Source organism: Numida meleagris, chromosome 1, assembly GCF_002078875.1.
Source record: "Numida meleagris isolate 19003 breed g44 Domestic line chromosome 1, NumMel1.0, whole genome shotgun sequence".
NCBI classification, from domain to species: domain Eukaryota; kingdom Metazoa; phylum Chordata; class Aves; order Galliformes; family Numididae; genus Numida; species Numida meleagris.
In genome coordinates, this window is record NC_034409.1 from 44,123,391 (window position 1) to 44,195,479 (window position 72,089).

The window sequence follows — 72,089 nt, forward strand, 5'->3', positions numbered from 1 at the left end:
CAGCCTTCCTTTCCACTACAACCTTTGACAAAGATACAAAGGCAGAGAACTATAGATGCTGACAACATGTTCTAGAAGCAACTGAAGAAGGAAGATAAAGACTTGCTGAGTCTGTGTCCTGCACAAAATCCAGCTATTTCATTGCCTTCTGCAAGTTGTGAGCCACTTATTTTCCTTATAGAAGTGTACCTGTTTAACAACAGATTAAGTGTTATCATGAAACTGAGTGAAAAGATTTGTTCTAATGCAGCAAGTTATGATCCCAAAGGACTGATGATGCAAGTGATAAATTGATATGAAACAACCAGATTAGTGCCTTAAAATAACAAATTAACACTTAAAAAGCCCATAATCATGAAAATGTAGGAAGTAATTCTTCTTTAAATGAGAGCTGTCACAGAAGATTCTAATTGCTTGATAGCCATGTTTCTTGTCTATGCCAGCAGCTACACTGTTGCTCTCCTCATTGCAGATTGTCTACCAAAAGTTCAGCCTGAAGAGTATCATGAAAACATGCAGAAATGCTATTGTGGTCACGGAGAAAAAGAAGATAAGTGTGGAAGATTTTTACAATACACTACAGTCAAAAATCAGCGTAACTGTGCTATCTTCCTTTATTAGATGGTGATATGAGACTTTTTATCTAAACGTAAACACCCACATCTCTGAACAAATCATTCTGCTCATTTTATAGTCAAGGGAAAGAACTGTCCTACTTTAGATGTTTCCTTTCAGATGAGATAAATTACACCCTGCAAGTGCCTGTTCCTCCTTCCTGACTCTAAAGGTCATTTAGACTGGAAGCTCAGATGAATTGTTTATGATGTGGATATCAGCATTTGGGCAATCGAGTCCTTTTCTTGGTGTTGGCTCTGTCAGTGTATTAAGAAAAGGTATCTTCTTAAAGGTTTCATTCAACACATACTCATCCATTGCTCTGTCTGAGCATCCCAGGCTTGGTCCAGAACTAGGTCATGGCTTCTGAATTTGAGGTAGAATTGAAAACTGGAAAATCTAGAGAACTAGGCTACAGGGTTTAGTTGCCACTTATGTGAAAAGCTGTGATAAGTAACCATTGGTACAATATAGCTCAGGCAGACATGTGCCTCCCTTGGCAATGAAGAAGATGAAATACTGTGAAGGAATTTGCTTCCCTTTAGAAACTGAATTCTATTTAAAGGTCTTCCTGTCATTTAAATAACTAACCTCAGAGAGGTGGGTCATGGCTCAGGGGGTTATAGGAACAGCTAATTCTGGCCACCACTTGCTCCCTGAGAAAAGGGAGCTTCATGGTTTCTCTCTCTCTCTCTTTTTAATTAAAAAAAAAAGAAGAAGAAGAAAAAAAAAAAGGAGTCTGAAGCTAATAAAATTCAGAACATTAGGAATTATGTTCTTTTTTGAGGTAGTAGAAAGACGCACAAAAACAATGGAGGAGAGTAAGTGCTACTATTTTGTATCTGTAACAAAAAACCACTATGGTAATTTCCATGGGAGTCAAAAAAGTTCCCAAAACAAAATCAGAAAAAAAAAAATTGGTTTCTCTACCAATCTGAAACAAAATCTGAATTAAAAAAAAAAAACACAAAACAAACAACAACAAAAAAAAAAACTGAACAGTCATTATTCATTAAATTGTACTTAGAAAAACTGGAGAGAAATGAGAGAAACTCTTCTTTCCTGGCTCCTTGGAGGCCAGTGAAGCCACCAGTAGCTTGCTTAAACACAGAGCTGGAGTAGGGCTCTACCTACCTGCAAAGTATAGCTGTATTTGACCAAATGCTTTCCTATTACTTTGCACTGGATACAATCAATTATTTTGCACCTATGGCTTTCGGTGGCATACCATTTTATCACATCAACATTGCGTTTGACATCAAATTGACGTAATGTAGTACATTAGTTTTATCAGAGCAGTTTTAATTAGACAAGATATTTTACTACCTTAGTGAATATTTTCTTTGGGTTGCCTGTAAAAGACCATAAAGGAAAAGCACCTAAATGCTCACAGTAAAATGTGAAATGGGGTATCCTGCACTCTGCTGATTAATTACATAATATTTAGATCCTTTAGCTAATCTGTTGAATGCATATTGCATAGTTAATGAAAGATTTCAAAGCTCCAGGCAGACTTTAAGAAATGAATCATCATGTACAGTACACAGTCTTCATTACTCACTGCAGAAATGTATCACCCATAGGTACGAAGCTTGAACCAGGGGAGGCACAAAAGGCTGTGTGACTCTGACAAAATTTGCTTACTGTCTAGTTTCTGTCTACTTGAGGAGTCATACAGGGCAGAGCAAATAGTTACTTGGCTTCTCAGTAGGGCAGAGACTGGTCTTTGAGGTACTGATGGGAAAGGACTCATCTAGTCCACAGATCTCTGGAGAGTGCTGCAGACTCTAGGAACAGGGGTATTCTCCTTGCACTGGCTGATTCAGGTAAAATGTTGAGGAGGCAAAGGAATAGTAAAGCTTGCCCAAGCAGAAAAAGCTCTGGAACATGCTTGAGATTCTGCACACTTTTCTTTTGTACAATGCAGCCAAGTACAATGATAGTTAACAAAGGTTGAAAAATCAACATTGTCATCATCACCTTACTGTCATGGCTTGAGTAGTACTCCACTTTCAGGGTGGTTTTTTTCAGCCTATTAGCAGCAATTAAAGGTATCATTTAACTTCTAAAATGATCAAGTGAGCTTTGTTCCATAATTGAGTTTCTCTGTGATGGTTGGAGAGAAAGAGTTCATTTTCTTTTTTTCTTTTTCTTTTTCTTTTTCTTTTTCTTTTTCTTTTTCTTTTTCTTTTTTTTTTTCTTTTTCTTTTTCTTTTTCTTTTTCTTTTTCTTTTTCTTTTTCTTTTTCTTTTTCTTTTTCTTTTTCTTTTTCTTTTTCTTTTTCTTTTTCTTCTTTCTTTTTCTTTTTCTTCTTTCTTCTTTCTTTTTCTTTTTCTTTTTTTCTTCTTTCTTTTTCCTTTTTCTAACAATAGATACGGCATATAGTATCATGAAGTGGAGCTTTCACTGAACTCCAGCTCCGTGATGATCTGTGATCCTACTCATTAGGTTGGGCTGGAAGCCTTAGTACTGTAGCAAAATGCTCTATGAGGGCTCAGTAGACAAAAAGATGAAAAGCAAATTAGAAATGGAGGAGGAGAAAGGCAGATGGGCTGAGAAGGCAGAAATGAAATCTATGTAGTTACAGACTCACTTAATTGATCAAGCAACTCCTTGCTCACAGATTGGCCATGGAACAGAACGACACAAACAGCACGATGTACAATCACAAACAAACACAAACAGCAGAATCTCTTTTTTTCCTGGAATGCAGCCAGGAGATTCCAAGGAGATATGCTCCTCCTCTGCACCCTTATCAGCGCCCACAAGCACTGGGTTCATCCTGCCCCCGGCTCCCTTGGTGGGAGGAACTGTGAGTGCTCTCCCTATCTGACTCAGCCAAAGTCACCCAGGATAGCTAAGATCCATCTACTGCTGCTTTTAGAAACTTACTCTGGCTGAAGAAGATTAAAGACCATTTGTACCACAGCTAAGGTGGGTCTGATAATGTCTTATCTGCTCCAGCCTGTGGGATCAGGGCCTGTGGATATGGAGTGAAAAACGACACACATCTCCTCCTCTTCCTGTATGTGGTCAGGACCTGAGATTCATATGTCATCTGAAAGATAACACCTCCAGGAGCATTTTAGTAGAACAATACTGAGTCAGAGGGAAGAGAATGAGTCACTGCAGCTCTTAGAATTTTCTTGGAAGTTTCTCACTAAAGCACTGACCCAGCCTGACACTATTTAGTAGATGACATCAGAGAGACTACAGTTCATCTTAAATTCAGCTTGGATAAAGTCTAGGATCCCAGGAAACTGGTTTAAAAAGAGTGCTTATTTCTATGTGGAGCAGTTCAAAAGTATTTAATTGAAGTGCTGTCATTATGCATGTACTATAAAACAAAAGTAACTCCCTCCCCGCTAAAATCAGAAGACCTAACTAGAAATCTTTAGCTGTTGAGCAGCAGATACAGCATGTGTCACATTACAGATTGTTCCTTCCCTTAGCAATGACATACAAAGTGAGCTCTTTATAATTGGATTGTATTTGCTTAGAAAAAGCCAAATTCTCTCTTTTCTTCTTTTAATCTTACTGTGCAGCTACCTGATTTTTGCAGTGAAGCTCCCTGCAGTCCCGCCGAGGATACCCTCATCAACAGAAAGGCATCACTGACAGTGCCAGGTTGTCACTGTGGAGCGTGGCTCCGGTGATTATCAGTGAATTGACAATGATTTGTGACTCACTGCTGCTCATTCTTAATCCAGCCCACTCCGCCACTGCTTGTACTGCCTTGTGGGAAGCAAATCTGAGCACATGCACAGGAAGAAGCCTGAGTTATTTTGCTGGCAGCTTTCCAGACATCTCCTTTGCACTGTAACTGCCTGTCTGCTACTCACTGAGTTTGCCATCCAGCTAAAGATTTTCTTCTAGCCCTGTAGGGACTTCAGAGGGTATACATTCTACATTAACTGTGAAAAAAGATAAAACTGGTTTAAATCAGTGATATATGAGATGTGCATGGATACACTGCTAGTACACCTATGAGTGAAAAATGGACCTGCTGCAGCCTCTTGGATAGGGCTCTGGGCAATCTGATCTAGTACTTCATCTAGTGGTTGGCAACTCTGCTTGTAGGAGGGGGGCTGGAACTTGATCTCTGAAGTCTCTTGGAACCCAAGCCATTCTATGATTCTATGATACTATAATTCTATGATTCTTGTGCCAAAGAGATGACCTCCTGTGACTGCAGGGGCACAACACCAGCAGCCTTAGGGAAGGCCTGAAAAGCAGAAAGGTTTCTTTAAGCTTCTTTGCTGCTGCTGCAGACCCAAAGCCACACAACATGCAGACAACTGTTCACATGGAAGAGCCTTGTTTGCTGCTTCTTGCCCTCAACGTGCTACTCCATGACTATTCACAATGCAGACCTACTTGAAATATGCAGTGGTTTCTGGCCCAAGTATCTTGGATCACCCATGTTAGATATGCCAGAATTTCCCCCATCAGGTATCACACTCACATGAGACCAAGAATGGGGCAGCATAGCAGGGCAGGGCAGAAAGCTGAGGGGAGTTAGTTGCAGGGCTTTTAACAATCTGCACTGGTGATGCTGTAAGTTAACCTGCCAGTGTGGGTATCTGAGAGTCAATGTGGCTGTCTCAGTCATCTTAAAAGCCTAAGATTTCTATCTCTTTTCTACTAACTTTTTGCCTCTATCATACCAAAATATTTCCTACATAGAGCTGGCTAGAGACCATACAGACGATTTGGCCTGTTTCATATAACCCAGTGTAATCCGAAATCTGTATCACCAGGAATCCATCAGCAACAATGAAAAATGTTGCTTTTTTTTTAGAGGGCATATGACTCTGTCTCATGGCCACTTCCAGAGCTAGTAAAAACTGACCTCCCCATATGATTAAGCATAGAAAATGCAAGATAAAAGAAAGCTCAATATATTCTCGACAGACTAACCTTTATGAGATTAGTCTTCCTGGAGAGAAGTAGGTACCTATAAAAATGACAATCTTTCTAGATTAGCCAGTGTATTTGGAGCAATAATTTTCAGAGTCCAAACTAATCGCAAAAAAACAAGTTCAGCAGCTATATGCTCAACAGTATTATTCCTGGAAAGGAATAACTTCTCTGATAGCTGGAAGAATTTATAAAACAAGTCAATTACATTCTACAATCACTTTTAGTAAAAGGGACAGGTCTGTTAGGGTCTCTAGTCTTTGACTTTGTTCTTTATGCCAAACATATTTTGTCACATTTGCTCTCACTGCTTTGAACTGTTTCTGGCAAACCGTGCAAGCTCTGCTTACTGCAGCTATACATCTTGAAAAAATATGAAATTGTTTATATGTAATGTTTTGATGGATGGAATGAAAGCTGGCATTTCAAGTCACATTTCAAGTGTTTGCATCCAGAGATCTTGGGACAAAAAAAAAGGTTCTGTCTCAATAATGTGGAAGATCTCAGCTGTATTAAGGAGGTTCCAGATGAGGTGGCATCCACACAGTTACCTGTCAGTGTTCTGTCCAAATGTCCAGGTAGTTATTCTGCTTAGCAATGTGTCCCCTTTACAGTGCAAGGCATCTGTCTATGCCCAAGGGATGCCACACTAGCTAGGCTGAGAAGCAAATCTGTTACTCTAGCGGTGAAGAGAGACCTTTCAGAAGACTTTTGGACTCATCTATGGTGTCTTTAGGTTTTGACTTTCTGTGGTTTTCTTTAGAGATAAAAGTGCTCCTCTGAATCCCTGTTTTTCTCTCACTGAAGTCCTTATCTACATATCTCGCAGGCAAAAGACAACCGGGATCTATTTTTTATGCATACTATTTTGTCAAGATTTGGTACTTCTGTTTCAGGAGAGAAAAGGACAATTTGAATTTCCTGTTATCTGAGGAATGAGGTAACACAGGGGTGGGTTGTGTGGCTTGTGGTATACCTGCTCTCTTTGGGCTATATGACACTGCATGTGACACCAGGGACTAGCCCTTGTGTATGACACATTTCTGGTTAACATATCTTGGACATCTGCTCTGTGACACCAGCAGCTGGTCAGCAAGCCACAGAACAGGCTGATCAGTAGTGGGATGACACAGTATCAGTGGATCAGAGCCCCTAGCTTTGTCTTGCATAACTGGGATAAAGCACATCTATTTGCTAGGCAGAATCAGCTGCAAGTCTTGCACGTTGCATGAGATGTGATGGGTCTGCGGAAGGCTGGCACTGCTTACTGTTAGTATCTGCACTATGGATCTCCACTAGCAGCTGCAGTGGCTCAGAAACCTCAAGTTCCTGCTTTTGCATCTCTTGTGGGTCACTGTTTCCTGCACCATGCTGCACCAATGAGCAGAGTCCCAGAGACATGGCATGTCTGTGCTCCTCATGCTCGTTAAGGCAGGCTGTCCTGCTGCAGCTGAAATCAAGGGACAAAACGCCCATTGAAGTTAATGAGAACATGGGTGAGCCCACTTCCCATATGGTGCCTGTCAACCACGTGCTTAAGAAACATCTGATATATTTTTATTGTGATCATGTGTTTGGTATAGAGAATAAGACTTGCTAAAACTTGTAAGTCTTGAGCTTGTGGGCTGCAAGAGATTCCCAAGTTTTGTATAAATATCCAGCTTTGTTCCTTTGTGAGAGAACCACATGCCAGCATGAGAACTCACATGATTCTGGGTGCAACTTAGAGAAGCCATCTGCCTTAAGGTACACTCATTGCACTCTGTGGCAAACCCTAGGCCTCCTGTCAGTGTAGTATTTGTTTATTCAGGCCTGAAGTGGTATGTCACTGAAATTTTGATGCAAAATTGAGATATATTATTGCTGATCCTTAACATTTTCGCATTTCTGTGGGTTTTGTACGGCTTTAATATATGCTACCATCATATCTTGGTCAACGTGAAGCTCAGCTATAATTCTATCACCTTTGTTGTAAAAGCATTATAATAATAATATTGCTGTCTCACACACACACACACACACACACACACACACACACACATTAATTAGAAATCACTGGATTTATATTTGTTCCTGATAGATATTCTCCACAGATTAATGTCTTCTAAGGTGGCTCATTTCAATATAAATAGGTCCATGAACTTTAGGTAGATGACCAAAATTTTAATATGACATTATAGTGGACAGGATTTATGTGTTATGAAACAAGCTTACTGTTTATGTCACCTTGACTTTGAGCAAATGTATCATATTATGGCTGAAATTGTTCAAAGTACAATGGAGCATAAAAGAAAAATGATTTTGAATGAGGCACGGGCACAAGTTGACTTTCATCCTCCCTAAGGACAGAGACTAACGGGAAGTGAGAACCATCATTTTTGATTTGCTTTTACTCTCCAGAGTTGTGTCCTCCAAGACACAGAGATCGGACTTGAGTGGACTGGATATAAATAGCATATGGCATAGGAAAGATACAAAAAAAACCCAAACCAACAAAACCCAAATATACCTTCCTACAGCTTCTTTCTATTGAGGTAAATTGCTAACCGTGTCATCATAGGAGAAACAGTCCTGTATTTTCTTTTGCTAACAGGAAGTCAGAAATTTTTATTTATTTATTTTTTTATTTTACTACTTTGCTATGCTTCCTATATCAATCATATTTTGAATATTAGTTTGTGAGTAATAACAGACTGATAGAGGAAAGGAACAGAACTGCACAGCAGATACATTGTTCATAGGAAACCAGAATGAATTTATTCTACTCAGGATAAAAATCAATATCTTGAATGGGTAAGAACCTCACTCGAGTGGATGAAAATCTTCATTTGCTTCCACTGCACCCACAGTGATTTCCCACTCTGTTGCCTAAAGCTTATTCTTCACAATTAATAATAAACATAATTGACTAAATGATGACTGCAGTTCCTCTGCTGGAATCACAAGTGATCACTTACGGATTTGACAGTGCTGTTCTCCCCTCAGTGCATTCATTCACAGCACACTCTGAATTACCAGGCTCTGTCTGATCACTGGCTTCAGCCACAGTCAGACTCACTTAAAGTAGAATCATATACTTTTTCCAAATATTTGTGAGACACCTAATAAACCTGTACGTTCTCCTTGCACTTCAGTTAGTCACTGCCTATTTACCATGGAGGAGAAAAAGAAGGACTTTGACCTCTAGAATAGAATTTCAGGGGCAATCTCATCCAGAACATCTGAAAAATGTGTCACCTCAAGCCACTAACCAACTTAACCTTTACTATGTTTCATACTTAACAGAGAAAACAATTTCCTTTAACTGTATCCTAAGGGTACTCAGGAGATACCGATATCGCTTACACAGTATTCTGGCAGATAAGGTTTCAATTTCATCTTTGGTATTCAAAGGGTTTAATTTAATGACACTATATAAAAGCAGTGATCTCTTCTGTGTTGGTTTCCAAAATGGTAATTTGGTAATGTAAAAGCTGAGTGCTGGTAAGCTTATAAAAATGGTTCTTTTATCTGCTGTTAGTCTGAAAAATGTTGGCTTGCCTTCCTAATAAATAGGTGACTTAGTTCCTGGAGAGTTAACCAAAATAGTCTTTAGTAATCTGAGAAAGTCTGAAGGTTGTTTGAAAGTCTTGTACATACAGGCAATACAGATTTCACAGTAAATGCAATACAAAAAAGTTTTCACTCTAAATTTATCTTCCTGGCACTACCAGTCACATATCAGCTGTGTAACATAATATAATGGCATTCTTAACGATAGACCTGGAGTTGCTTGAGGAAGCCATGCAATGGTTGTGTAACACCTTGAGCACTGTCCTGTGAGGCCACGCTTACCTACTTGTATCGAGCCTGCAGGCCCGAAATACTGTACGTTATTTTTCTGTCTCAAGTAACTAATTAATGAAGGCTGAAATAATTAATGATGAATGTAACAGAAGTACAGTGTAGGTACTGAGGTTAACAAGCTTATCTCATTCCGTGCCACCCGTTATCTGTGCATCTCTGATATTAATTGAGTAAACTGAAAAATTAAGAGCTGAATAAGCATAACTTGGCACATATGAGTCCTGTAATATTCCAGTTATATTCTTAGCAAAGTGAAAGGCATGCGGTAAACTATCAATCACTCTACTGAAGTGAGAGTGTAGCAGGTAACAACAGAAGATTCATTCCCCAGAGACAATGGTATTGTTAGGACACCCTGTTATGAAGTGGCAATACTATCTGAAGGAGAGCAAAATAATTATGTTATTTCAACCTGAGTGCTGATATATTTCCTGTCAAAACAAACTGAAAAAAGTCCCTGTGGGATGTGGACTACAGCATGACTTCAGCTCATGCTCAAGTGGTGATGGAAGGTGCCTAGGGTATCTCTGGAAATACTTAGTAATTCAGTGAACAAAGTTCAGAACCTGCAGGAAAGGGAATCATTCTCATCTCTATTTCTAAAAAAAAAACAACACAAAAAACAAAACAGGAAAAACAAATCTTTCTTGTTATTAAAAACAAATTTCCCAAGAGCATCTGGACTTTCCAAATGTTTAGTATGTGGATGACTCACCAGCTTTATGCTAAGATACCATGCTGTTATTCCAAACCAAAATATCAGCTTTGACATTTTTATATGTCGCACAGAGATCTGTAGTCTTTCTCATTATTATATATAATTTCAGCTTTTAAAAGTCTAAGGAATTTTGCATTAAGCATGATGCCGATTTAGAATCAAAGGTCTTGCACAAAGAAGCTTTTTCTCAGATAAACTCCATCTATTTCGCAAAATAATTGTATTTAAAAATACATTTTTCTTTACTTTTCTTGTTTGGCCAGACTCTCATGGTAGCTGAACTGTATTTGTTGCAAAATTTGGAACAAGAAGGAAAAGTTATCCATTTATTTCCAGCTAGCTAAGTACTTGGAACAGACCCATTAAGATGGTCTTTCCAGACACCTTTAGTCACTAGATCTTGCTAGGATGTAATTCAAAATGTAGTTTTTACACCACTTCTTATGAAGAGGCTTTGACCACTCAGGAGCATCATTTATAATGAGCGATGGAGGGAAGAGATGTATGAACCTGCAGGTACATAAAAATGTATGTACCTGAAGAGAAGACATGTGCGTACATTCATATAACTGCAGATTTCCTTGCTTAACAAATTTTTACTAACATGAGTAGTTGAAAGGAAAAAGAAATAGATAAATAGTCATATATATAGCGTACAGGCATCAACAGGCCCGAAGAAAACATGCACAGGTAGAAGAACAGCCTCCTCTCCAAAGGCAATGCCAGACTCTGGGGGTGTCCTCTCAAAGCAAGCGACTGCTTTTCAGCTACACTTTAATGCAATGGGCTGGATATGTCAATATAGCCATTGTGACCTCATATTCCCCCATATGAAGCTGTCACTACTTTTCTTTGGATCTTTAAATAAAATAATTGAGTAAGACAGGGACACTAGTTCCTTTCCTGGGGAACAATCTGCACTTCTTGAGCTTAGAAAATCCCCTTGCCTTCCTTACTCCTATTCCTGCTATCCATTGCAGGCCTTTAGGTATACAGTTCCCTCTCAGTAGCTAATGAGACTTAAATAAACATACAGAGAGACTAACACGGCCTCTACAGTTTAATAAATTATGCTGATTCTGGTCTCAATTACGCTGGTGTAAATCTGGAAGAACATCACTGCTTACAGTTGAATTACTCTAGATTTATATCAGAACTGAATTTGAAACATAGTCTTCAGTTTTTTAATGTGCTGGAACTTTATCACTATGATTTAAGCTATTTAAAAAAAAAACATATAAAAATAGTTTAATGGACCAAGTTGTGTTCCTAATTTTTGCCATATCTCTGCGTACTGCAGCTCCAGTTTTATTATTATCTGTTTCTAAACCTAACTCTTCCAATAGAAAAGGAAATGATAGCATTTTAGTAATAACTAATCAGATAACATTGCATATTATAATTAGAAGATCAGTACTTCTTTTCTTGGAGAAAGCTTGTAACTCTGCCCTTGAATTTTTGTATCTTTGGCTGCAAATTATGTGCAGACCAAGTTTTTAAACATGGTTTGCCATCCAGTTCATGATTAAAATGAAGCGATTTGATGTACAGAAGAAACACAGCACATCTTAAACTAGTCAGAGGAACAAAGTACTGTGTTGTTCTATAAGGCAGCTAGTGCCAGAGACAGTATGATCACGTCACTGGTGTGTTATTATGAACAAGTTGCATAGAACCTGCCAAAAATCAAAGGTGAGTCAATGGAAAAAAAAGACATTAAGAGACACAGAGAGTCAGCACACAGGCAACACAAGCCTTTGAATCAAACAACTTTTTACCACCTTCTTCCTTTTAGGTCAAAATTATGGTAAACAACTACACTGTCTATAGAAATAGAGCTGACTTTCTTTTTACTAGCTCAAACAGAGTACGGGTACAAATAACTACACACAGTATAAAGAAGAAAATCTCAGTGTGTTTTAATTCTTAGATGGAGGTGTCAAATATGCATGAAATGTTATTATATTAACCTTGTTTGAAATTGATTCACCTCAGTAATGCTCCTGGAAAGTGTTAGAACTTGGCGAAAAAGAGGACTCTAAACTGATGTTGTAAAGTAATGAAGGAGTAGACCTCTCTGGTTGTGAGTCTTGAGAATATAAAATATGAAGGTATTCTAAGTAGATGTTGGGATAAAAGTAATTGCCAGTCTTGATGAAGTGATGATCTTCATTAGTGCTGAGGATAGGAATCTATACATTTTGTAATCATTACCCACATCTTTCTGTTATAATAATAATATGAAAAGGTCTGTAGGAAGGGGGAGGGGGAAGAAGATATAAAAACCTGTGCAACAGAAGCTATTTAAAAGACAAGGTTTGCCAACTATCGTTACCATAGTTACCTTGCATTATAATTACAGAAAGATCTGTGGTGGTCTTATTTAACCATGTGTGGGACGTATCAAAGATTGGCTGATGAACCTTGTTCAGTGAAATGAAGAAGATACGTGCTCTCTCTTAGTACAGCAGACTCATGGAAAGGTATTAACAAATTCATTAAAAAAATCAACCTGTCTGTGTAATGATGGTGAATTATGTTTATTACAAGACATCTGGTCACATTTCCTGGAGAACTATGACAACGCTTTTAAGAAAAAAAGCTAGCTGAATGTTTCATTGTTAGTTTTGAAACCTGTTGTTGCATTGTGTATTCTGAAAAAAAACCTAATACAAACTTCTATCAAAGAATTAAAGTGCACTGACAATTCCAGGCTAACTTTGAGGTCTGAATACTCTATTTGTTAAGGCTAAATATGCCAGTCTCTGTGGATCTTCATTCTTCCTGTTTGTGAGCTGATCTTTCTTGAGATATGAATGCTCTTTTTCCTATAGCTCATCACTTTTGATACTTTTAAAGTATTTTTATATTGGGGAAAAATGAAGGAGATTCTCAGTATAATCTTAACAGATTAGGAAAGCACACATTCTTCAGCTGGTTTTCCTTGTAGATCATACTGGTGTACAGCTGGTGTGAGACTTGGAAGACACACAAGTTCAGACTTTCAATAACCTATTGCATCCTAATTCTCCTTTGGATTCTCAGGCTAGTACAACCCATGGCTTGTAGATCACTGGCCTTGCCATTGTTCTACTTTTTACCTTGGGGACACTGACATGGAGGACTACACAAAGTAACTTGTCAGCCTAGGGACTGGGCTATGAAGGAGCAGACCTCCCTGGCTGTGAGTCCTGAGAATATAAAATATTAGAAACTCAAAGAAACCCAAAGACATGAATGTTTTGAATTTCCCCTTACATACCTTGAGAAGAATATACAATATCAAGCCTGTGATCCTTGCTAATCCATTAGCTTCCCAGCTAATTTTGTTGCTGTTGCTGTTCTTTTGGAAGCTTCATCCTACCTATCATTATGAAAATACTACAGCTGAATAAATTATACAACTATGCTTACACAAGAGAGGGACTGTTTCATGGCCTGATGGCTATTGAGTCACAGCTGTATGGACATTTTCAGATGCTGTACATATATTTACATTGTGATCAACCAACTGATCTTAGTATAAGATGGCTAATTTAGGACCTCTTAACATCATAGTCATGAAAACTTGAAAAAGAGGCCTTCTAATTTATCTGTTTCTTGGACAGATTTTACAGTCTCCTTTGAGCTTCTCGCTGCCTCTTTTACCACTGAGATCAGGACCTGAAATAAAGTTTAAAATTACACTAGGTGTGTCTGCAAGGATTGGAATACATCCCTTTATAAACATAAAACACTTTGTGCCGTGTTGTGACTCATGCTTAACTTTCTGTCAGCTTGGCTTTTTTTTTTTTTTATGGCAACACCATTACATTTTTATTAGATTTTGTTTCTCATAACTTCTTTTGGAGAAAAATCAACATGGATGTTCTCTCATTTTTTCTACCTGGACTACTCATACATCTATCACCCAAATCACAGCATATCTGTGAAGCAAGGAAACACTGTAGTATTGTTTATTATAAAGAGAAGAGCCCTTTGGTTTACATGTGGTTAGTCACAAAAATTGGCTTTCTGTTCTTTAGGCCACTGAACAGTATTTGCTTCCAACTTACTTGGTTTTTAGGCCCTCATTATGGTTGCAGAGGATAGGGCATCACAACATCAACAATTTTGCTTCCTTCCTTCTTCTGAGTTTCTGTTTAATTCCCTTGTAATTCTAGACAGTTTCCAAATTTCATCTAGTTTTACATTAAAGATGCCTTGAAATATAAGTGGTAAAAAACCCTCTTCTTAAAAAAAGCTTCTTCTTTAAATGGCTTTCTTTTCAATTCACTAGATTTTTTACATGCTTGCTTCCTCACAAGTCAGAAAAAAACTTTCTTCTTGACATGTGTTCCTTTTTTTCTGCTCTGCCACTGACCCAGAGATATCAATCATTTCGATAGCCATACTTGTGAGAAAGATTTTTAGTTTGCTGAAACTGGAGAAACTCCCTTGATTCTGATAAACTATGTCAGCCTACATAAACTGGTAATCTGATCTGTGCTCTGTTTTTGTTCTCTACCAAATACTCACTCTTCCTAAACCTAGAATGAAGGATGGAAATGGGAAGGAAATAATCCAACAGTTTTGGATTTTTCTTTTTGCGTAAAACTATTCTTACTCTAATAACATACTGATTTGTCAAAGAAGAGAGTAAATTGCAGATTTATGTTTCAAGTCTGCATTTTCATCTTTTATTTTCCTGATGAAGGAATTAATTGTAAATGTGCAACACTTTATGGGAGTACTGAATTACAAGTATATATTTATATAAATTATTTTTATGTAGATCACATTGCCTCCATAACAAGATTAAAACAATTCAGAGAAGCAAACCATGTCAACCTCACTATGCTTCCTGAATCCTATCCTATTGTCACAAAGTGGCATTTATTGCCTGGGGAGTGGATTACCTAAGAAATAGAACAACTCAATTTTTCCATATCTGATGCATGATCATGAATTTTGCAGAATTTCTAAAGCCACTTGACACTTTTTCTGCATTCTTCTGTGAATGAATAACAACCTAAATACAAGAAAAAAAATCTCTCAGTTAATTTTCAGTGCGGGAGGTTGTAGCATTCATTTGACTAATGCCCCACATGCATGAATGACTAAATTTAAGTCTGTGTGTCATTTCTCCAGGTATCAGCCTTGACTGGATGTAAAGGGCAGAGAGACATTTATTTTCTCATTCTGATTACACTTCATTTTACAGAACAGAAGTGTTAAGTATCACAGATTCTTCTGTGTTAAGAAAACAGTGTAAGGCTGTTAAGATGCAACTATGAATTGTCTTCATTTTGAAGCAGATTTTCCTTTTTGTTTCCACTGCAGTAATGCAATAATGAAAATGAGTAATCAGTTCTGGCTGTAAAGCCAGATGCTAAATTATTTCACCAACAAATTGTTTGCTTATGCAAGTGAAATAATAGGCCCTTAAACTCATTTTACTCATATACACAGTACTTACTGTTAACATGCTAACATATTCTAAACCCTATGGCTGCAGCCACTTGGGCATGCGGAGGTATATGCACAAAGAACCTTAATGATTTAGTTCTGATCTAAAAGCTGACACTGAAGAAATCAGCCTTACTGAGCTGTCTGATTTGAAGGATCAGAACTCTAATTTTTATAACAAACTATGTAAATACATATCCAGAGCTTATTACAGCAAGGATGGAATGGGTAAGAAAAGCTTTTGACCTTGGCAGTTTATTGGTCCCACTCTATGGGAATTACTATTAAACAAATATTTGCAAGTCTAGAATCTCAGATTAGAAACTCCCGTATGGGGAGGATAACTGTCCAATTTCCTAAGAAAAAAAATTTCAATGTGGTGAGCGAATATCAAACATTCAATTCAACACCTGGAATCTCACTGGACTTTTAGTTTTTACTTTTTTTTCACTTCTGTGTCTTCTGTTTCACTCCTACATCTGTAGATTTGAATATTCAAGCACAAGATGAGAGTAGGAGTACATTATTTTGGGCTACTGGCATTTAGTTTGAAACTGTCAATCAGCCTACAGTCAGGATACAGTGAAGAAAAAATACTGCCAAAATCTGAAAAAAACACTCATTAATGTTGATATGAAATGAATTTATACTGAATAATACTAAATTAAATGTTAATAGCTCACAAATTGTTTTTTAAATGTTGGTGCATATTGACTTCGTCACAGGGTTCTGAAGTAGCAAAAGCAGAAGTACACTAAGTGCTGAAGTAAAAATGACTTCCCGTGATTTCATTTTTTGTATAGTTTTCTGCAAGTCAGCTGCAAGTTATCTCCACTTAATTATTAGAATGAAATTTTCTTTTTCATTCTCTGTATCTTTCATACAACTGGATTTAGACATAACACTCGTCAAAGCTGCACAAAGTAGCATGTCTACTAATGTACGGTAGGAAATTTTGTGTGTACACTCAGATAAATAAGCTCAACCCTCAGAAAATGCTCAAAGAAAACAGGACATATTCACTTTCATCCAGTTGGTCCATGTAAATGTCATATTTGGGAGAAATGCAAATAATATAAGCAAATTTATGGGATACCAAATAAAATGTCATAAGGAGATGTTTATACAAAAACTTGGGAATTAAAAATTGAAGAGCAATGTCACCATTAAATCATTGAGAACTAAAGAGAACATTACCTTCTTGATTTTTCCAACCAAAGCTGATTTTTCAGAATAAAGCTTAGAAGTTGCAGTGGGTTCAGCTCATCTGATGGAAAATTCTAAGCTATCGATATAAGAAAAATTTCAAAAAGTGCATTTCTTTGTAGAAAAATGTTAAGAGAGCAACATATATGCAAGTTACTATAGCACCTTGTTTGCCTGGCTACTGTTCTGAGGGACTCTGGGTTTTGAAAAAAACAGTACATTACAGATGTCTTGGCACATTTTTTTAGCACTTTTTTTTTTTTTTAAGTCTTACTGGATTGTTGATGTCACTGTTCAGTAATTTTTAGTAGGTATTTGCTTAAGATTATAATTCAAACATCTTCTACAAATAATTAATGTGTATTTCCTCTGTACATTCATTAGTGATATGTGGAATAAAACGCTCCCATACCTGTGTTTGAATGTACAATATTTTTTCTTTCAAAGATAATGTTAAGCTAGAATTGTATCCAGAATAAAAGCATTAACTTTCTTAATTTATATAGAAAAAAAAAAAGTGTTAATATCTAATCAACCCCAAAGCACTTTGTCCAGAAAATACAATTTGCTAGAATTTACTAAACTACTTCTTGCAGTCTTAGTAAATAAAGTCATTCCATTATAATTAGTCTAATCATTCTAATCTGAAAAGTTCGAGTAGGTCTTCTAAGGGCAATGAGTACTTAATAACGCACAGTCTGGTATACACCATCCCTGTTAGGGAAGATAATTTTGCAGTAAACTCCATCAGAAGCAATCACTCAGAACACCTAACAAAAGTCCTATGCTGAACAGAAGTCATTGTTAACACTGACTATAGAGCAGAACTATCAATAAAGGTATTGATACAGGTACAGGTGTCCATGACTGGTACGAGTGTCTATGGATTTCCGCGGCACAGTGTGAAGCTGTTTAGGTTCTACTTTCAGAGACTGTTTTATGAAGGTTATTTTCTTGTGCAGACTTCTTTCCAGGTCAATTATTATTGGGCATGTGCCTCAGTCAAGATTGTATCCGAGCAAGTTGATCTCCTGTAGAACTACTGTTTGTGAATATAATATTTTAATAAGAATAATTCTACATACTTCTATCTCTTGAAGTTCATGATTTTGTCCTAGCATCTTTAACCAAAGCAACTGAATAGAGAAATAGCTACTTTAAAATTTTCTTCTAACTCATTAGTAGGATTTCAACTTTTAAGCTTCTCAGTTTAATTTTAAATGGTGCCAGAGAACCTATACATGTGCTTGATATTAGGACTGACATACGCTGTTTCTTGTCATGTTAGGTCAACTTTTGAAAGTAGTCATCAGATTTTCAATTAATATCTATTGAGGCAGCTAAAATTAACAAATATAACTTGATCTTTCAGAACTGCTTAGTATCTGAATCTTCTGTTGGCCTTACTTCAAAATCCCTGATATGCTGAAATCACAAGGTACTTTTGGCTCCAAGCTATCATCAACTGAATTATGCATCAGCACAATCATACTAAATCAACAGCACTCTGTTGATAAAAATTCAGGATCACCTTAAGTACTGAACAGAATCACTTCATTTTTACTTATAGTTTATCTCACACATTTTTTTACCTTTGCCTTCTGCAGAATCTGGAGAGTACAAGCTATTCTGTGGATTGTTATACTGTTTTTAGAATTGAACTGCTGCTCAGTGCTGAGTCATGCGAAAGAAATAAATTGATATCATCTTTTACAGACTTGTCTCTTGACAGACATATACTTCAGTGGAAGGTGCACGTTGTCAAGATTTTTTGAAAAGTCAAATCATTTTTATGTAACATTCTGTATTTTGAAGGAAAGGATCATTCCCTTGTATTTTGTCTTGTATTTTAATATCATTTTATCACTAATTTTACAGTACTTCACTATTAGGCTTTGATCTCAAACCGTGGTAGATGGCAAGAAATTTTGGTACTGTTTTTGGGAAATATATTGAATATCATTATATTTTAAAGAAACTCTAATAAACATGGCTTCAGGCCCACTGATGGTGAAAAAATACCACTGACTAAATACTGCCCTCCCATATTTGCAAATATAATATTTTATAAAGCGACTGGAACTGCCTGTATATATGAGAAGCAGAAATGTGCCCTGAATTAAAATTAATGTGTAAAAAGCCTGAGAACACAGGCTTACAGAAAATGCTTCTTTGTCTGCTGGCTCAGAGAGAGGCCAGGAAAGCAATGACTATTTGCTGTCACCATTTGGTAATCTGTGCGAAATGAGATAGTGACTGCTGCCAGTTACATTTTCTGACTAATCCAACGCTTGTTCAGCTATGGCAGTTGACATTGTGTCTGAATAATGAAATATATCCCATGCTCAAAATCAAGCAGGTGGTTTAGTACCTTGATGAGTCAGGTGTCGTAACAGAAAGCTCTATAACTCTTAATGCTTGTTTTGCTTGTTGGCATGTCTACAGCTAGGCCCAGCCAAGAGGACAAGAAAGCAACGGACTTCTCAGCCCAGGAAGCTTGTTGGCAGCGTAATACGGGAGCTTACTCTGTCACTGCCTAGGCTGCGCTGGGAGATTAATGGTTATTTTATTCTGACTGTCTTCAAGTAGGAAAATATACCACAGCCTCCTGAAGAAGGCCAAAAGTTTGCTTGTACCTCTGTATAAATGCACAAATATATACAGCATGCATTCACATTTACATATACATGTGCATAACGCACATATAAAGCTGCATGTAAATATCTGCTATTACTGAGCTTCATATAAAAAGAGTTGCATTGGCCTTTCTGCGCACCTTACAGTTCTCACACTCCAATCAACTTCCTCATTGAAATAGAATGAAGAAAATTTAATAAAAATAAGAATGAATAATAAGTAATGAATAAAAATGAGAGAGTGGCTTGCATCTGAGCAGATATTTTTCTAGAGTTTTGTCATTATAAAGTTTCTGCATGAGAGGGTGGTGTGCAAAGAGCATCTGAAGACTCTTGCAATTACTGTGCTTAAAAGGAAGTGGAAGATATTTATCTTCTGGTTACCAAGGACTGGATTTTCAATGTCTGTTTTGTTTATGTGTCTCAAAGTATGTACATAGACATATGAGAGTTGAAAGTGCTTTCCCAAGGTCTCAAATGCAGTTTATTCCTCTTTTTTGACAGTAGAAGCCTAACTAAATCAATGTTAGCACTCTCTAGAATACATCATTTATTGTGATTTTGTGGCTAAGCCAGATGATCACACATAGCAGCAGAGAGAGGGGCTCACTGTAACATGTGCTGTCTGAATGCTGTGTCTTGGACAGTGCTTTAGGGACTTCAGCAGACACCAAATCCACCACCGTGTATGTTCAAGTGCCTGCAACCAAGCTAGTGGGCCAGAATGGTTTTTGCTCCTGCTGCATATGTGGGCTGCAGGGTTTCCACGTGAGGGAGCAGCCCTCACCCTGCTCACAGCCTGGCTGTCTGCTGGTGCCCTGCCACCTGTCACTGACTGGGCGGCTGCCAAGAGCTGCTCTCCCAGGCCTGAAGAGGCACACTCAAGAGCCAGGCCTCCAGAGGCCTAGGCATGACTTGGCAGTGAGTGCTGTCTCAGAAAATCCCCCAGCTCAGGGAGAGGCAGCAACTGGACAGTGCTGGGGGAGTTCCCAGCTGTACCCCCTCCCCTCCAGGATTCCCTTCTATCAGCAGAGGTCCAAAAGTAATTATTTGTGGCCTTTAGTAGCACGGGATTGCTGTAGATCAGGCTCTGTGCTCCTCTAAACCATACTTCTTGTTGTGCCCTCAGGTCAGCCAAGGCACTAGAGCTGTTTAGACAGCTTAGAGTAACTTTCGCCTTGCTTGCCACTAGGCTGAAGATGAGCCCCATACATTTGGAGCTTGAGCAACAGAGATTAAAAAAATTAATAAAATCAGTAGTATATGGTCACAGTGTGATCATGTTTTCAGATGTGCACATTTTAGCTTTCCATTCATCTTATTCAGTGTCTGTGAGAGCAATATATGCTGATCGATGTGGTGAGCTCTTATGACTAAAGTAAGTATAATTGTACTTTCACAAGCCTTGATGAGAAAACCAATCACTTAGTCTTTGTGTAATGGCCATAGAGATTGCAAATTCATAAGGGTAGTGAACTATCCTAATGTGTTTGATATACATCTAAATTGTGATAACAAATAAGTGTCCTTGTGCATTCCTTTCATGTGCTTTATATTAAACAAACAAACAAACAACAGCCTGATCAGTAAACAAACAACAGCCTGATCAGTATACCGACTGAAAAATACGTCTCTCACACGGTAAGATAATATTTTCAAATGTGGTTACCGTGTTGGGTATTCAGCTGAGATAATCAGACGCAGCTAAGTTCTCTGGAAACATGACCTGCAGAGCTTCCTTTCTGAAATCCGGGCAGCTTTGAGATGCTTTACATTCAGCAGCCAGAAGTCTAGATGGCCCAAGTTATTAGACGTTTGTTGCTTTTATTTTTTTCCCTAGATGAGGAAAAGTGACAAACTGCTTTGCAAAATAAAACACTGTTCGTTCTCTTAATCATTCATAAAACATCCCTGGGTCTCCTTCTTGCTTCGGTTGTGCATAAGATCACTGTGCAGAATGGCTAATCACATGTCCTGAGGTAACAGTGGAAGGCAGTAACTTTATCCCAAATTCTCAAGAATTTGAATCAGTTGAACTTCTTTACCTTCAGCTCTGTGTTTTTTCCTCCTCAGTTGACCTTTCATGATATTTTACATGATTTAATAGCCTCCTAAATTTAATTTCACAAGGGTACAACAAATAAGACTGTAAGAAAAGAGAAACTCATAGTTGTACTATTACACTAATAGGCTTAATAACAATAATCCACCAACATCTGCAATCATAAAATAGAAACTTCATTATCATTTCAATACAGTTAATACAAATCCTCAGGTTCACCACTACACCAGCTGTGTCCTGGTGTTCTACAACACAGAACAGCAATTCATGCAAAATTACCAGTCTTTGTTACTGACTCGTTTCCCTGGCTCCAGTCCCAAAATATTCCTGCTGTTCAGGTCTTTTGTTTCCTCTCACTGGAAGTCTTTCTTGTCCTCAGAGAATACAAAAGATCATCTGCAAGGATGCCTTCAGTAGCCTTCTCGCCTCGGTATCATGCCTCCAGCCTTTTATTCCTCACAGTTAAGAGCCTCAAGTTCTTGGTTAATGGGCTATACTGATTTGAACTATGTGCTTCTTTCTCTGGTTCTACTAGCATTGCTTGATACATGCCCACAGTGTTCCCTAGCACCCTTAACTGATTTGGAAGCTCAGAGTATTAAGAAAAATAATTATATAACAGTTGTATTTTCTGAAATCTTTCCTTAAGGATTGTAAAATGTTCAGAACAAACCAACATTTAATGCTTCTCTTTAAATCAGGATGATATTCACAGTGTTGGATATTTTATTCAGCTAGAAACTTGAGGCCTTAGCCAAGAGCAAGACCTGAATGGGTTGGGCACTGCAGAAGCCTTTTCTGGGAAATGTTCTTTGTCAGAAAGAGTTAGCAAATAAAAAGTAGAACAGAGGCAAGAGACTAAGAAGGAGAGAGAGGCTCAGGATAAAATATTTATCTCCTGAATTTAAGTCAATAATTCAAAAATAGTCCCACTGCACTGGACCTACTGGTTCAATCACTGACAGCAGCTTTTCAGCATGCAATGAAAACATGCATTAGAGAGGTGACAATGATAAAAAATTTCATGGTGCTAAGATATTACTCATGTCCTTCACAGGTAGCTTCTCATTTGTGCCAAATAGCTAGCCGTCGAAAGGACAGTTAAAGTTTCAGATCCTTGGGCTGTGCTTGCATTTCTTCTCTGTCTCACTGAGCTGGCCATCACCTTGCCATTCCTTGTATGGATACAGAAAAGCTGTTGTGTTTGCTGACTGAGATAATGGATACCTTCCCAGCAGTTCTTGGGGGGGGGGGAGGGAAAGGAAAGGAGGTAAAAAGTTTGCTTGTCAGTTGGCGGCATCTGTTATTCCCCAAAGCCTATTGAGAGTATAAAAAGAAGAATGAGCATCTCTGCCCTATTAGGTAGAAGACTGCAGATCTTTCAAGGTGCCATTAAGATGACATCCAGGACTGGTAGGCAACAGAATAGTCTAAAGTAATTATCCATTATGAGAGAGTTGGCATGTTTCCTGAAAGCATCCTGCACTGCACCTTGGTAGAAAGGGAATACAAGCTGCCTTAGCCTCATGTGCTACCTATACACTCTCTCTCTTGTTATATTAGGAGGCTCCAACATCTCCATGACCCCTGGTATTTTGATAGATAAAACAACATCCAAATGAACAGATGACAGGTGTTCTTAAGAACACAGCTTTCCCAGGTGATAGGATGCATACCTCTTTAAATGGATCATTTGGTCTCTTACAAGCAGAGACGGTTGAGACACTCCAGTGGTCCACTGGTGGAGTGTGAGCATGTGTAAACAGTGTGGTTTGCTCAGTAGGCAGGTAGAAAGATTTGAGATGTAAACCATTTAAAGGTGTTTTGACTGCAAAATGTTTTAATACTGTTTTTAAAATAAGCATCAGAATTGTGTTTGGACAAAAAAAAAAGTGTCTGTGAAATGGGCAAAACACTTAAGACCTGAACTTGTGAACTTACAAAGTGAGGGGAACCAGGTGCTATATTGCAGTCATATGCTTCTCTTTTAGACAAATAACTTCCTCAGTGCTATCTCCTTCTGTTATTCTCTATTTTGTTTATATTTTGGGCTACTTAGAGAAAGAGACACTTCCTAATAAGAGTTTGTACAATGCCAAACATTTTCAGGCCTTACTCCTTGTTCATTTTCGTACTGTTTTCAGATATTTAGTGATTTGTATGGAGCAGGTTCAAGGCAGACTCTATAAAATGCTTTAGTGCTATGGAACCAACTCAGATTTGCTGGCATGGAAAACATACTCCAGTTTGAATACTGTTGACTCTATAAAAATTTTGAGAGTTTTAAACTTGTTTTTAAGGTCCAGCTTTGCATCTGTTGAATTAGTTTTGTTGCATTGTATAGACAATTTTTCATTTTAGCTTAAAGTTCTTACTTTCAAGCCTGTAATCATCTATGTATAATGCATAGCATTGTAAAACGGTTTTTTTGTTTTGCGGTTGGACTTGATGATCTTTAAGGTCTTTTCCAACCTGAGCAATTCTGTGATTCTATGAAAACTTTTATTTTGGGATTTAATCACAAAATTTATATTTGAAAAATAAAGTCTGGGAGATAACTAACTACGAAACTTCTCTAAACTGGTTATGTGACAAATGTGGGACTTCTTGTTTTGTGTTGGTTCCTAACTACAACTTGTCCTAGTGAGCTAATTTATTTCAGCAACAAGGAATTTCAGAAATGAAAGAAAAAAAGTTTATTCAATTTTGATTTGAGATTGTCAGACCAAATAATTTGGTGAACAGCTTTATGACTATTCCATTCTGCTTCAGTTGCTATGTCTAAAGGTCAATCTCTTTACCCCTTAATATATTTTTTTTTTGTTTGCATTGCTGATTCAGTCTTTCCTTCCTGAGTCAAATTTAACTACCTCCCTTTGACCTGCTCTATAGGTGTTGTAGACTAAATGTGGTGCAAGAAGTTAAGAGGGAATGCACAGGCTTTCAGCTTTTAACTATAGATACCATAGGAGTAAGAGAAAAACAGTCCAGCATCAGCATAAAAACATGAAATCATCCCTCAGGAGTGAGATGTTTTCTTGAGCTCTTTGGGAATAAAGACTCTTTTATGAATACAGTACATCTACTAACTCATTACTTAGGCAAGATATTACCATATCTGAGAATCTTTATAGAGATGACAGAGAGAGCTTGGTGCATAACTTTTTTTTATGTCATCCTGTCACTTTGACTCTCAGCAAGCTTGATATTTTCCACTCCTTTTTTTTTCCCCACATTTTCTTTTGTATAGTGAGACAATAAATAGAGTTTTTTCCAGTCAATATTATATTTCTCATCCTGTGGACATAGCTTTGCCTTCATTTGTGTCCTCAGAGTATTTCACTTGAAGACCAAAATGATTCCATGAACATATGCCCATGATACAGATGACAAATTCAAAATATAAATTTAAGTCTTCTGTTCAAGTGTGGTGGGTAAACACAGTGTAATCCTGATGACAAGAAACACTCTGTGTGGTTCCATTACAAGAAATAAGATTTAAAAGTATTAGCTTAGGACTAAGGACATCTAGATCCATCAAGGGACTTCCATGCCCTGCAAGGCAATGCTGAGGTGCATAGAGTGCAGAGCTTTACGTCTGGTAGCAGTTAACGTTTCCTGTGCACTGACTGATTAGATATGGAATACGAATTGTCTTCATATTTATTCAGATTCAAATCTTCAGCAACAAAGTCCTAAATGTCATTTAGATGCCTGAATGCACTTTAGACCTCTGATGCCAGAGTGGCAGGTAAAAGCCCCCATTCATTCAATGAGTGCCCAGAGTCTGTCTGACAGAAAGAACTGTCAACATTTCTTTGAAGGAACAAGATGGAATGTTGTTTCTGTTGTCATTGTTTCTGTCTTTCCTCTGTAATAAAAATGATAAATAAAAACATGCTTTCCTCAATGGCTATGATGTATGACTGTATGCTTACTTCCCTGCAGAGAAAACCCACATTTTAACAGTGAAAACCTATAATAAAATTCCCAGAAAGCACTTTATGCATCTCTTAAATTTTCTTCATCTCTTTAGGTGAAATATTTGGGTGAATGTAGTCAAGTATTTTGTATTGTTGTAGCTCTTCTGACCTATACGTATACTGGGAATGTGGATATGCATATGCATCCCTTTCCTTTGCTTCAGCAAGGCATACATTTCTTTGAAGTCATTAGTTCTACAGGATGAAGAAAAAGTCCCTCCTGACTCCGTGTGGGGCCAGACCCAAAGTATTTAAGGTTTCCAATAATTGGGTGCCACAAGACAACACGCGACATAGTCTAACTGTTGTCACTTACCGAAAATCATAAAACCATGACAAACCCTCTCTGTCATAGCTTACTGTGTCCTTGCCAGAGCTCCCCGCCCACTGTGAGACCATCCCAATATGATACCGCCAGAAAACCAGTGGCTATTTTCAACTTTCTTCTTAACTACCTCATAAGGCTGTTGCAGATTTTTCAGTTTACAAATCTCTAAAGAGATTGCAGATTCATGTGATTATTATAGCAGAACATCCGAAAATGTTTTCCACAGCACTTCCCTGCTATTATGACCTGGATTTCCCTGAGCATTGTGGGACCTTCCTGGTCTTCCATTCTGCCACCTCTCACAGTGACCTCCATTCTTCTGCCAAAGATGTAGGAAAGGTAAACAGAGAGTTTATCCCATGTAAGGCTTCAAGAATGTATTGTTTATCTACTTCTTGTAGGTGTCAACACTGATTATAAGAGATTTGGGTAAATTGCAGTTCCACAACCCATATAAGCCCTGGCACAGCTGGACATACAGTCTTACACCTTCACATTTCTGTAAGCGACCAGCTCCTGGAACTACATATGGCAGAAGACATCTTTCTCTCTGGAACATTCTTGCAAGTAAAACCTGATATTACTTAATTCCTGGGCTAAATAAACACAAAAAATTGTGAATGTTGAAGAGAAAGCTCTGAGCTTGATTTTTGTTTGCATATTTATTTGTTATTGAAGTCTTCCTCGCTTAGAGATGCTTACTGATTTTTAATAGCATTATCTACTCTATTTACTGTCCCAGCAAATACATGTGAACATATACAAAGTCCAAAAAAGAAAAAAATAGTTTCTCCATAGATGAATAAAGGATTTTTCAAACTTTGGGTCAGCACATTGTGAAAAATGATACCAAATGAAAATAAAGGCCTTTTTTAAAAATTATATAGGGTAAGCTTGCAAACTTCCACTAACAAAATATCTGTGTGCTCTATACATATTAGCTCCTGTTCCAGTTCTAGGTGAGCTACACCATTCTCTGAATAGTGGCTGTGCTGTAAAAACACCTTGCATTTTTTTTTCTGAAATTCTACAACGATGTCAAGATTTTCCACAGTATTTCTGTGGATGAACTGCACTTCAGTGGTTCTGACAAAACACAAATGCTAAACTGACAGTCCATTGGTATTTCTTTTAGAACTGCTCTGTGTTACATTGGACAAGGCATTGCTAGACACAGAAGAAAGACAGAAAGAATGCTGTCATGGAGCAAGCAAATTAGCTGGCCTGTGATGTGATTATCCTTGTTCTGTGTAACATTTAGCAGGTGCTTTGTGCACATGAAAAGGTAGAGAATAGAAATAAAGAGATTATATTAGACATTCCATAGAACAGAGACTCATTTTTGGTCTATTTTTCCTGCCTTTCAGGAGTCGTTGTTCATGAATGTGATTTGTCAATAGAAAATTCAATAGAAAGTTTAATACCAAAAATAATTAATCACATTACATCTTGGTGCTGTTAACTCTTGTTCAGTCAGGCAGGGCTTGAAAGACACAGACAGGAATGATTCAGTTTTTCCCCGGGTCCTTTAGTCCTGTTTATTTTCAGCTTCCATCCTAGCTTTTCCCCAAGAGAGAGTCCAAGGACTGGTGATTTCTTCATATCTCTCCTGTTGCAAAATTTCTGCCCACCAGAAGGAATAGAAAGCACATTACTATACTCAGCAGCTAGACAGAGTGAGTAAATGCAAGTCGATTTCTTTGTCAATATTTGTGGTAGCTGTTTATAACAAACCTCATCACCTACAGCTTATGTAATGAATTAATTAAAGGCGAGAAAAACATTCTCAAGAAATACTCCCTACTAGAAAATAATCTGACTTCATCAAATTAATGTCTCGGTATTATTATGTAGTTTTCACAACACAGTATCTACAAATTTGGGTTGCATGCCCTCAGCCTCTCTAGCTGCAACACTGAGATTTATGACAGCATAGATTTCCCATTGGAGCAGATGGCATACTGCAGCAGAATTTATTAGAGCTGCATTTCCCAGGTTTTTTTCTGTAGTAGTTTTGCTACTTCCCCTCCTATTCCTAACGTGACAAGATATCATATGGCTCTGACACTGAAATTAGCATGAAGACGTGTGGTTCCTCGCAGATCTGCTCTGCATAAATAAACATTCCGATTACTGACCCGCTAAAACTCCTAACTAGCAATCACACAGCAAAGGCTGTAATTTCTCCCACTTTGTGGTGCTCTGCCATTCCCTGAATTCTAAGCTGTTATATGTCTCTCGTGTCTGACATCAAGGAAGATAATCAGCTATGGCTCCAGAACATTTTCATTCTAGGTCTCCCATGGAAGTATATTGGGTTAGTAAGAAGACAGGTATCAAAACACAGATATGACTAGACAAAATATGGCCAAGTTCTGACTGTTTAGGTTTCCAGGAAGTGTTTTATTTTCAGTTTTTCCATAAACCAGGTTTGTAACAGATGGCTGGAATGTAGGATAGATGCAGAAGGCATCTTGGTAAGCACATGCTTTATGGTAACTTTGATCATATCTGCATCTCTTACAGAATCATAGAGTCACAGAATGGTTTGGGTTGGAAGTGAATTTTAAGATCATCTAGTTTCAACCCCTGCTATAGGCAGGGACACCTCTCACTAGATCAGGTTGCTCAAAGCCCCATCCACCCTGTCCTTGAATGCTTCTGGGGAGGTGCCATTCACAACCTCGCTGAGCAACCTGTTCCAGTGTCTCACCACCCTCACATTAAATAATTCCTTCCTAATATTTAGTCTAAATCTACCCTCTTCCAGTTTAAAACCATTTCCCCTCATCTTGTTATTACCTGCCCTTATAAAAAGTCCCTCCCCAGCTTTCCTGTAGGCCCCTTCAAGCACTGGTAGGCTGCTATAAGATCTCCTCAAAGCCTTCTCTTCTCCAGGCTGAAGAGCACCAGCTCTCTCAGCCTGTCCACTTATGGGAAATGCTCCAGCCCTCTGATTATCTTTGTGGCTCTCCTCTGGACCTGCTCCAACAGATCGATATCTTTCTTGTATTGGGGGCCCCAGAACTGGACACAGTACTCCAGGTGGGGTCACACAAGAGCAGAGTAAAGGGCCAGATTCACCTCCCTTGACCTGCTGGGCGCACTTCTCTTGATGCAACCCAGGATACAGTTGGCCTTCTGGGCTGCAAGTGCACGTTGCTGGTTCATGTTGAGACTTTCATCAACCTACACCTCCAAATCCTTCTCCTCAGGGCTGTTCTCAAGCCATTCTCCACCCAGCCTCTGCATCTGTGCTTGAGCTTGCCCTGACCCCCGTGCAATACCTTGTACTGGGCACTGTTGAACTTCTTGAGGTTGACAAGAGCCCAGCTCTCAAGCCTGTCCATGTCCCTCTGGATTGCATCCCTTCCCTCTAGTGCGTCAACTGCACCACTCAGTTTGGTGTCTTCTGCAAACTCACCGATGGTGCACTTGATCCCACTGTCCATGTCACCTACAAAGATGTTACATAGCACTGGTCCCAGCACTGATCCTTCAGGAATGCTACTTATCACCACTTTCCACAGGGACATTGAGCTGTTGATCGCAACTCTCTGAGTGCGACCATCTAGCCAATTCCTTACGCAGCGAGTGGTCCATCCATCCAATCCATTTTTCTCCAATTTGCTGACTAGAATGTAGCATAGGACAGTGTCTAACATTCTGCACAAGCCCAGGTAGATGATGTCAGTTGCTCTTTCTGTATCAGCTGATGCTGTAACTCCATCATAAAAGGCCACCAAGTTTGTCAGACATGGGTTGCCCTTGGCGAAGCCATGTTGGTTACCACCATTAACCTCATCTTTTTTTCCATGTGCCTTAGTAGGGCCTTTGGGAGGATCTGCTCCATGATTTTGCCAGGCACAGAGGTGAGATTGACTGGCCTGTAGTTCCCTGGGGACTATTTTTGTATTCTTGAAAATGGGGGCTATGTTTTCCCTTTTCCAGTCAGTGGGAACTTCATCAGGCTGCCATGATATTTCAAATATGATGGATAGTGGCTTGGCAACTTCATCCACCAGTTCCTTCAGAACCCATGGATAGATCTCATCGGGTCCCATGGACTTGTGCACCTTCAGGTTCTTTAGATGGTCTCAAACCTGATTTTCATTTACAGAGGGCACGTATTCCTTCTCCCAGCTTTTACCTTTGCTTTCCACAACTTGGGCAGTCTGGCTAGAGCCCTTGCTGGCAAAGACTGAGGTAGAGGAGTCATCTGAACACTCAGCTTTCTCTGTATCCCTCGTGACCAGCTCTCCCTTTTCCTTCTGGAGAGGACCCACATCTCCCCTGGCCTTCCTTTTATCACTGATATGCCTGTAGAATTTCTTCTTGTTCCCCCTTTATGTCCCTGGCTAGATTTAATTCTATCTGGAACGTAAATATAACCATGGAAAACTTTTATCACATATCACAGAATAACTGCTACTAGCCTTGGGCATACAGCATTCAGACTGATGAAATGGTACTAAAAAGCTTGTCCTGAAGACATTGTCAGGCTTTCCCAGGAAGGGATGAAGGAATAGAAGCATCTATATTCTACAGGAACCTAAATTCTAACTGGAAATAGAAATGAGAATCCCACTGATTTTCAATGATATTTAGGCATGCAAGTTGTTGACAACATATTTATATTGTCAGGCAAACTCCATTGCGATCCCTGGATTAGCTCTGCACAGATCGCTACATCTTCACAGAACTGCACATAGCTACATGAGGACACTGGCTTAGGTCCCAAATCCCAGACGCAGGGTGTCCCTGCACAGGATGCCACAGCAAGGAATAAGCATGTGCCAGCTCCCTTTAAAAATAGGTTCTATAACTCCTAAGTGTCTGAGGCAGTCTTAAAAATGATGCCTCTTGTCTTCATGCAGCAAATCACATGAAAACAGAACTGAAATTTTGTTTCTTGCCATGGATACCTAAATGGTTTTAAGATTTATTTTTTTTTTAAGTTTTCTATATGAGTCACACTGAATGAAAGAATCGGAAGCTTTCTCAACATTTCTGATCTATTGTTGTTGTCCAAGTGGAAACAAACTCACTCATTTACTGATTCCAACAGTGATAAAACAAGCTAAGTGGTTAATTGCTACTGTAGAAGCTCTAATCACCACAACTGTGCACAGTGTCCTCATTTAAACAGTTGTTAGCAGTAGAGAAGTTGAAGTACTTGAAGTACAAGTTAACACCCCCAAATCCTTCTCCTCAGGGCTGCTCTCAAGCCATTCTCTGCCCAGCCTATATCTGTGCTTGAGATTGCCTCGACCCAGATGTAGGACCTTGCATTTGTCTTTGTTGAACTTCATGAAGTTGACATGGGCCCACCTTGAGTCTGTCCAGATCTCTCTAGATAGCATCCCTTGGTGTCATCTGCAAACTTGCTGAGGGTGCACTTGATCCCACAGTCCTTTGTTGCCTACAAAGATGTTATATAACACCAGTCCCAACACCAATCCCTGAGGAATGCCACTCATCACTGGTCTCCACTTAGACATTGAGCTGTTGATCGCAACTCTCTGAGTGCGACCATCTAGCCAATTCCTTACGCAGCGAGTGGTCCATCCATCAAATCAATTTTTTTCCAGTTTGGTGACCAGGATGTCATGCAGGACAGTTTCATGCAGTAAAAGAAACTTTAAGACACTCGATGTTGGTCATTACTGATATGACAAGGGCTAGTGATAGAGGAAAACTGGCAATGTGAAGGGCAGGATTCTGGCATTAATTGTTTGTTGGGCCAAATTCATCCTGGATGCGCATCTGACTTAGCACCCTAGTGCAAGGGATGTGACTGCTCCTTTGCAACTGCCAGAGCCTTTCTCCTGCTAATGTGTCGCTGTTCACTCTTCTCTTGTAATGTATGCAGAGCTGCGTGTGTGCTGCTCTGTCCCTGCAGCTGCTTATGACATTGCTGGGCAAAGAGCTAACAGAATCACTGTTATGTATTTGATTTAGCTTCACATGGTAAAAAAATAAACATGTACTGAAAGATTCAAAATTATCTGTCATGTTACCCTTGCTTCCTGAATACCATTCTCTCAAAATATTTTCCTCACATCTTGCATCCTTCCCTAAATTAGATACCAAGTTCCTTGTTTTACATCACTGATTCAGTATTACGGGGGTTTTAATCCACAATAAAAGATGAGTTGAGCCTAGGAATTATTTTTCTCATACATTTCCAAGTTTGCTTACAACTGAAATGGAGACCAAAGGATTTTGGATATTCTCATTATTTCTTTATATATTGGACTTCTTTATATATTAGATATATTATTTCTTTTTGTATTCTACCTTTAGGATTCAACCAGCAAAGTACTTACATATGTACTTAACTCAATGGAATCACTATTCTGCTTATATATGTAAGTACTTCACTTTCTGACATCTCTGGGTAGAGCTGTAAATATGAAACATTACAGCTACAGAAAGATGTGCTGATTTCAAAATCTCTATCTTAAAATATTTTACAGCTTGCATGGAAAATAATGCTTGAACCAGATTTATCTACATGGGCAAAAAATGGTTAGAGAATACCACTGTTCCATTGTTGTACCTCTGGGAACCACTGTTGTTATGTGAGAGTCAAACCTGTTGAGGCAGAAGAAGGCCAGGACTTCCTCTGCAAGTATTCCATTAAGAAAGGTGCAATGGGGAACCACTGGCTGGGAACTAAGGACAACATGCAATAGAATTAGAATCAATGGTAATCTTTTCATGGCATGAAATAGCCTTTGGACAGGATCCAATAGGAAAATAAATTTTAGCTCACTGTGGAACAGAGTATCTTTGTGGCTATCCTGTTTATTTAAAAGGAATATGCAAAGCCCTGTTTCCTCTCACACACCAGAAACTTGCTGGAAACTGCTCCTTTGGTGACAGTTCTAAGCTCTTCTCTGGGAAGGTTCAAAGGTCTTTTGAAGTATTTCTGATGAATGGATCATAAAACTTCTTTTTTTTCCTGATTCTTCTTTGCACTTTTTCTCCCTACTATTTTGCTTGTTCTTCTATAATGTGTAAAATAATAATCAGAGAAATTTTGCTGCGTACAAGTGAGCAGGATATGGTCATGGTAAGTCTTTGGTGTGGACAGTGCTCTGGTTTCACTGAACTAGATACACAAAGATGCTTATAGCCTACTCATCAGTACGCAGGAGGAAGTGCAGCCCTTGCAACTTCTGTTATCTTCAAAGAGATTTAACGTGATCCATCACAGTTAACGTTTTATGTTGAGGTTCTTCAAGACTGCACAAAATCAGAGAATTATGCTTTGCCTCCCTTCAGCTCTTGGCAGCTAGTGATCTCAGAAAATAGAGATGTACTGATGAACTGTTCTTGACCGAAAGGGCCACACAAAAGGTATCACGCTTATCTCCACTGCAACTCCAGACTGCAAGTTCATTTGACACTATAAGTAGAATAAGATCTGAACTCATCAAATATCAAAATATTTTTGATAGAAAATTACCTGCATCAAATTTTTACATAGATAATATTATTATATTACATAGATAATATAATAGCATAAAATATTATTTTTCACTGGACAGTTTACCCCGCTCTTATGAGAAGTGGAAGAAGAATACTGTGATTTATGACTGTGAGCCCTTAACAATGGACTATTTGATTTCATTGAATATAACACAAGAACTGTGAAATAAGCGTATCTTCATGTTTAATGACTCATCTCTCATGGATGGTGAGCAACTGCTATTGTGGCTTTCCTCAGTTTCAGAGGAGATGTTAGAAATTAAGCCCTTTTCCTTTTCACACTCTCATCCTTGTACTCAGCAAAACTGAACGTGCCTCCTTATTTGACGCTGCTCTGAAACCATACATAATAATGTGTTATCAAAATTCTGCTAGGCAGGAATGTTTTGCAAAGTAGTGTTTTGACATACCATGGTGCAGACATTATGCTCTTGCTTCTAATTAGTGCTGACACAAGTTTGATAATGGGCAGAGGTAGGGCCGGGACCACGGCTGACAGAGTGGTGCCTCTGGGACATGTACCTCGCTCCCAGCATGAGTGGTTCCAGTATACCCAAACCACCAGGGAGAGCAGTGAGATACCTTCTGATATAGCTTCAGCCACGTGGCATTTAATACATATTTCCAACACCACCAACAAAAAGCAAAATGTAAAAACCTCAAACCTCCAAAATTCCTCAAATACAGAATGGAAATTATAGCCTTACAGAGATGACATTTCTCCGGATCGGCTATCTCCAGCTAGGACCTGTTGATCACAATTGATGAGTCATTAATTTCCTTTCTGGGCAAGGAATTAGTGCTCTATTTCCTAGGAAGAAAATTTGCCTTTGGATCACAGTGAGAGAGGTTGGGCAAGTGATGGCAAGTTTGCAGAGTTTGGGCAGCCACCTAATCCTTAGAAAAGTTTCTGGCAAGATGTGTTTTAAAGAGGATCGCTTGCACATCTGTAAACATCCGTACACACTTTCATTCACAGGCACACAGAGATGTCAGGCCCAGTCAAGGAGTCACTGTTCTCCGTGCTGCAAAGATACAGTTCATACTTAAAACTAATAAAATCCACAGCTGATGCTACCTCAAAAGTGATAGAGCTGTATAAATCAATGGCATTTGATTTATTCCAAGAACAACTGCCTTTATTGGAGTGTTGCTTGAATAAAGATCATAAGCAAAAATGAATATACAAATATATAAATGAATATATAAACATATCTCATTTGAGCAAGGATAGAGAAGAAGAGACATGAACACAGAGGCTCTCTTTTACTTTACTATTTGTAGTATAGTAAATCCATCTCAGCTCTTACAACAGAAAACTAAAAGATGTTAATAAACCGAGTATTTCTCACAGCACATTTTCTTTCTGTTGTTAGAGTGCTACTCTCGTCAGTGTAAGCTGTAGAACATATATAACTTAAATCAACCAGTTAAACAAATTCCACACTTTGTAATCTTAAACTCTGAAAGATTTACTAAACTCTCATGTTCTTCAATCTCATGTGACTAGCATAGTCAGAGGAAAATATAAATACTGCAGCTGGAAAAATGAGATTTAGATTAAGAGAATCATTACTTCATAACAACACTAAGAAGAGGATCACAAGTGCTCAGTTCAGTTTGGATGTTGCTCAAAGTGATGGAAAGAGTCTGTGAAACCTTCTGCTGCTGGGCAAATCTCTTTTCTTCATGCAGCTGCAGCATTTAGGTAATCAAAACATGACACCATGCATTTCTTTTTTCAATTAAACATAAATAAAGGTAAATAAACTTTCCCTGAAACACTTTTCACCACAGAGCATAGCATGTCATATTCAGAACTACTGCCCCCTGGTTTTCAAAGGTATTCAGGTACACGAACGTTTCCTACAAAGACTTGGGTCTGAAAAGGATATGGCCTATAGGGCAGGCAAGAAAAGGACTCTGCCCACGGCCAAGGGCAGATGACACTGTACAACTGCCTTGTCTAGCAACATGCCGGACCAAGTCCTCAGCACATGCAGGTCCCAAAGGTGTCAGCAAATCCAGCTCCCATTGAAAGATTTAACCCTTTGCAGTATCAGCCCTGAGTTTTTCTTGGGCAGTGATCAAGTGGCCTTATTCTACTGGAGGTTTCCCCAGGTAAGTAACCTGGGGTTTCTTACTGGGTTGTTTTTGTTTTTGCAGGCTCTCACTTGTCAAGTGCAGCAGGAAGGTGTCTTGGTTGGAGGAGAGTAGAGGAGGGAAGGAATAACATGCATTTCTATGCTTCTCTGAGCCTGGAGCTGCTGGTGCAGGAAGTAGAGCAGCCTTGTTTCTGTTCTCATTGAAACCACTCATTAATATTCCCCAGGGGACAACTACTCAGCTGGGAGCTTTATGAAGCAGTACCATCTCCCAAGGGTCAATCCCTCGAGGTAGGTGAGGGGAATAAGAAAATGGAGGTAATGTTCTGGCTCTGTTTGCCAGGGTATTTCTCTGTGCTGGCTGTTCTTGCCTGTTCCTGGAAACATAAAGGGGCCTGGAAGGGTTGTGGGCCTGTCTGTACATGCTTTTTTCATCTTTCCTTTAAAGTTTATCCAAAGTTAGGAAGAAGAATAATCTGAGAATTGATTTTTGCTTATGTTGAGCTCTGCAGTATGTGTCACATTCAAGCTTCAAAGAAACTCCTTATTCACTCCGAAAGGATTGTGCTATTTTTCATACTCTCCTTTGCAGTTCAACTGCACCCAGTGGATCATACTTCCATGCACACAAATCAGATGCTCAGCTGAGTACTGGCAGCTTTTCTGACTTCTGTGCTGCTGTGAATATCTTTCTTTTCTTCTGCTGATATGGCATATATTCTGAACAGAGCACTTTTCCCCACCAAAATAAAGAAAAAAAGTATTTTGCTTTCTCAATTTCTCTTTCTCACTCTTTTTTCTTTTCAAATTTCAGTTTTTGTGGATGACTATCAATTAGGCCCTTCCAAAATTTTTCCAGTGATAAAGCTCCAAGTGATGTGATTACTCTTTTTAGACAGTAGTAATAGGGTAATAAATGAGAACCATAAGGGTTTTGTTGATCTGTGGTTCACATTTCTTGAAGCAGAACTAGACACATACAGCTGATGACTAAATTCTATGAAATGAATTACAGTCTTTACATGTTTATATTATTGTGAACCTTTCAGAAAACATATTTAAAGTTCAAGTCAAGTCTGGAAGAGCAGAAAACTAGGGAATTTAGTAAAATTTTGTCCCTGATCTGAAGAGGTAATTCTTGAGCAGGAATGGAATGTAGTGGAGAGGTGATTATCCAATGTTTTGTGTTTATCATAGTACTCATCTGCTGCTGCAATATTGTCAGCAAGCACAGGATCCATTTTGCATGCTGCCTTACAATTGTCAGCAAGGAGCAAAGCAAACCTCAGCTAGGACGCACTGTCAGTATGTGTTCCAGCTGAGGAACAATATAATTCTCCTATCTGCAGGAATTTATACCTGAGCTTATGAACTCTAGTGTATCAGCTGCCTGGGATGATAAATTCCTGCTCTGGTGGATTTCTTGTCTGCAGTCAGGCTCAGTAGCAATATAGCAAGGCAGCAGTCCTCATGGGTAGCCCAGACCTGCTATTGCACAAAGTTATCTCTTATTAGGCTTATAGCCAGGAGCTGTTGAAACAAGAATGGCTTATATTTGTTTCCTCCGAGTGCTGATATGAACAATACTCGACTCATGAGACTATTTGAATAAAGTAATTAGGAAGGGTGTGAGCGTGCCTTACTGAGTTGTGTTTCACAACTCAGATGTGTTCTCAGGGCTGTTTGTCTCTTGCTCTGCCCCGGTGGGCAGCCAAGCTGCACACAATGCATCGATCTCAGGAGCAAGCTGGTGGCTGTGGCCATAGCTGTTCTTGTTCTTGTGCCCTTGTTCTCCACACACCATTTGTCTGTCTTACCTATTCAGACTGTAAACAATTTTCAGACAGGAACTGTATCTACCAACATGCCACCTGCCATGCTGCACTAGGTCAAGGTCCTCACCAACTCTGTACATGCCCCCAGACCAGAAGCAGTAAAGTCACATCAGCACAGTTTGCCCATGAAAGATGTTATCAAGGCTAATGAGGCCAACAGCATATTGACAAAGCTATATTGTCTCCAGGTTCCTCGTGTTGTGTTGTTCCACGTGGCTACAGCCTATTTAGTTGAACAACATTTAGAATAGAAAGACCTTGATATTTACTTGGCCTTCTATACTGTACTATGGTATAAATGAAGGAAATTATCATATGGTGTTCAAATTATTTATGGTAGAGATAAAGAATAAGCTGAACAGCAATAAGTGTTCAGCAGTGCTCTGGATGCCAAGTGTGACACCTCCATGGCTTTCATACATAACTGTAAACTATAATAAATTGAAAAGCTGGAGAAAAAAAGAGAGTGAGAGAGAGTGGACAACAGAGACAGAGAGAAAAACTCAATATTCTCCCCACTGATAATATATGTGCGATTGTAAGTAGGTGCAAAAGTCCAGGTATCTTTGATGGTGTAGAAAGGGACCAAATTTTCAAAAGCTACCTTTTCTTTGTTTGTTTTGTTAGACTTGCAGAAAGGCAGAGACAAACGATTCAAAAGCAAGAACTTCTTTTTATAACACTACTTTTTTTTGGATATCTAGAAGGTAAAGAACTCAACAGGAAAATTTTCCATCTCAATACAGCTGTTTCATGACCTGCCAACTGCATGAAAGTAGATTTAAACTAGTTCCAGGTTATGGCTTATAAAATAAGGCCAGGATAGCTGTTGAACCCCTGTCTTACTGAGGTAATAGAAAAATAACTTGATTTATATTGAGCCCCTTTGACTTTGTTTATATATGAACTTGTGGCAGAAACTTCCAGAAAGGGGCATTCCTACTCTACTTTCTGTAACCTACACATTTTTATTTTTGGTAATCTCTTCTGTAAACAGAACATCCTGCAGAGACCTACAGTAGTGAGTCCAATGCACACAGAACATCAAAATGCATCACATTTGAAAACAGTTACTGATGTATCATTAAGATTAAGACAGTCAGGACTACAGTCTGTAACATTATATAAAGCAGTGCTTTACAAACACATGACATGAAGAATTTCTTGCTCAGTTAACATTATCGTTGAGGGAATTTATGGTTGGGTTTCTTAGCACTTTATGATGGACTTTAATAACCTTGCCTTTGGAAATCCACCCCCTTCCTTTGTATGTAGAAGAAACAGATGTGTAACTGTGCCATGGGGACACCTTCATGCAGGGTATTCTGCTCAGTCACGATGTAAGGGACCTCGAAGGCAGCAGGGCTTTGGGCTAGGCCCAGCTGAGGGCAGCAGCCCAGCATGCAGACCCATGGCCAGTGAGGCTGCTCAGACCTGGCTGTACCTGGCTATCAACCTATTTAGGGCTTAGTCCAACTACTTGGGAAACTCAAAGTGTGAGTCAGGGTGTAGCTCTGTCTGGTACAGCAGAAATATGTGAGATTTGGCCCCTGTAGAATGTAGTTTCCAGTCTAATGCACTTCAGTGATTTCTGTGTTTGTCTTGCAGCTTGTCCTGCAATGACAGGGAATGTTTCATGATGTGGGAACCTACTGTCTTGTAACTAAAGTTCACAAAAAAAATGTTGCTTTGATAGGGATGTCATTCAGTTTAGGCAGCATCCAAGTTTTAAACTCGCAGTCTGCGTATTCACTCATACATTGCAGGAATTTGTCCCAGGTTATTTAGATGACTTTGTTTATTTTCTTCTGCATAATTGGTTTAATGCAATTGTAAAAAGAGTGCAGTTTAGTCTCTGTGGAATGTCCTGTATCTCCAGCATGACTTAGTCATTCCCAGCTCCTCCTTATCCCTTGACTTTCTTCTATTGGAGAGAAATGGCAGTGCAGCAGTTGCTGAGAGAGCATCCCCATAGCCATAATGCTGCTACATGAAGACAAGCGACAAGGTAGCTTTTAAAAATCTCCTGACAGTGCTGAAACAGAAAGTTTTCTCTAAAAACTTGTCCAACCTTATTAGTTAAAAGAATCTACTCAACAGAAATCTTGCATCATACTCTATTAACTGCATCACAGTTACAAAAGATTTCCACTTGCAGAGTTAGGATCAATTTTGGGCCTACATGACAAGCCACATTTTAATGACATCTTCCTCCAGTTATGGCTCAAGCTTGTATGTGGGCTCTAGGTCGGAAGAATAAACTCTGGGAACGTTTGAGACTTTTTTAGATGCTGGTGAGGTAGAGTCAGCCCTTGTGAATGAAAAACAGTTCTAGGGACAGCCTTTGGACATTGCTTTCAGGAAGATTGATTCTGATCGTCTTATCAGCCAAGGTATATGACCAGGGAGATTGCTGGGAGCAGTCGGGCCGTTTCCACCACTGTGACACAGAAACAAATGGCAGATTATCTGCTGGGTACAAAAGGTCAGTAGTCTTGCTGTGATCTCAGGATACCTGGGGGACAAATTACTTGCTGTTAACAGGTACAAGCCACCCAGAAAATAAGAAAATAAAACAAAATAGCAATTGATTTTAACAGAGTGACTCTGGATTTACACTGTTACAGAATTTGGTTCATTGTGTGTAGATATATCTATGAATAACCCTCTTAACCTGTTGGAAAGTTAATGATGGAAAATGTTCCCTATAAAAGTGTATGTATTACAGCTGTGTAAATATATTAAAAAACCTCAAACTGTCAGCAAGCTTTCTGGCAGATGTATGAATGTTTCAACAAGGTCTCTGTACTTCATATAGCTTCATTTTTATTTTTTACATAGATGCTTGCACATACACGCACACACATACATATATAGACTTAATAGTGTTTAAATAGTACAAGACTCTTAGGAGAGCTAATTTTGATCAGTTGGCTCCCCTAAACGAACAGGATCCCATTACAGAACACATACTCTGGGATGTACCTCATATGAAACACATTTTATAAGCTTTACCTGGTTGCCAGCTATAAAATTTAGCAGGCAATCTGTGTAATAACCCTGAGAAATAAGAAACAGGGGGCCTCTTTCTCTCCACGTCTTCCAGGGGAGAACAAGAGATGCCCTAATGATGACACTGGAATCTCCCCAGAAATTCCTTAGCAAGAGTATCTGAGCTTCTTATGTTACAGTTGTCGTAAGTTGTTTTTATTATAGGGTAGAGGCAAATTTTTAAGGAGCAAGGAAGAAATAGGGAGTAAGGAGTAAATTCTACTACCCCTTGGATTTTCTTCTAGAGAACTGTAAATGACAAACTCAGGGCTACATCTAGACATACAATCTGTCCTTCATTTTTATAACTCTCTTTAATCAATAAAGTGACTCCTGACCCAAACTTGTACATCCATTATTTCAGTGGAAAAAGAGGGGGGCGAGGGAGGATTTGACACATAATTCTGTTTTTTTTAAAAGCTAATAAACTGGTTAAATCTCTATAACTGAATAGTTGTAGTGAATAGTTAGTGTTTTTGGCAGGACTGTTAAGACATATTTACAGCATGAAATTGGAAAATAAGCTTGTTATAAATAAACTATTCCCAGTGACAGATTAAGAAAATATTGGATATGTACAAAATGACAGCATTAAACAATGAAAGTATTTCCTGAGGAGCTGAGCCTTAGCAAAAGCCACAGACAAAATATTTTTAGTGGCATTCCAACACTCTGTGCTTCAGAGCCATTTATAACAGAGTTCATTATGAGATATTCCTTTCTGCTACAGGCCGCAGCTGGATACACCAAAAAATAACCCTAAGAAAAAAAAATTAAAGAAATATTTACCTATGAGAAAGAGTCACTGTACCTGACTTTATTTCATATGGCTAATTTCTGCTCTTCAGTCCACCTCATGGGTTCAAGAGAGGAATTTGCCCTTGTTATATTCTCAAGCCCCCTCCTCTATCAAGGACTGCTATAAATCCTTGGCCATTTCTGTCTGCAGGAGCATAGAGATTCCAGCAAAAGGCTTCGACCTGTATGTTCTGGGTGTAGTTAACCTCTCTCCTACCACTCTCCCTCAGGAGAGTAGCTGTGAGCCCTGCAAGTGCACATGCACAATGGGTCTTGGCTTCAGCTTTTGTGCTGGACAGGAAACTCAGCTTCCAAGTGAGTCTTTCTGCTCAGGTATATTTTCTGTTCTGTTTAGAACACCTCAGGCAAGCCACTAAACAAGTATATGTAGTGTGGCTCTTCAGGCCTACGATGGACTGGGGAACTGGAAGGTGAAGGGAAGGGAGCAGAAGTGTAAAAACATAGAGCCTTTGAGAGCAGCAGCTTGAATGCCTTCAGGGTGCAGAAGCAGAGTGCTCGGAGGCACTTTGTGACACTGTCCGTGATGCTGGCCTTCGTGGTCTGGCCAGCCGTGTTCATGTGCAGTGACATCAGCAAGGGAGCTCCTCTGGGAGCATGTCCACGTTAACTAGTTCTGTGGTGGCCTCCCTTGCCCCTCGATTCATCACTCAGACCAGAGCTCACCCCAAGACTTCTGCCTGAACATACAGTTTTGCCTCCTAAAGGACTATGTCATCTCCCCTGGGTTGTTTACCTTGTTTCTCCCTGTCAGATGCTGAAGGGAAAAGCATGATGGGCTGTCCCACTTTGTTCAGGGAACAGCTCTATGGATAGGTCTACATTCAGTTTACCTTCTTTTCTTCTTCTTTCCTGTGGTGGTGTAGATAGGGCATATATGGGAGAATCATAGAATCACAGAATCATTTGAGTTGTAGGGGACCTTCGAAAAGCCATCTGGTCCATCTCCCCTGCAATGAACAGAGACACCTACAGCTCGATCAGATTGCTCAGAGCTGGGTCCAGCCTGACCTTGTGTGTTTCCAGGGATGGGGCATCCATCACCTCTCTGGCAACCTGTTCCAGTGCTTCACCACATTTAGCACAAACTACTGCCAGGCTTGTGCAGCTGCCTTGTTTGTTGTGCTCTCCCAGGGAGCAAACATGCAGGTACAGCTGCCAACAGGCTATCCTAGCTGTGTGTGATGCATAAATAAATACACTCTTCATATGTTTACCTTTCTTTTGTAGAATATGAGTTCTTGGGTCTCTGACCGAATGCAGCCTAGCACACAGCAAGTGCCACTTTTTCCTCTGCCCTTTGTATGCCCCTGGTGTGCTGACTAAACATAGCTGGTGCCAGTGGTAATACAGATACACACAAACCCATACCACTGTATGACAACAGCCCCATCCTAGAACCATGCAAATATATGACAAGCGATATCTATCTAATAAGAAATCCAGATATTCTATTTTTTTTCCTTTTTCCTTCATTTCTTTCTCAAATGGATATTGTCCATGATATGAAGAATGTTTAATATATTGTACTTCTCCCACATAATTTCATGGAGATAGACTGAAGACTATGTGTTGAATCTCATTCCAGATATTTAATAATGAAATGAAAGCTAGTTGTTATAATCAGGGTGATTCAGCTTTTTTTTTCTTTTTTTTTTTTTTTTTTAAGAAAAATTTTGGATCCTTTCTGGAAAACACAGAAGTGGCTATGGTGTGTCTTGGCTCTTGGGAGGTACAAGAATATTCTTACCACCAGCTTGTCCTTTCAAGAGAAAGAATAAAAGTAATGCTGCATTGGATCTTGTACAAGCATTCAATTGACCAGTTAACCTGTAGTTCTCCCACTGTTTTGAATGATGTATGTTTCATGGTAGGAAATGATTTTTAGAGTCCACATTCTGTTATTCAAGACAAAGTCCATTAAAACTGTGATGGGATTTTTGGCATTTCTTCTGATGTGATTTTTTTTTCCTAGCTACATTGCCTTGTGCAATCAAAAGCTACACCATGAACAAAATTGTTGCATTGGCAAGAATTTCTTTAAGGGATTGTTCTAGCAACTCAAAAATTTAACCAGGAATCATGTGATTCCTTATAGAAGTACATTAAATATATATATATATGTTTTAAAATTGATCTCAGGGGGACACCTAACTTACTCTAGACCAGTATATTTCCTAGTTGTTGCATATTTTTTCTATGAATCATATCACATTTTGGTATTAACAATTTGATAGCAAATGAGGCATTGTTTAGATTAGATAGGAAAGGACAAATTCTATTTGTACATAGTGTAAATCTAGAATATTTGCTCTGGAGTTTATTCCCTGGTACAAAATCTCAGACTTAGAAATCTCAGAATAGAAAGCAAGACTATCTGTCAACTTAAATGAGGTTAACTGGATCCACTGAGGGACATAAACCAGAGTAACAAAAGAAGACTAAAGGTTGAGTCCATAAGTCATGTAGAAGTAAAAATGATAATCAATAGAAAAATTACTGCATTAAGGAATATTTGGAATCCTGTATGTTTACATGAATCTGTATTTACTGTGGGTAAATATGATCATAAGAAAAAAATTTCTACTGTGAAGGTGGCTGAATTGGAAAAGGTTGTCCAGAGAAGCTGTGGGGTCTCCATTCTGGAAGATATTCGGAACTTGACTGGTCACAGCCCTGAGCAACCTGCTGCACGTAGCCCTGCTTAGGACTGGACTGGATGATCTCCAGTTATCCCTACCAATCTCAGCCACACTGTGATTCAGCAGTTGTGTAATTTCAGGGTCCAAATAAAAGCTTAAGAAAACATAAAATACACCTCAGAATTTGTGATTTAAAACCTCCAGCTTTCTCTAGGAACAAATAAAAGCAAGGTTTTAAAAAATTTTTGGAAATATAAAATGCAGCTATAACACAACACAGAGAAATTGTTGAAAGTGGTCAATAAAAAGATACAATGCCAAAAGAAATAAGTACTGGAGGATGGGACCGCACTTAGAAAGTACCAATCCTTTTAAGTTGGAAGCATAGTCAATAACCGTATACCAAAATGGATAGTCACCACCAGTATTATATTGTCCTTTGGAAATTTGCTGGTACAAAAGTAGTTATGGTGACTGTCATGTTCAGAATAACTAGCTAATAGGCAATTATAGTCAAATTCTCTCATTTTTCCCTGTAATTAGGGTAATTACATCCCCAACATGCCTATATCCCAAGCTGTGAGCATGATAGGAAAAGTAATTTGTTTTCATGAAAAGCTTATTAAGCTGCATCATCTGTATTAATCTTTCCCTATTAAAAATTTTGTTATTTCCAATAACTGACGCCCAGTGTATTGTGCTTTTTGTATTACAAAATCCATCTGTATTTTCCCTCAGGGTAAAAGGTCTGAAGCAGTTGCTAATGGAGAAATGTCTAACAGTATAAATCACTTGAATTTCTCATCAGTTTGATTCTAAGCAACAGCTGCTTTAATCTACTTTACTGCATGTTATGTTTGTGAAACAATGCAAATTGGGTGTGTTTTACTGGTTCTCCTGTTTATCTGGTGAGTTTTAATTCAACATTGTGCTTCATTTTGATGTCTTTTCTTTTTTTCTTTTTAATACATAACAATTGATTCTTATCCTTTGAGTTCTCTGAACGTTCTCTACATTCTGAAGTATAATAAGAGATTGACCTCATTTGGAGTAGAAGATACTTTCTTCCCATGGATACACACATATACAACCAAATTCTTTACTATTGTATTTCTTGCACAATCCAGTTAAGGACACAGTGTGATACGTGTCGCAAATGACTTGCCCTTGTGCACAGGTAGTTACAGCACAAACCTGCATGGAACTTCCCAGAAAATATTTACTGTAACAGAATAGTTATTTTTGCACAAACATCCTTTACATCATTCATCCACACAGAAAGAATAAACAGCACCCCCAAAAGTTTGTTTTTTCTGTTTCTTTCTTTCCTTCCTTCCTTCCTTCCTTCCTTCCTTCCTTCCTTCCTTACTTCCTTTTTCTTTCTTTCTCTGTTTCTCTCTTTTTTCATGTTCACTTTATTATTTTATATTCAGAAACCTAATATAAAAAAATACATAGTTTGACTTTACTCTTTGTACCCTTTATTCTTCTACAATGTTTTTTTATTTTCCTACTCTTCCCTCAGTCTCTTAAATAGTTTATATTTCAGCTGAGCTTAAGATAGATGAGGGTAACTATAAAATAATAGTTTTTAACTTTCTGATTCACTTTCCCATTTCCTGTGGGTGTTCATAAGTTCATATGTCTTTGCTTCTCAAATGATTTTGGGCATTTGTTTCTTTGAAGAGTAGAGAATTCCAGCTCTTAAAGCAAGCGTATACATTAACATCTTGACAAAAGTTGTCCAATACTGTAGTGATGTAATACTGTAGTTGGTACTACTACATGCATCAAAAGTTCTCGACCTTGTTTATAGTGTTTTGAAACACCTAAAAGCAATGCAGTTACTAATATTTGTTCAGGGGAGCTCTGACAGAAGCTCTGGTAGGTCTTGCTGAAGAAGTTAAATGAGTACTTCTTTCAACAAGATATGGCTGTTATTGCAGAGCTGACAGAATACAGAATTTTACTGCACTTCAGCTGTTCCATTTTACAGTCCTGTACATGAGCTTGACTTAGCAATAGAAGTTGTTTCACAGTAAGATGCCAGATTATGAAGTGGAGCAGCTGAGGTGCAGCAGGTTTTGCTGTATCTGGAACAGGAGCAAGAATTCCTGGCAAAGGGTTAGTAACAAACAGCTGGGATGGGGGGAGAAGAGTCAGCAAAGTCTTAGACACCACAGCTGTTCACTTTGTGAATGTGAGCCAGAGTCATGAGAAAAGCCTATAGTCAAAAATAGTTGAATAGTTCATAAGCCACCTGTAGCCTGAAGTACATTTCACAGGAATATATGTTGGACAGCTGTAAATGATGACTAAAACTATACATATCTGCTCTTGGATCATTTGCACAAAGAAGGCTATATCTGTAGTATAAAATATTCTTTGGGATGCCGGAGGCTTTGTGCCTGGAAGGTAAAACATTTTGAACGGAGATGATTTACTGGGTGTGCCCTTGTAGCCAGTAGGTCCATGCTACTTTGCAAAATGTAATTCATTTGAAGCTCTTCTCCAAGTGCCACTGCGGCACCTGCCCCATGCAGCACAGGCATAGCTTTTTAGCAAATATCTCAGCAGAAAGTCTGAAGCTATTGAGGAAAAAATGCTATAACACCAGCCAAAAATAACTATCAGTGTCAGGATACTCTTTCAGCTTTTTTAACCCTGCTCTTCTGCTCATTTTCTGACTCTCCTCTACAGAGAGGCACTCTCATCTATTTATTTATTGATTGACATTCATATCTATAAAACATGTGCCCACTGCCCAAGCATCTGGGTGGATTTACATTCACAAAAAGCCTAATAAATAATTCATAGTATATTACCAACAACTGTTAGAGAAAAGAGAATCTCCAAGCTAATTAGTATCTGTGAGCACAAAAGCCCTCTAGTAACTTCAGGTCTAAACAATTTATCTGCTACATCTGCCGAGATAACAAGCACAATGGATTTTCTTAGGAAGAAACACAGGTAAACAGATATGCTTTCCACTGTTCCCCTAAGGCTAGCAGGAATAGCAGTGCAGCTTGGAAACAAGTTCTAGAGCTGAGAGTTCTTCACAGCAAATATTTTTCAGTCCATTGCTGAAACAGGAACTGACAACAGAAATGCTCCAGATGAACTCATTGGCTTACAAGATAAAGGAAAAAAAAAAAAAAAGCAGTCACAGCTTATTTAGAGCTTTGTAGCTTACGCCAATGTATTCAGCATTATCACTCCTCAAACAAAACTTTATAGCATACTTTCATAAAAAATGCACTCAGAAATAAGAGTAAAATGTCCATGTAGTTCATTTATGAAGCAATAAAACTAAATTAGTCATGGAGCAATAGAATAAGGTAAAATCAAATCAGATTTGCTTATTTGAACACTTTACAACCCAGAAAATAAAAGACAATAATTTGGAAAAAAGTTTTATGTCTCAACAATAAAACCTTTAAGCAGTCAGATACATTATCTTACATATAATGTGAGGGTAAGCAAGTTGAAAGCTGTTTGGAAACCTGTAGAACTCATTGACTTATACAGTAAGGATTTGCAAGATGAGTAAAATTTATAGACGTCTGCTGACGTAGATTGGATGTTTGTGACCTTGTGGCACATGTCCTCAAGGGTTTCAGCTCAAGAAGCTGACTCAGGTCAGAGATATGAAGTGCTGCTCAGTGGACTGCATTCCACAAGTTCTGGGGTTCCCTAAGTAGTTCAAGTACATTGGGTGTAATACTGTCAGGGCAGCTGCTTTTCTCACTGGCCTCTTTAGGAAATGAAGCCCTTCTTTGCCCAATAATGACACTTTTCCAAACTCACTTGACTCTGGGCACTTTTTCCCACATAGATGATTTTTTGTCTAATGGGAAATAATGACATTTTTTGGTAGGATTGAGTTGAACAACTTTACTGCCACTCCAGAAATAGTAGAGGGTGATGGACCTCTTGTCCTTAGGACTAAATTAAGGGAATTGTATTGGAGAAAAATTTTCAAAAAGGACTGAGAGGAGTTTAGAAAGATTGTTGATTCTTGGGAAGATGTATGAAGAATTGCTAAGCATTTGTAGAGAACACAACAGAAGTCAACAAGAGGAAAAATAAACTACTTCTACACAAGTCTGAGCAGTCAAAATGTGCAGCTAATCAGAACTCAGATAAAATTCAAACTCATGAAGAAATTTTTACTTGTTCTAAATTTCATTCAATAAAATCTCAGTACTCCTGCTGCCCAATGGCCTGTAAGTTCCAGAATATGAGGAGAATCTGATAATCCTCCTTCCTGTTAAGATAAACCTCCTTGTTCCCTCTACCATGGAAGAGCAAATTCCGTTATTTGCCTTCTCACATATCTACAAACCCTGCAGGCTGATTTTAGTACAGATGAGGCCAAGATATGGTGAGACTACAGAGATGGTTTGGGTGGTGAAAATCAGTTCTACTTTCTTTCTAACTCTTTCACTCTCTGGTAGGTTTTCATCTGAGCCAGCAATTGTCTTTTGAACAATACTGAATAGCTTGGAGTTATCTATGCATTATATTCAGTGTAGGATCATTGCTTAAAAATGTCAGAGTGAGTTACTCTGAGCATGGTCAGAGCACTCTTTGTTTCCAGTACTGTGCCTTCACAAAAAGTGCAATGTGACATGAGGTTATTTATTATTAGGTCTGGTTCCTATAGAAATAAAGGTCACTGTTCTGAGATCACACCTTAAGAAGCAAAGACTTATACCCCAAAGTTTCTGTTGACCTGTGATTTCCTGATTATCAGACTGACAGTATCAGAACTCTAGTGCAGAGATTCATATTTTCTTTGCTTCTTTTTACAGCCTAGTTATCATTCTTACTCAAACTATAACAGCAGGTAATTGGAGACGTGTTCCCTAGAGATGTGAATAGCACTGGTGTCCCTTTTTTCTTTCCACTGGAGTTCAACAGGTTCAACCACCATCTGCCCTACCTGCAAATTTGGCAGGGAAGAAGCACAAGTGAAGTCGAGAGGAGACTCTCAATGAGTTTCCTCCTGCTGGGTTGCTCCTTCAGTCTTTCAGCCTAAGGAAGGACCTGCTGTGAGCCCCTCTGGACAGCACTGCAGAACCTGTAGACCTGCCCGGTCCAGATGAGCATCCAGGAGAGCACAGGTTCCAGGCCCCCAGGAGGTCTCAGTGACCCCCTCATGTTTGTCAGCATGCTCACAAAGCAGCCACACTGCTGGGACTTCACAGAGGAGACTCCCCTGTTTTGTGAACACAGCTCTGGTCTCTAGCCTAGTAATTTCTGTATTGGTGAATAAGAAAGGATTTGCTGACTGAAGGCGCACAATTTTAAAGAACATTCACTCGATCTCTCTTCTTTTTATTTCTTTTTGTGCAGATTGTAACTCTGCAGACAGCCTATAAGGGGTTACATAGCAGATTTCTGCTAACACTGAAATAATCACCAAATATTTGTTGTGCAGTGTGGTTTTCACCCTCCATAAAACTTCCTGTACTTTCTGTTGCAGAATCAGCCACAGACATCCACTAGAATCAGTGACTTTTCAAATCTTGTCCCAGGGTTTCCCCTAAAGACAGATAAATCAAGCTACTAAAACTATTACAGTCAGAAAAGTTACCTTTATGTCAGTAAATTGACATGCACTATGTGTCTTCCAGTAACATGCTTGTACAAAGCACCGAATGTGTGCTACAGTGTGTTATGCATCAACAACCCTTCAGCCAAACAGAATATTACTGTATTTGGGAGTGTCAAGCCATCTACATTTTTAGAATGACACGTACAAGTTTAAAATATGATTAAGATCTTTGCTTTTTGTAAAGTCACCCTCCCTATTGACCTTCCTGGCCCCCTAAAACAACCAGCCCCACCCTTGTAAAATACATAGATAGTTATTGCCAGCCTTCTGGGATAAAATCAGATCTGGTATAGACCTGTGTCTTTCTTGAATTTGCTGAACTCAGTCATTTTTTTCACTAAAGACTAACTTCATCCTATATATGGTTCGGTATAGTGCCAGAAAGTGAGAGGATGGTCTCCCTCTCAAAAGAAACGAAGAGGCAAGTCTTTATGTCCATTTGTCTTGTTTTAAACCATGTGTCTAAGTTATTTTGGCAGAGTGTCACTCTCAAAGTGCCTCTCTTTATTGAGGAGAGAAGGGTCACAGAAAAGATAAAGTCACCTGCTCTTTGACCAGTGAGATCATTACTAGCTCTAATAAATGTGATTCCCTAGCTTACACACTCAGAATGTCCCAAATGTTATTTCTAGTATTGCATCTCTATTTTATTGGGCCAGATTTAATAGATTTGTAAGTTAGTGCAAAGATATTAGTCATGAAAAGTTACTGGCAACTGTAAGTCAGCAGCTGCCACAAACAATCTGTTTTTTTTGCAGTATTTTGTTAGGTTAACAAGAAATTAATTGGGGCAGAGGCAAGAAGCGTATACTTCTGCTTCAGAAAAAGAGTAGAGGCAGTTCCACTGCAGACATCGTATCATTGCTAGAGTAACGTATATGAAAAATGAAACCTTGGGTTCACAAAACTTAACAAAACCTCCCTTGATCTTTCCTAGGCCACGTTTAAGATTGTAAGTTGTAAGTCACATCATTTTTTTTCAGGTCGTAGAATGATAGAATATCCCAAGTTGGAAGGGACCCACAAGGATCATTGAGGTCTACAAGGAGGCTTCAAGTGACTTCTGTGTAAGCATCATGGTTCATGAATTCTTCCACCTCCATAAACATGGAGAAATACATTCATGTGAATGCAGTGCATTGAATACATCAAGTACGTCACAGAGAAAGCAGATCACACTTCAACTCATTTACTAGGGAGTTAACAAAATATTGCAGCAGAGGATTTATTACAACACAGAGTGTTTTGATGACAGGACAAGAGGAAATGGCCTCAAGTTGCACCAGGGGAGGTTTAGGTTGGATATCAGGAAAAACTTCTTTACAGATAGGGTTGTTAAATACTGGAACAGGCTCCTCAGGGAGGTGGTGGAGTCACCATCCCTGAATGTGTTTAAAAACCGTTTGGATGTGGTGCTCAGGAACATGATTTAGCGGTGGGTTGTTAGAGTAGTATGGTTAGGCTGTGGTTGGACTTGATGATCTTGAAGGTCTTTTCCAACCTGAGCAACTCTATGATTCTATGATTCTGTGATTCTATAAGTGAAAATGGGTAAGGACCTGATCCTGAAAATCATGGAGTACCCAAAAGGCCATGTGGAAATGATGGAATCAGTGGAAACATGAAATGCTTTGCAAAAGCTACACTTTAAGTGTTTCAGTCCCCCATGTTGCCCATGGGACTAAATACATACAGCAGTTACTGTCACTTCCACTGGCCCTAAATTATCACCCTTTGGCTTCTAAGACTAAATAGAAAGGTGAAGTTTTGTGCAAACATTAAATTTTCAGCTGGACAGGATTTTTTCTTTCTTCAGACGCATTCTGATATATCTGACAGTATTTATCACTGTAATAGCATGTCAGTAAAGAAAGAGGAGGTGTAGTATTTTAGACCTTGGTATTTCTTTAGTCAGCTCCTCTGCTATGGGAAGTTTGGTCAAATGTTAAATACTATGAGCAATTGAAGTGACAATAAGGAAAAACTGAGAAAATCTTTTTGGCTCCAGAACCAAGTGTATGACATCTTTCTTTTGTGACAAGTCTGATTCAAAGCTTGTAAACTGCCTACACATTTGTAAAATTAGGTAACAAGTTAGAAAGAAAGAGACTCACGAATGTTTCACGCTTGTGTCCTATGTCTGCAACATTTTTTTTCTTGGTGTAGATTTTCAGAGCTGGCAGAACACAATGTAAGCACCTGAGCAAACTGCTACAAGCCAATGCTGGGAAAATCTGAATACAGATGGAATGAAAAGTAACAGATCTAGTGTACCACAGCAAGGAGTGCAACACAGCTACTTCTGTGTTACAGATATTGGGTTGTTGGGTGAAGGGTAAGTGAGAGTGTGGCTGCCACCTCGCTTACATTTTGCGGAATCTTTCTTCCACACAGTAATGTTTTTTTTTTTTTTTTTGTCTGCACTGAGTGAGTATTGTTCTATCTTGTCTGTTGTTATTGCTGTGATTGAAACTACATACAAAATTTCAACTAGATCTCCTGAGACTGTATTTCTGTAATATTACACATGGTGTATTGCTCAAAACATGAACTAAACTAAGACAAATTCTTAGAACAAGACAACATGTCCACTTATAGCTCTTCACTTGTAAAGTTACAGAATTATCATACCCATACTGCACATACAATTTATTATTTTAAAGATTGTCTTACCCTATGTTAACAGTAATGTCCAAACTAACAGTATCTTTCCTGAACAAAAAGTAAGGTCTACTGGTGGGATCTCAAGTACTTCTCTACTGCTAACAACTGTTTAAATGAGGACACTGTGCACAGTTGTGGTGATTAGAGCTTCTACAGTAGCAATTAACCACTTAGCTTGTTTTATCACTGTTGGAATCAGTAAATGAGTGAGTTTGTTTCCACTTGGACAACAACAATAGATCAGAAATGTTGAGAAAGCTTCCGATTCTTTCATTCAGTGTGACTCATATAGAAAACTTAAAAAAAAAATAAATCTTAAAACCATTTAGGTATCCATGGCAAGAAACAAAATTTCAGTTCTGTTTTCATGTGATTTGCTGCATGAAGACAAGAGGCATCATTTTTAAGACTGCCTCAGACACTTAGGAGTTATAGAACCTATTTTTAAAGGGAGCTGGCACATGCTTATTCCTTGCTGTGGCATCCTGTGCAGGGACACCCTGCGTCTGGGATTTGGGACCTAAGCCAGTGTCCTCATGTAGCTATGTGCAGTTCTGTGAAGATGTAGCGATCTGTGCAGAGCTAATCCAGGGATCGCAATGGAGTTTGCCTGACAATATAAATATGTTGTCAACAACTTGCATGCCTAAATATCATTGAAAATCAGTGGGATTCTCATTTCTATTTCCAGTTAGAATTTAGGTTCCTGTAGAATATAGATGCTTCTATTCCTTCATCCCTTCCTGGGAAAGCCTGACAATGTCTTCAGGACAAGCTTTTTAGTACCATTTCATCAGTCTGAATGCTGTATGCCCAAGGCTAGTAGCAGTTATTCTGTGATATGTGATAAAAGTTTTCCATGGTTATATTTACGTTCCAGATAGAATTAAATCTAGCCAGGGACATAAAGGGGGAACAAGAAGAAATTCTACAGGCATATCAGTGATAAAAGGAAGGCCAGGGGAGATGTGGGTCCTCTCCAGAAGGAAAAGGGAGAGCTGGTCACGAGGGATACAGAGAAAGCTGAGTGTTCAGATGACTCCTCTACCTCAGTCTTTGCCAGCAAGGGCTCTAGCCAGACTGCCCAAGTTGTGGAAAGCAAAGGTAAAAGCTGGGAGAAGGAATACGTGCCCTCTGTAAATGAAAATCAGGTTTGAGACCATCTAAAGAACCTGAAGGTGCACAAGTCCATGGGACCCGATGAGATCTATCCATGGGTTCTGAAGGAACTGGTGGATGAAGTTGCCAAGCCACTATCCATCATATTTGAAATATCATGGCAGCCTGATGAAGTTCCCACTGACTGGAAAAGGGAAAACATAGCCCCCATTTTCAAGAATACAAAAATAGTCCCCAGGGAACTACAGGCCAGTCAATCTCACCTCTGTGCCTGGCAAAATCATGGAGCAGATCCTCCCAAAGGCCCTACTAAGGCACATGGAAAAAAAGATGAGGTTAATGGTGGTAACCAACATGGCTTCGCCAAGGGCAACCCATGTCTGACAAACTTGGTGGCCTTTTATGATGGAGTTACAGCATCAGCTGATACAGAAAGAGCAACTGACATCATCTACCTGGGCTTGTGCAGAATATTAGACACTGTCCTATGCTACATTCTAGTCAGCAAATTGGAGAAAAATGGATTGGATGGATGGACCACTCGCTGCGTAAGGAATTGGCTAGATGGTCGCACTCAGAGAGTTGCGATCAACAGCTCAATGTCCCTGTGGAAAGTGGTGATAAGTAGCATTCCTGAAGGATCAGTGCTGGGACCAGTGCTATGTAACATCTTTGTAGGTGACATGGACAGTGGGATCAAGTGCACCATCGGTGAGTTTGCAGAAGACACCAAACTGAGTGGTGCAGTTGACGCACTAGAGGGAAGGGATGCAATCCAGAGGGACATGGACAGGCTTGAGAGCTGGGCTCTTGTCAACCTCAAGAAGTTCAACAGTGCCCAGTACAAGGTATTGCACGGGGGTCAGGGCAAGCTCAAGCACAGATGCAGAGGCTGGGTGGAGAATGGCTTGAGAACAGCCCTGAGGAGAAGGATTTGGAGGTGTAGGTTGATGAAAGTCTCAACATGAACCAGCAACGTGCACTTGCAGCCCAGAAGGCCAACTGTATCCTGGGTTGCATCAAGAGAAGTGCGCCCAGCAGGTCAAGGGAGGTGAATCTGGCCCTTTACTCTGCTCTTGTGTGACCCCACCTGGAGTACTGTGTCCAGTTCTGGGGCCCCCAATACAAGAAAGATATCGATCTGTTGGAGCAGGTCCTGAAGAGAGCCACAAAGATAATCAGAGGGCTGGAGCACCTCCTCTACAGGGACAGGCTGAGAAGAGAAGGCTCTGTGGGGACCTTATAGCAGCCTTGCAGTACCTGAAGGAGGCCTACAGGAAAACTGAGGAGAGACTTTTTATAAGGACATGTAGTGACAGGACAAGGGTAAATGGTTTAAAGTGGAAGAGGGTAGATTTAGACTAGATATTAAGATGAAATTCTTTACTTTGAGAGTGGTGAGACACTGGAACAGGTTGCCCAGTGAGGTTGTGAATGGCACCTCCCCGGAAGCATTCAAGGCCAGGCTGGATGGGGCTTTGAGCAACCTGGTCTAGCGGGAGGTGTCTCTGCCTATAGCAGGGAGGTTGGAACTAAATGATCTTAAAGGTCCCTTCCGACCCAAACCATTCTATGATTCTATGATTTCTGTTTATTTTCATTTATGTTCCCATTTTTGTTCAGTCCCCTTGCATATGTATTTTTATTTTCTTTTGTCTTGCCCTTCATTATCTAACTCTGTAGTGCCTTACTTTGGGGACTGATACACCTTTTAACAAAATGCATTACATTTTGGAGACCTGCTCCTTGATGCAGAAGATGGAATTTCTCTGTTTCACAAGCACTGGAGGCTACATGTTAGATGGTGACTACATTCCCTTAGTAGTCAATGGAGACACATAGGCAGTTTTAGACTTTGGCCCTTCCCAAAGCAGACATCTGGAGTAGGCCTGAAGAATGCATTTGCCTTCTGCTCTCTATTGTCAGTCAAGGATGTAAAGGCTCATTTTCCTTAGCTCACGTGTGGGTGTGTAGCCTTCGATGTCATGACTTCTGTTGATTAAAGCTTATTCTCTACAGTATTTTTTTTCTTTTGATTAGTCACTGGATTTAAAATGTTTCCAATGAGGACAACAGTTGTGACGATAAGCCAATGGAGAGTCAGAATGCCTATGATCTGGACTAGATACTTATTGAGTCTTACAGTTAAAGATCAGGCTTTAAATAGCAGCTTTGGTGCCTATTTCTGAGCAGTTCCTATTAAAAAGATCTGCATTTCAGGCACAGTTAATATTGCTGTTACATGTGAGGTAACCATATTTTTATTTGTCTTATCATAAAAATAAATTTCTGGTAAGTCTAAGACCCATCAACTGTTCTTGCATTCGTCAGTGTCTTGCCTGCACACAGGAGCAGGAGTGGAGTGTCAGGATGGTGTGACCTGCATGTGTCTACACAGAGGTTTTGAACCATCCACTTATTCCTTTGGGTTTGCTGTGGCCACATTGCCTGTGTGGCTCCACTCAGGTAGAAGGCTGAATTTTAGCAGTACTGAACTTTGTCACTGGGGGGAATCTTGGTTCTTTTGGGGTAGTGGACAAAAATAGCACCCTCAGTGATGGTTAACAATGAGACCTGTCAGTCTTAATAATATCAATTTAAACTCAGTTTTTTTTTCCAGATGTGTAAGCTATGAATGACACAAAAGATTCACATTTAGCTGGTGTCTGACAACCACGGCATATGGAGTCAGAGTGCAGCCACTGTTTTGTAGCACTGCAACTTTATTACAAAGCTGCTTAATAGTACTCAGGGAACCTGGGAAAAAAAAATCACACAGGTTGTTAAAATCAGTGTTCAGCCTTGCACGGGCATGTGGCTATGAATTAAAGAAAACATCAGAAATCTGTGAATCATTTCCCAAGCTCCAGCATTTTTTATAAAAGTATTCCAAGAAGAGCTGTAGAGAGTTAAAAAAAATTGCCAGTATATTTCCAGCACTCTAATGCATTCTGAGACATGAGAACAACCAATGGTATAATCTTCTGTGGGAGGGGTTGCTGTGGAGTACTGATGAAGATCAAATAAGATGAGAGAAATCTCCTTCATGTGTGAGCTACAGAATAGGTAGAACTTGGAAAGTTTTGTTTTGTTTTGCTGAGTTGGGGGATTAAATATCTATTAAAAAAATCTTGAATCTTGCCCCTTAAAAAAAAACAGCAACACAACAAGAAAAATGAAAATGATTGGCATTACAGAGGGGTGAGATACACAGGTTTCCTTGCTTTGCCTTGTCTTTTGCCTTGCCTTTTTTTTTTCTTTCTTTCTTTTTCTCTTTCTTTTTCTCTTTCTTTTTCTCTTTCTTGTTCTCTTTCTTGTTCTCTTTCTTTTTCTCTTTCTTTTTCTCTTTCTTTTTCTCTTTCTTTTTCTCTTTTTCTCTTTCTTTTCCTTTTTCTTTTTTCTTTTCCTTTTCCTTTTCCCTTTCCCTTTCCCTTTTCTTTTTCTTCTTCTCCTTCTTTTTCTTTTCCTTTCTTTCCTTCTTTTTCTTCTCCTCTTTTTTCTTCTTTTTCCTTTTCTCTTTCTTCTTCTTTTTCCTTTTGTCTTCTTTTTCTTCCTTTTCTCTTTCTTCTTCTTTTTTCCTCTTGTCTTCTTCTTCTTCCTTTTCTTTTTTTTTCCTTCTTTTTCTTCTTCTTCTTCTTCTTCTTTTTTTTTTTTTCAGTACTGGACAGCACAGTGAATAATTAAAGCTTGTTTCATGACATTTAAGTAGTCTGAAGTTTTTGTAGTGTAATTCTTTCCTTGAACAGAAATCTTTCTCATGTTATACCAAGAATGATTTCCAGTTTCTTTAAGAGCAGCCTGGCAAAAAAAGTTATCCACTCGCTGCTAATTTTGATAGGCAAAGCCAACTTTGTATTGTGGCATAATCATAGCATAATAACACAAATGAAATAAGTTTAAAATCATGTCTTATGTATCCTCTCGTGTGAAGTCACATGACAGCATGTATGTGAGGGACAGTTGCTGAAAAGGCCAAAGACTTTTGTTAAATAGGAAAGACTGAATAAAAGCTTCACTCTGAAGAATGTGTTAAAAAACTAAGCTCTGTGTTTGAGACTGTAACTGATGCACTTATCTGAAACCTGGGCATGGGGAAGGAGGGGCAGCTCATGATTCCTCTGAGGTTGCAGAAAATTTCAATGTAGGTAAATTCAAGGGCTTAAAATAATTAGAGAGTAAACAAACCTCTCCCCTTCCCCACACACAAAAAACCAACCCAAGCAATCTACTGCAAAATATGAAAAAAAACCCTAACAGCGAGTTTTTACATGTACCTTCTCAATTAGGTAGCCATCAATGTATTTGGGTATTACATATACCAAAGCCTAGAGCACACTGGTGATTCGGGCTTAAACTGACAGTAACAAAAAAGTGACAGATGCTTTGTTTGCCTGCTGAGGAGTATGTATGAAGAACTGTATGTAGATCTCTGGGCCATTTAATATAGTTATGTGTTATAAACAAAATGCTATTCTAGTTAAATACTAATCTCCATTTGCTAGAATACAGGAGAAAACATGCTTCATGTTGAAGGCACGTTTTACTGTAGCATATCAGGAAACCAAAAGTGTTTTCTTCATGAGAAAGACTCCCTGTCAGGTGTTTAGAAGCTCAAACCACCCTCTGCAGGTCTCTGACTCAGTTTTCTTCCATGAGATGAAGACAAACTGAAAAACTACAGACCTCATTCTAATTCAGGTTGCTCCTAAAACACTGGAAGCAAGATTAAAAGAAAGGGTTTTCCCATTGCATTGCTATTAAAGTTTGGGTAGAAGAGGATATAAAAATAGTAGAGTATATATTAAGAATTTTCTGGGAGTCTAAGATATAGCCTTTATAATGCTACTCTATTACTCCAGTGGAAGAAGGCACCTTCTACTGACTCATTAAACACAAGGAAAACCATGGTGTGTAGCTTTCAGGCTAGTCACATGATACTATCCAGGGGGACTACATGGTTATTCTCAAGAAGGTTCCTTTTTTTCTGCAAGGAGCTCTTGACTACAAAAGGAAAGATAAAGACATGATTGTTGAAAGAACACCTGACACTTCAAAAAAAAAAAAAACACCCAAAAAACAAAATCAAAACCTTGCAGAATGGGAGACAGACAGTGAGAGGAGAAGCTTCACTATGCCCACATGAACTTGAATGGGTGCTACTTAACTGTCTTTTACTAGTTAAAGTATTTTACTAAATCCTCCACAAGCTTTACACTGGCAAGTTGAAGAGCAAGGCCTTGTTGATAATCACATGGGCTCCTACTGGGTGATAATACTTTGTGACACACTTTGCAACTATACTCTTCCCTTAACCTTGAAGATTGGTTCTCACAATGATGAGCAACCTAAAAGCAAGACTAATTCAATTACAGAATGAAAACTAGATTGATGCTCTGTTTGGAGATTTCTAGCTTGTTCTCTCCTTCCTCCACTTCCAGCAAGGTAAGGTAAAGTGCAAGTACAGAAGACCATCTCCCTGCTGACCTCTGCCTCCTGCAGGCAGTTTGCAGGTGGCAGCATTTGTTTCCTCACTTCTCATCTCTCCTTGTCTTTCAGCCATGGGAAACTCTCGGCACATGGTATTTCTTCTCCCCACTCTTCTTGGATCCAAAATGCAAGCAACTCTGACGTGAGAGGCCACAGGAGGTGGGACATCAGCCATCTAAGAAACAAATGTTTATTCTCAATGGCCTTATATGTTCCCTCTGTTATCAGCTGAGAGGTACACGCATTTCCAAAGGATGATTCGTATCATTAAAAATTAAATTTGTAGAATAGATGGGCTGAACCCTCCAGAGGGACAATTTTCTCTGCGCTGTCTGTTCAAGTAACCTAGATGACAATCTCAGACTAGATGCTTAAATTTTACAGGGCTGCAGTGAGATGACGTGAATTCTATCAAAACAAATTCTGCCCACAGTATCTAGAAGAGTACTTTAAACAACAAATATGACTGAGATTTTCAAGTCACTTGAAGGACTTAAACCCTTATGTCTTTTGGAATAAAATGGGCTTTGGTTGTGGAGATCCATAAGGAAATGTTGGAACTACCAATTTACCTAATGGAACCTGGCAAAAATCATCACCCAGTGACCTGACAGTTACGGGATTTTTTTTCCCCTTGTGGATGAGTCATTTACATGAGTAGTCCAAGAACTATAACCGTGTGTTTCTTAATCAAGCATGATCTCCGAGAGTGACTGTAATCCTTTCAATTTCTTTTGAGGAACAATTTCAGCGATTTCCATTTTCTTTAACACAGTTAAAGAAAAAGATTAATGAGTTAATTGTTTAAATAGTTTGAAAATGTAAAGGCTGCCTCTAAGCCAGGCCCCATTTAATGAAGATAGGCTGCAGTGTATGTTAAAGAATTAGATTCGTTGTGTGACCCTGATGAGATCACCAATTCACTTGTCCACTTCTTCAGTCTAGCCATTATTTTCCATGGAACAAACTCTGCCATTTATACTCAAAATTTAATCAGGACAGAAGTCACAATAATGGCACTGAGAGCTACTTCTGGCACAGCCCTGCATAACCTGAAGCTATTTAGCCCTCCTTGCAGTAGCATGTTTCATTTTGTTTGACGTGATGATAAAAATCAGCAAAAGGCAGCACTGTAAACCTGAGGAAAGCCAACCCACATCCCAGTCTACCCACTCTTAGAAGTGTGATAAGGAAGCTTCACACATTACCTTTACCACTTTCTTTTAAGAAGGATAGCATCTTGAGAGAGTTTATTTGAAAGAAATATTAGACATTGTCTCCGAGCTTTTACACCCCCTGCCCATTTCTCATCAGGTGACATTGTCCTCCTTCTTTCACAAAGCCTCACCCTGTTTTATCTCCACTCCTCTCACATATTCCTTTCATCGCTGCATCATGCTTGACCTCTTGTCATTTTGATGGTCATCTTGGTTCCATTAACTGAACTTTGATGATGTCACAATAGAGAAAGCATCGCTGTACTGGTGTACTGCTCTGCACCAGTTTCCATAAATATACACTTTCCTCTTTCCTCCATTCAGTGCTCAATGCTCTGGGCTGTTATTGCTTTACTTGCTTCCAACATGTAGTCCAGCAGGAAGTGGGAAAGGCAGTGAGCTTTCAGCTCAGAGTGACCACTTGATGGTATAGAAGGAAAGCTCAGTCTCATAATGTGGGAGCTGTTTAGTTCCCTTTGTCAGAACCAGAAGTGCTGAGAAATGCAGAACAGATGCCACTGCTCTCCAGCTCACTGCAACCTACAGTTTGCACTGATAAAGGGCTCTGTGCTTGGACATGAGTACTCATGATAAGGGAAGTGATTCAGTGCACAAATGTCCTGTTATCAAGAAAGTACAACATGTAAAGTAAGTGCCTGCTCCTGGACAAAGACAGTGAGGTGATCTAAAAAAAAAGTGCCTATGTTGCAATTAAAACCACAGAAGATAACATGAGTGCTATGAATTTCTTTGGCTGTCAGCTATAAAACAGACACTATCTTCTGCTTTATTTTACTTTTATCTGTTTTGAACATACTAAGAACAAACTCCAAGAGAATGATTTTTGGATAGATGGGTCGAAATGAACACACAATGAAGGGTGACCTTTCAAAAGAGAGATTACCTATAAATAGCGATGGTTATCCCTGACAGCCTTCTGACATAAGCCTGCCAGGAGTGTGAAAAGGAGACTCCTTCCACCAGATCCTCCAACACGATTTCAGACTGGCACACGACACATTTTGGCCATGAATAGCTGTAGAGAATTTGCAAGGGATCAAGCAAAAAGCCCCAGCAGCTGGCTGCCTAGTGATATTCCCTTGGATTTAAAAATTAGCTCAGAACTTCCTCCTCTTTCCCCATGAACAATGGCACATAGTTCTCTAGAAAGGAATATTAAGGTTTTATGTTTGAAATATGTTGTTCTGGGAGCTCAGTTCTTTAAAAAATTAATTGTAGTAATTTTTAAAATTAGCCAAGCAGCATCAGCATAGTTTGTTCAAACCTCAGACGGTTTAGTATCAGACTGTAGTTCTTAACTACTGTTTTAACTTCTGATCTGTACCATGGATCTATTAAATCCTTTATTTGGAATAAGGAGGAGTTGATATTCCTGGGCATTTACTATTGCTGAAATGAAAGAGGCAACTGAATTAATCAGGAAAAGATATGCTCAGTTCTGTTTTTAATGCGTGCTCTTTGGTTATTTGTCCTATGAATTCAACGTAAAATAACATTTCAGAGTTCTTTCCTTGCTGAGGTTCGTATGAAATCTCCTGGGCAACCTGCAAAATGATAGTGTGCAGAAGGAAGACAGCAGTTTTGAATACTTAGATGTGGTCAGTGTTGAAATGCCCACATGCTAATTGCATACACACATCTCTGTATTGCCTTCCCTGGGGCATCCTGCATGCAGCCAGGTGTTGCCAGCAGGCACTCCACAGTGGGCAGAGCTGTTCTGCTTCTGATTCCTGTGGCCTCTTGTGCTTAGGAGAAGAATTCTGATGAAAACAAAAACAAAGTGTCTTCACTGTTGTTAGAATCATATTGGTTAATTACATTGTTTAGTGTCACCATTAAAATAATGATTATTAGTGACCAGAAGCTGTGTACGAGACTGGAGCCCATGTACTACACACTGTTGGTAAACAAAGTAAGAGACAGTCTTTGTTGAAAGGCATTTAGAGCCTAAATAGACATGCAGACAAGAGGTGTTATTAACTCCATTTCACAGATGGTGAGCAAGATAGGCTGATATGGTGTGCCAAGGGACAGGGCAAGTGTAAGGAGGCAGGGAGGAGCAGGCTGGGTGCTGACTGTGTTACCAGGCTGCTTGTGTTCCAACCACCCTCCCTGTGGCACCCACTGCCAACCAGGGAGATGCTGGGTTTCCCCTCACATAGAGATAGCAGAGTGTGACAAGCAGCTTCCTCTCTGGCTGTTCCAGACCAGGTTTTGCCTTCAAGGCTGACTCCTGCCCAGCTGTGCCAGGTTCCTGTTTACCTAGGAAGAATTTGTGACTGGTTGATGCCACAAATGAGATTTTTTCAATTCTGATTTTGTATTGCAGACATTGTTTCAAGGCATGTTTGACCATTGTTTCTCTGCTTTAGCATCACGATCTGGAGGCTGTTAACAGCTGTTGTTGCGTTTAATGGCAGTGCTTCCTTCCAGCCTTTCCACATCAGAGTTCCTCTCCAAATTTGTGTCAGAGAAAAGTTGCTTTTAAAAAAAATTAGGGTTCTTAAGGATGAGTTAGTGAAAGGAGTTATATAATATTGTGCATGCACTAGAAACAGACTCTGTGACCCAGAAGATAGCTTGCAGTCCTGTGCTGCTGCTGCTGCTTATGATATAATGACTTATTTTCAGTGCAACGGCACTGATCAGAACAAGTTATTTTTTGACATGAAAATCCCCCAAATGGTTACAGGGAGCAGATCTTTGGTTTTGCTGTTTTGCATTTATACTCATATGCAACTCCAGTTAAGACTGGTGTCCTGTTCTGACCTCTCCTACACACAGGTGTAAAAATGATCCCTGTCCTCAATGACAAGGAGAATAGGAAACGCCAGCAAATGACAATTCACATCTCCTGGTCTTCCTCTCACCATAAAGCTGGGGGTAGCTTTATCACATAGTTCCTGTGCTGCTCTGATCTAACTGGCAGGTTAGTTTTTAAATGTGATTTATAACGTGGATCTTGTTTCCGCATTGGAGTGTTTTTGGATTACAGCATGAAATTTGAATGTGTCTAAATAAAGGGAATGCGGTAGTGGCAGTGGCTGGGAGGCAGGGATTATATGAAAGCTTTCAGGACACTCTGAGCAGTGTGCTGCAGTAGCCAAAGGATTTTTATGGGCACAGAGGCACAAAGTAACCCCTATAATCCCTTTCTCACTGGCTTACAGACTCTGAAGAAGCTTAATAATTACAGGGGAATGCAGTCAAAGTGTTTTTAAGGACATATGTGCAGAGGCTTATTTTAGTCATTTCCTAATAGCAAATGCACTGGCAGATTCTCAAGGAGAAATCTGAGTGTAAATTCTTCCTTCTCCCCCAGCAAAAATGTGATGACTTACACTTCTATCAAAAATAGGCTTAACCAGTGAGGAGCTGGAAGAATATTTCCCAGCCTGCAGGATTATGATCTGTTCAACACCACGTCTCTCTCTCACGTCACTCTCTCTTTCTGATGAAATGCAGGATGCATCTCTCTTCTGATGAGTCCCCTAGCCTGCAGCAAAAAGACCATCAGAAGGCCTGTGCATTCCTGTTAAAACATTACTCTCCTGGAGAAGTATTTCACCACCTCTGAGATTACTGGCTCAGCTGATGGTGACTCTGCTGCATATGTATCCCTACCCACAAGTATGTCCCTAGCTGCACGTGTGCTATATATAAGCACACGCAGGAGGTGTCCAGGAACTGCTTCTGTGCTGAGCTTTCAGTTTCACAGCTATGTCATTTGTGAAGGAGTCTGTGCCTCAGAGGAGAATGATATGGTGTTACTCTTTCACCCTGGAAACTCTCCGTGCTTTTCCTTTAATTTCACAGTCTTGCCCAATTCAAAAATAATTGCAAGGATTTTCCTTGATTCTCCCTCAAATGCCACTTCCTCAGAAAACTGAGCACAAAAAATTATAGCAACAGGAAAGCTTTTTTTGAATATTAAGATAGAGGATGATACGAAGTATTACATTCGTTTTGTGGTGTGTGCTCACGCAGTGTTTGCATCCCACTGTTGTTTGGGATATAAACCATAAAAGAAAAGAACTTTTATATCTCACTGTCAAGCTACTAACTAAAAATGATCTATTTGCTCAGCTTTGTAACAAAGGTGAAAGTTCTGTCCATATACTTGCCATTTCTATAAGATACTTCTGAAACGTGTAAATTCGCACAAAAATTTATGAGGTAAGAATTAACCTCAGTTGCCTAGAATTTCTCTTTTCAAATTGCATTGTTCTGCCTGTGTCATCAAAAAGTGCTAGTTAAAATTCTGATCCTCTTCTGCTGGGAAACATTGTTCAGGTTGGGACTGCAAATTAACTTTAGTTAGAATCCTTAGCATTTGTTATGCTGGGTCCTGTTTACCGTGTGTGAACCTTTGAGATGAAACAGTATAAACTAATCTAAGACCTGCCTTTCCTGTTTTGACATTAAAAACTCGTAGTACATTTTAAAAAGAATTCGTTTGCTGAAGAGATATAAACCTGTATCGTTTTTCCCGTGACCCCAAGCTTTTTTTCTGGAGGACCTGGCTCACCTTTTGCTTAGTACTTTCCCACAAACGGAGGGTATCCTGGCTCAGGTGCTCTAAGCAGTTTAGATTTGAGCTGAGTTGGTGAATCTTCAGGTTCAAGTATGAAGTCTAGAAGCTGAGTTGAAGCAATAGACGTGAATTCCAGTGCATGCTCCATGGGAGTTCGAGTGCCCACATGAGCCCCCTCAACCCTCTCAAAACTTTATCTTCCTTTGCAAAAGAGATTCCATAGACCTTGTCAGCAGAAGGAGAGAACTTTCATGCTGTGAACAGAAAGATCTCCTTCCCTGTGTGGTGTACCTGTGGTACACCTGTACCTCACTGTACACCTGTACCTGTACAACTGTGGTACATCTGTACCTCAAACAAAGCTCTAAATCATCTGAGATATATCGGAGAGCCTTAGTACCTTTGCTGATTTTTTAAGGTTGGTGTAAAGTAGCCTGCTCAAATGAGCAGGTTTACGCCACTCTAATGTCCTGTTATTATGTTCAATATGCTAAACTCCTGGACTGTGCTATCCAAAATTACACTGAGCAATGTTTCTTCTAACTAGTTCTGCAATGTTCTGTGGAATGACTTAGTGTGAACACAAGTGGCTTAATCCGGCCTTTCATGTCAATAATTGCAGTTACCAACTGAAAAAAAAATTAAGCATTGAATTTGGATCTTAGATGCCATTATCCCGAGGTACTAGCTGTGACCAGGTTTTATTCTTTTTGAATGTTTCCAGGAAAAGCTGCTTCCTGGGCAGGAGAATGATGAAAGATCAGGAAAGTGACTAACAACATGGAAGCCTTAATGATGCCTATCAAGTGCAATAACTGAAATCACTGTGGATTGAGGCAAGGATAACAAAATGGGCTGTTCAGCACAATGACTGCAAGCTATTGTTTTTCAAGAAAATGTCTGAAACTTGGCAATGATTAGCCTATAACAAGTAGAAGGGAAAAGCAAAAAAAAAAAAAAACAACAAAAAAACAAAAAACCCCCCCACAAAATAAAACAAACAAACAAAAAACAACAAACCAAGGGAGAAAGAGATTGTAAAACCAGGAAATAAACCCCACAAATAAACTTCATGTAGATGTGAATTTATCTCCCAACATAATGATCCAAATTTACACCTCATACGTGACAATAAAGACAGGGTTTTCTCATTAGATTAATGTAATGGTCTTGTTCACAAGCTCTCTCTCTTTGGTAAGAAACAATTATTTTGATCACTGCTTGAGATTGTTCAGCCCTACCTTGCACACCTTCATTCTGTCCCATTGGCTTTATTTGTAAAAGAGAATAGAGATTATATTTCCTGATGAAAGAACTGTAAACATTTGCAGCAGAAACTCACCACTGATGATAGTTCTTCATACTAAAAGAAATGCCATCCATAAATGCATCCATTTCTGTGGTGTCTGTCTGCCCCAGCAGGGACCTCATGTTACAGAAGGAACAAAATCTAAAAGGCAACATAGCATTAAAATATTGATGGAACGATGTTAGTAGGAAGGGGAATGTATATTTAATAAGTGTCTAGATGCTTTTCATGTACACATGTGACACCAGATCTCTCAGGCTAATCAGAGTGAGGTTGGGTTAGTCTTTGTGAGGGGAAGGTTCCAGCTGATGCGTAGGGATATTCTGTTATATCTGGCATGAAGGTGCCTTTCAGTGAATGCTTTGACAGGAGGGAAGGAGCACAGTCAGCGATGTCTTGATTCTAGCTTTCTGCTTGGTGCGCTGTGCAGGTACCTTCTCTCAGGTCTTGTCTCAAAAGGTCGATTTCCTCCGTGACTACCTCTTTTGTAAGGAAGTACAGGCTCTGAGATGCTGCTGGTGTTGCCTTCTGTGGGCTGATATGAAGGCTGAAAAACATTGCACTCATTGTGGTTCTCCACCTGGAAACTAGGAGGTGTCAGGACTTCTGATCTGACAACGCAAGGAAGTCTCAGTCCACATGGAGAAAGCATTTGAGGGGATAGAACAAGAAGCTCACTGTGTCCTGAACACACCCTTACAGAGAAAGGTTAAGAAGAACATGATCCAGGCAACTACCAGCAATGAGCTGTAAAAGCTGTGACTTCTACATCATGTAGCTATGGTTGTGACTGCGATGCACATCAGAACCTGCAATTTCACCTTAGTCTATGCTGGGCTTACACATATGGGATTGTAAATGTGCACATAAATGAATTTGCACACCTCTGTACTCAAGCTCTGCAAAGGTGTGAACTCTAAGTGGCTGTTAAGTTTTACAGACATGAAACACACTTTTCAAATAGTTGCTTGTAGGTGCATAAATGTTAGGCTTTGAATTGCAAAATTGACCTTTGTGTTAAAGTACATAAGTAGTCCCACATGTGCTGGTCCGTGTCTATGTGTGTTTGTGTTTAGATGTTTGCTCCTTTATTTGGCTAAAAGTGATTTCTAACACTCACCAACAGTCCTCTGTACATCTTTCAGCATGACCATCTCTTCTTTAGCTCTCTCACACCATGTGCTTGGTATGAGTAATAAAACCTACTTAATTGCCCCAATAAAGGCAACCCTGTTTGCACGAACTTTTATATTGAAGGATTTTCCATTATATCACTATGTATTTTTATACATCAGCAATAAAGTAATGGCTTCGTAGAAGACTATTTGGAAACAGTGATAAACCTTATTACGAATATGGTCTACTGGTGACTAGAGTGAGCTGTAGATTGCTTTTCAGTCTTAATCATAGCCAACACATTTTTTCCATATGACTGTTTCCTTTCAATCAGTTTGGTTAGTGGCTAGAAAAAATAAAGAGAAAAAAAAAAGAGAAAAATTCAGTTCATTTAAAGGAAGATAGTGTTTTCACAGAATATAAGCAGAGCTAAAACACGCTACAGACAGCTACTTGTAGTCCATTACATTCTAGGCAAAGCATACTTGTAAAGCATTAATAGTAGTATTCTCTGAGTCAGAATGCTACTTTCTAGTGTACTCCGTGTTCTGGCACATTGGTGCAGCCACAAGACTCTGAGGATCATTGTGTTATCACAGAGTTCCTTTAAGATGTATCTAGAGACAGTGATGGTTATACAGAACTTCAGAAAAAGTTGGAAATATTCCTATTACGCCAACTTTTACATATATTGTCAATTTGTCATTTATAGACTCACCTGATTCATTTTACACTTGTTTGTTTATAAAACATTTGCAGGAACACTAGAATTTATTTCTCATAGAAGTGCTGGAAAGTAAGATGACATAAAACGGGAATATAAATTTGAAGACTGGAAAAATTATCTAGCTCCACCTTTTATGAGAATTTTCAGGAAAAGTTGAGTAAAATCTGTTGGAATAAGTGAAAGTGAAGGACTTCTGAAGAATCAAGTTACTCAAATCAGTATCGTCTGATTTAGAGCCTTTCATGGAGTGAAGGCAGGACAGTGAAGAAATTTAGCATGTGTATGGAAACAGACAAGAAGATACTAGAAAGGGGCCCACAGCAGCATCTTATCTTTTTATTTGGTATTTTGAGATCTACAGAAGTAACAGAGTAACATATGCAAAACACTTCCAAATGAGCTGGAACAGTAAATATACATATAGTTGGGTGTATTCAAAGCATATTACACATTCAAGTTGTAAAAACAATAGAGCAACCACACTGTAATACATTAAAAATACCGGTTTATATCATTCTCTATCTAGTACAAACACAAAAAGGAGAAAAATGCATCTTCATTTCCCTCCTGAAGTCCTTCTATTTTATTTTTTCTGGGACATTCTGCCTGCAGCAGAAGGGGCAAGAGTGGCAATGAGGACAGGGGGCCAAAATGACTCCAATGGGGACATTTTGCTCCCATTGTTCACCTGTGGCTTATTGCCTCTAGTCTTTCTCCTTGGAAGAAGACATTAAATGGAGCTGTAGTTGTAAGGCCTATCAATGAGCAGTTGTCTCTGCAGTCCACTTACACTGAAATTCTCAGTAAGGAGAAGGGATGCCTTTTGCATGGATTTCCTTTGCAAGGCAAGGTCAGAATGGAGATGACATATGTTCATATTCCTTCTTCCCTCTTTTTTCTAGTCTTACCATGAAGATATGATGCTTTGTGAGGGCACAAGAGCAAAAGGGTCTCTGGCAGGATGGAGGACAAGCTCTATTCACAGAGGGTCCTCTCTATACTGATTGTGAGGAAGAATGAGTCAAGGGGGACAGAACTGTCTGGATGTAGACAAAGGGCTGCATACGCTGGTCTGCCTGAGTTGAAAGGATTGGATGGTATTTTATTCATTGCAGCTCCAGAGGAGAATAATTACTGAATTAAAGGGGATTTTCCACTGTAGGCACTGTTGCTGAGGCTAGTTTTAGGAGGATTTATTTTCCTCCTTGTTAATAATAAAAACAAAAAACAAACAACAAAAAAAACAAACAAAAAAACCACCTGAGACAACTGTCTTGTGAGGGATCTGTATTCAATATTAAAAAGCTGCACAGCTGTGGAGTCTGGATGCTATCGTGAAAACTGAATAGGAGAGATAGGACACTGCCGGCATACAGCACACTTTGTAAGTGTGCAGGGTGCTGGGTGCTTGGAACATATCAGTCATACAGTAAAAGTGCTGCTCTTGTCTACGTTTAAAGTAAAAGAACCAATAGGCCTGTGGAGCTGATGTAATGAGATTCAGGCTACCCTCAGCAGCTGAAATATTCAGTTCAGCAAATGGATATTTCAAATGTAAATATTTATATGGGCCAAGGGCTCTTTGTTTCTGTGCTATTTTGACATTTTCAAATCCCTCAGTTTTACTATTGTTACAAAGATGGTCTATTTGCTGACAAGAAGAACAAAGGTCAGTGGATGGTTATGTAGAAATGGTGTTATTATTATTGTAAAATACCAGTTTTCCCAACCTGCAAAGCTCTGGTTCCATGTGCTTCAACATTATAACCTACATGCTGGAAATAATGCATCCCCCTGGTTGTTATGAGGAAATAAAAATAATTTTTAAAAAAGGGAAAATAGGAAAAAGAAATTATTAGAAGTCTTGATTGGATGGAATTAATAGTTCATAAGGAAGAAATGTTATATGTATTTACCTTTCATTTAAAAAACATTCCACAGAAGCTCTTAATAACTACTTGTTACATTTTACAGACCTTGTATTCACCTTCAGTACCATTGCTATTGCAATTCTTCATTCATTTAACAGTGTGCTTACCCTTTTGATTTCATCAGATTTTGAGTTAGGAGAAGTTTTGGAGAGTTTTATTTTGGCTAAAATAATTATTTTCTAATCTCTAAGGTTTTAAAGTCAGTATTGTATTTCTTCTTGGTGTTACCTATACAAGTGATTCCCTGCCTTTTTATAGTTGAGTGTAACGACTGCCACTGCTTTTGCTCTTCCTTTGTGCATCTCCCGTCTTTTGACCTTTTCTTTCCTCACCTCCTCCCTACTTTTGTTTCCCTTCTTCTCTTTTCTGCATTCCTCTCCTTTTACCCCCAGTTCCTACTGCCCTCAAGCAATGTGCCTCCTTGCCTCCCACCTTCTTGCTGCCTTCTACCACTCTCTTGGGCAGCTGTTAGCTTCTTCTCAGTCCACTTCCACCAACTCAGATTCTCAGGCAGAGTTTCTTAGTTTGGGTTTCTCCCTACTAAGCTCTAAGCCTGAATTTTCTTATTGGCATGTCTCATTAGTGAGCACTGTTGAATTAGAAACAAAGATTGAGTGTTTACCAACCACTCTTTGGCAAATACCCGGATTTATATTCATATAGATGGATCTTTGCCATAAATTATTTTTTATAAAAACAGAGTGTCAATAGTTTTCCTGATGAATATATGCATGTGGAGAATAAATTCTTCCAAGATGATCAAAGAAATTAAAGGATGATATGGTAGCCTTGCTGCTATTCACCTTAAATGAGATAGGTTACATTCTGAAGATACTTATTTGAGTTCACTTAAATGTTCAGGCCTTCAGTGCTACTGGCTTCCTGATGTTGTTTCTGTTGATGAATGATACATTAAGGCATCATTATTCATATTTTGTTGTGTTCATCATCCCAGTCAGAAACTGAGACTTAAGCTTTCAGCAGGATGCAGATCTGGAACTTTATTTGACTTGTCAAGCAAAATGTGGTTAAATTATTTCATATGAGATTCTTTCCTTGAGCCTCCGGCATCCTGTGTATACAGATCTCTGCTTGTTTCCTCCACTCATCACCAAATTTCAAATCCTGGCAACTGGTTCAGATTCTTGAGGCTTTTTATACTTTTCCAAAAGAAAGCATTGAATCATTCCTCTTCAGAACTAATGTTGAGCTATCTTAATTGCCAGGGAAAGGAAGTTTCTAAGAAATAGTTGTAGAGTCATGTAACTGTGAAAATATATGGGCGTTCAGGAACACATGGATGTCCTAAGAACATACAACAAAGTTTGGTACTGCAGATACATGAATTGCAAGGTAATGAGTGTAATACAGAACTGTGCTGTAATTGCAGAACTCCAGCTACCTTCTTAAGAGAGGCAGCCTGACGTAAATAACCTCAGTTCTCCTCCTGTCTTTCCACTTTTGAACAGTTTTCAGATATGAAAATTTATGTCGTATTATCTGGACCATGACTAACAGTTGCTTTTTTGATGGAGGTATTTGAATTTTCACTTGAAACTGACTGCATATTTTGCTGACATCTTTTGAAACTCTCAAGTCACAACATTATGTGTATCCTCTGAAGGGAATGGATTTGGAGAGATGCACTGATGTGGTTGTGAGAGCATTTCCCTGACTGTGAAGTGTATCATGGTTCAGATGAACAAAAATCTCACTTGCCCACCTTGTCTTGCCAAAGAGGAGCAAACACTGACAATATTGCTTTCATCAGGAAATTTTTTTCTTGAGATCGTTTGTTCCTAGACACTGAGAAGATAGTACAGGAAGTTACTGCTTTAAATTTTTCTGAGCTTTTGTGTATTTTTTTATGTGTGCATATACATGTACATTCTGGCTTGCAAGTTGCCCTAGAAGAGTTGCTCAGTGACAAGTTTTACTTGGTTTTAAGTAGGAAAATATTGACCTTGTAGTAACTCCATGCTCCTTTACCATTTTTTTGAGCTATCCACATTCACAGAGTTCAGAAGCCCTTCTTTTTTCTTTCTTTCTTTCTTTTTTTTTTTTTTTGGTCTATTTCCTGAAGTCTGAGCACAAAGATAGTGAGTTCTTCTCTTGGTCCCAGTAGTATATGGATGGAATCCTATCAGTGCCTTTGGGGAAATTTTTTTTTAGCACTCTATTGTCAGGTTTTCTTTTAGTTTATCACTAATATAATTTTTTGTAATCATTTAGTTAATGATTTCTTTTATTTGAATCACTACACTGACTCCACCAATACCTCTGCTCAGTCCCAGTGAGATCACAGCTGGACAGCTGGTTCCAAGTATGGGTTTCCCAGTGCAAGAGAGACATGAGCATCCTAGACTGAGTGCAATGAAGGACCATAAAGGTGAATAAGGGACTGAAACATCTTTCATATGAGGAGAGTCTGGGAGAGCTGGGAGAAGAGAAGGCTCATGGAGACTTTCTCGATGTGTCTAAATACAACACGAAGAGCAATAAATACAGTGAGTGACTACTTGGTGGTGTTCATTGAATGGAAAAGAGGCAGTGGGCACAAGTTGTTTAAACATAAGAAAACAATTTTTTACTCTGAAAGTGGTTGAATACTGGGCCAAGTTTCTCCAAAAGGTTAT

At 39.1% G+C, this 72,089-nt stretch overlaps 1 long non-coding RNA gene across 1 annotated transcript; it reads left to right on the forward strand.

Annotated features, from left to right (window-relative positions):
• On the forward strand, positions 35,381 to 51,649 carry LOC110397803. Its single transcript, XR_002438122.1, has 3 exons — positions 35,381 to 35,655; positions 50,312 to 50,395; positions 51,495 to 51,649. It is a non-coding gene; the product is annotated as an uncharacterized LOC110397803 (long non-coding RNA).